General features: G+C 38.0%; 1 protein-coding gene across 1 annotated transcript; it reads left to right on the top strand.

Annotated features, from left to right (window-relative positions):
- Positions 1 to 22,367: 22,367 nt before the first annotated feature.
- Positions 22,368 to 44,635, top strand: slc7a11 (solute carrier family 7 member 11). The gene is made up of 12 exons (XM_081381985.1): positions 22,368 to 22,710; positions 30,348 to 30,474; positions 35,646 to 35,761; positions 35,881 to 36,006; positions 37,629 to 37,728; positions 37,806 to 37,850; positions 37,963 to 38,086; positions 38,711 to 38,814; positions 39,829 to 39,925; positions 40,348 to 40,497; positions 42,994 to 43,171; positions 43,498 to 44,635. The coding sequence occupies exons 1-12, from the start codon at positions 22,425 to 22,427 to the stop codon at positions 43,551 to 43,553; spliced, it is 1,509 nt and encodes a 502-aa protein (XP_081238111.1). The 5' UTR covers positions 22,368 to 22,424; the 3' UTR covers positions 43,554 to 44,635.
- Positions 44,636 to 72,089: the final 27,454 nt, after the last annotated feature.

Here is a 72,089-nt window from a genome sequence, read left to right as displayed (position 1 = left end):
TTCAGTCTCAGTGCAGAATTATAGCCACTATAAGCCAGTCCCAGAATGAGCTTCCTTCTGACAGGCCGTTTCGGTGTCTGTAGCTTTAAATACTAATGAGGAGGAGAAAGGCGCAAGGTGGAGGGTGGGTGTGGCCTTGACCATCTGCGGCAACGGTAGACCATGCATGTTTACATTGGATATATTGCAATGGCACGGAGACACGCAGTCGTTCAAGCATTTCAGTTTGACCCAGAATCTGATCCAGATGGAGAAGCAACGGATGAAGAAGTTGCAACTCAGCGGCTCCAGCAGGACGTTTCCGAATGGTTAGTTTAAAATATTATGTCTGGATACGGTACTTTATTCGGATGGTTTACAGTTATTATCATGTAGCTAACGCTAACCTACTGTTGGCTTTTCATGAGAGATCTGTAACATCTGTAATTTATCTTATTACAATTACATCATCAAGCTCTGCGATCTTGCAATGCGGATATCGCGCGCGCCGTATAACCAACAGGAAAACGGTTATCCAAATAACAAAGAAGTGTACAACACTCGCGTTACAGTGTGTGTATTCACACACATAAACTGCATAGCTGCATAGCTAATGTGACAGCCACATTCTACGTGTAACAGTCTAGGCAAACATAAACAGTAAAGCAACACACTTATATATCATTAGTTGACTTACTGTTCCGAGGTGTGTAGCTGAGCCAAAGAGAGTGATCCAGACTTTAGTTTCAGACGTTCAGCAAGCCCAGCTCTGTATTGACCCTTCGGTGTTCATTTGTACATCCAATTATTGAGCAATTGTTATGCTTCGCTCGCTCAAAAGCCATGATATCTCTCGTGGACAAACTAAAATCGCGCGCGCGCGTTCCTACTTCCTTCCTAGCTCATTTTCTCATGGGCGGAAAATATTCTCTGGGCGGGCAAAGCAGAGACAGGGGAGGTAACATTCCTCCTTATAACGTCACAAGGAGGAGATTCAAGATCAGCGCGATTGAGCTTCCATTTTCTCAAAGGCAGAGAAAGATAGCAAAAGCTCGATTTACACCGATTGAAATTTCTAGAAACTTGGGGACCATATACAGGCTAGGGGAACTCATATTAATGTTAAAAAACCTCAGAAAGTGAAAATTTCATGTCATGGGACCTTTAAAAAATCTCACATTCTTTCTGACTTTCTCTTACTCTCTCTGTTGCAGTAATTCACTTCAAATTCACACTGTCATCTAACTTCCTGCCAAACTCTCCCCACACTGAAAGACATAACACTCTTCTATACAACAAAAGATTTCAACCAGAAACCGAACATGGTTCTTCTATGGCATTGCTGTGAAAACCCTTTTAGTTTTAATAGTATACTGTATATCTCATGTAAAACACTAATATGTGAGATGGTCAGCAACGACAGAACAGAATGCAAAATAAATTAATAAATAAATAGCTATTAATCAGCTCATATCATACAATGAAAGTAAAGTATTTGTCAATCTTCTTTTGTGTTCAACAGAAGAAAGTCAAACAGGTTTGTAACAACATGATAGTGAGAAACAAGGACAATTTAAATTTTTGGGTGAACTATCCTTTTAACTTGGCTGTGTAAAACAACTTTTATACTGCAGTTAATTCAGATCCGGTTAATATTCAGAACAACGGCGCTCTTGCTCATGTGAAATTGCTTAAATAACAACTTTGGCCAGTCATTTGTTTTTGCATGTTATGTTTGCATGTCAACCAGACAGGCCTGATTAGTATTCAAACCAATCAGGAATGCACAATGAATGTGTTAACACCAAGCATCCTAATTCATTCCGACACATCTGTGTAAGAGCAGCCCGGTCCTCTGAGAGTTCCCAGTATGAGGCTGTTCTGCACTCATACTGACGAGCACTTTGTTTGCCCTGATAAATAAACTGACCAATTATTCCCTTATTCGCTTTTTATATATATATATATATATATATATATATATATATATAAAGCAAGGAACACAGGTCTGATGAGGATCTCATCCCCCCCCCCCTCCCCTCCCCCCTCCCCCCTCCCCCCTCCCTTCCCCTCCCCTTCCATCTGCTATCTTCCATCTTTAATTTTTTTCCCATGACTCCTTTAATATGTAGCTGCTGATAGATCGGTACAGCTGAGAAAATGAGAGAGCAACTGCTATAAGCCTTGGCGTTTATTCCCAACATATGAAACAATGGAGGAGAAGTGAAGAGATAGAAATCTAATAAAATGTCTTCAATTAAAGTGGAATCAGGCCGTGTTGTCTGTGAGGTTTGGGGTGGATTAGACTAGAGCTGCGGCTCTCCTCTCTCTAACTCTGGAGCGGGTAATGGCATTATGTGAGCTGCATACTCATCTCCAGACGTTCCTCGCCCCATTCCTTTGCTTTCTGTAAGAATCATGTTTAGGATTAGGAAGCTAAAACACTGAAGGATCATTTTGTTGGAAATTAGGACAGATTCTGTTGATTAACCCCCTCTGGTCGCTTTGATTTCCCCTCTTTTCTGAAATGAGGTGTCACAGGCAACTTGCAAAGGAGAGTGAGTGTGTAATTACAGTCGTGCCCTTTGTTTTCCTGCACACTTCTTGAACCACAAAATGAGAAGCGCACAGCAAAGGTTTGTGTATGTTATGCACAAGTAGGCAGATATAGCATATTTTACAAATATGGTACCCAATGTTCCAGTCATTTTTTTTAAGCATTAAAGGAACACTCCACCGTTTTTTGAAATAGGGCTTATTCACCGTCTTTCCTACATTTAGATAGGTGGGCAAACGCATTTTTGTCTCAGTGCATGCATTGTTTAGTTTGGAAGCGCCACTGCTAGCTTAGCTTAGCATAATGAATGGAATCCTTTGTTGCCAGCTAGCATGTCATGAGTAAAAGTGATAAAAAAAAGAAACAAACAAACAAACAAAAAAACGAATTACTTCTTGTGGCCTGCATGTTCACAATGAGTACAAATAGCAATGCAGATTAACACTAGGCGATTTCCTAGGCAGATATTGACTTGGGACTATATTAGGGGGAAGCACAGGCGAAGCACTGCTAATTGGGCGCAGAGATATCACACTCACCACCAGTTTATGTTGACTCTCATCCTCACGTCCTCAGGCTGTTGAGTGATCGCAACCTCCTCCTCCTGTTGTTCTATTTCCAAAGCACGCAGCTCCTCTTCTGAAAACTCTGGTTCATAGAGGTATGGTTCTGGATCTTGACTGTCTGAGAAGTCCCCCTCTTCGTCTCTCACAAAATCCGCCATGTTCATCGCCATTCACTATGTCTACTGTAGGAAAAATAGCCGGCTACTATTCACGTCGGTATGTTGATGGAAGTTGGGGGATTTCATGTGTTGCGTGATATCTCTGTGCCCAAGTAGCAGTGCTTCACCTGTGCTTTCCCCCAATATAGTCCCATGTCAATATCTGCCTAGGAAATCGCCTAGTCTTAATCTGCATTGCTATTTGTACACGTTGTGAATACGCAGGCCACAAGAAGTAATCAGGTGTGTGTTTTTTTTAACCACTTTTACTCACAACATGCTAGCTGGCAACAAAGGATTCCATTCATTATGCTAAGCTAAGCTAGCGGTGGCGCTTCCAAACTAAAACAATGCATGCACTGAGACAAAAATGCGTTTGCCCACCTATCTAAATGTAGGAAAGACGGTGAATAAGCCCTATTTCAAAAAACGGAGTGTTCCTTTAAATGCACAATGTTTCTATGAAAACTATAAAACATGCTTGATGAACTATTATCTAATTGTTACGCTAGGTTCATTTCTAAAATTAACCTAGCATAAATCTTATTGTAATTTACTAAATGTTTACAATACAGTGGATGTATAACCTAACTCAGTACAGTAAATATGAACACACTTTTATAATTGGGCATGTGTGTTCAGAATTATCCAATCAAGCTCATGTGAAATACACACCTGTCTTCACCTACAGTGACTTCAACTCTAAATAAATGTTATCTGTTCTCATAAGATTTTCTGAAATTTTCTTGGTTTCATGCCATTACAAAGAAGCAAATGAACGAAACATCAACAGGGTTCAACCAGATCATTGTTGAAAGGTATCGCTAAAGTGAGGGAAACCAAATTTTTGTTTTTGCACATATCATGAAACAGTGTAAAGACATTCATAAACAATAAATTATGGGACAACATGACATTATCCAGAACAGGATGTCTCTCCAAAATTGATGAGAAGAAAACTGGTCAAGGCGGTTGTCAAAAGGACTACAGAAACATTAAGATGACAGCTCATTCTGGCAAGTACTGGTTGCTCCCTACATGCGACAAATGTCTCCTGTATTCTCTATCTGTATGGGCTGTGGGGCAGGGTGGCCTTTTCAAAAAAAAAAAGACAAAAAGAAAAAAAAAAAGTTCAGCTAAAGTTTGCAACAACATATATCCAGTCTCCCAAACCTATGTGGAAAATTTGTTATGGTTTGATGAGACCAAGATTGAACACTGTAAAAGGTATATCTGGTGCAAAAACAGCACATCAACAAAAGTGTTGCATGATATACTGGTACTAGAAAGGTATCGCGAATCGCGATACCCTGCTATTAAAAAAACGGTACATTTTTTTTTTTTGTACCGGTACTTTAAGAATGACAGCACTCTAAATAATAAGTTAAGTATTTCTTAATTTGAGTTGCTGTGTGACAGCCAGAGTCAGGATGTGTGTGCAAAGCTCTGCTTCCACTGTTTACGCTCACTAAACAACGGAAGCAGAACAGTAAATATATGTGCAACACTTGACAAAGGAAGCAACAAAGAAACATGCATGCATGAGAATAGTATAGACAATCACCCAATGCTTGACTGAATAAATTGAATCTATTTATTAAGAATCAGTCTATAGTTAATTTAAAGAGTGACTTTAAGACTTTATTGTTTCAGCTACAGTAGGTCTATTTAACAGTGGCATTCAAAAAAGAAATTAAGCACTGTTTAGTATTTTTCATATTGTTTGTAATTTGCTTTTTTGCTTATGTTTAATAACAAATATAAAATTAAATTAAATACCTATATTGTAATTATAAAATTACATTTAAAGAATATTAAAGGACTCATATCATGAAATAAGATTTTGGTCATCCCAACCTCTTCAGAACTGTGAAAGGTTAGTGAATGTTATGATTGATGATAATATGATTGTTGCAAACATCATGTTGTAAGGATGTTCACACTAGCATGTAATTATATATAATACTTTTTTTTTTTTTTAAATAAAGCGGAGGGAATGGTCAAAAAACAGGGCAGGGCAATTTTTTTATTAATTTATAAAACAATGAATTAGAGTTCTGTCATATTTTTCAATTACTTTTACGGTTTTAGTTTTTTCCCCGTGGTAGCGATTCAGTATAGGTATCGAGGTATTTTAGCCTGGTATCGTATCAAAGTCATAATTTTGGTATCGTGACTATCGAACACTACACCACAGTGTCTCATGGTGATGGCAGCACCATTCTTTGGGGATGCTTTTCTTCAGCTGAAACTGGGGCTTTAGTGAAGGTGGAGGGAATCATGAATAGTTCCATGTACCAGTCAATTTTGGCACCTTCTGGTGTGTCTGTTGGAAAGCTGAAAAAGTGGAAAACGTTTACCTTTTTAGCATGGCAATGATCTAAAACACATCTATATCAACAAAAGAATGTCTTCAGCAAAGAAAGATTAATGGTTTGGAATGACCTAGCCAGAGCCCAGAGCTGAATCCTATAGAAAATATGTGGTGGGACCTAAAGAGGGCTGTGGGTAGGAGATTCCCTTACAATGTAAAAGATGTGGAACATTTTTGCAAAAAAGAGTGGGAAAATATTCAAGATGTGCCAAGCTGATAGACTTCCATCCAAACGGACTGAGTGCTGCAATAAAACAAAGGGTGCTTCAACTAGCACCTTCGTCGTGCGTGTTTATTACAGCCACACCCTGACAGCCCGAAGGGCTTCAACCACCTATAATTCATTTTTTTGATTTATGGCTTGACAACTTCTAAATTACCCCAATTAATGGTATACTATTATACAAACAGATAAACAATGATTAAACATGTCTCAACAAAAATTCGTACCACAGTAGCAAACATTGGCTTCCTTATTTTTTATTTTGTCATTTATGACTCAGTCACTGTAACAAATAAATCACAAGCTCAAATCATTCATCAAAATGTCAGTTAAAAGGCAACTATGCTCATTTTGAAGTCCTTATGCTCTTTCTTTGAGTGAGTGATAAGATTCTTATAAAGCTCTTAGGATTTCATTTCTTACCATGCAAATGCATATAAATGGTGCAATCTAAAGGATGAACATCTTCCATATGCAGTAAGAAAGAGCATGTTTTACAAGAGTTTAATGCTTTAATCAGCTCTTAACATGAAACTAGACAGGATTAGAGCTCACCTGCAGTGAGAAAGAGTGCCAGCAGTGAAAGATACACCCACCAGGGACTAAACACCAGCAATTAAGGGTACATTACTGGTACATAATTAACCGTTGAAACATTAATGCTTGCTTGTCTTTGTATATTTAATCGCTAGACCCTCCCTCTTGCTTTAAAGACAGACTCAATCAGTCTCATTTCTTACTCTGAGGTAAGCCATGGTGTGCTCACAATCTGAAGATAAAGACCTAGCCTGAGATCTTCAGTGCATTTGTGGCGTCACAGGTTCTGTGGGCTTAATGGCTCTCGGCTCTGGGGCAGAGTAGTGTAAGTTAACAGAGACCTCCCTGACTTCTTCCTATTAATGCAGCTATAGCAGTCTGATACACCGTGCCAAAAGTCAACAACTGTCTCCTGCTTCACAACACAATTCAATTACAATAGCTTGCTCTAGGAAGAAAAGAAAAACCTTCATTAGATTAAAATGTAAAGTCTGCCAAAAAATACAAACGTGCTTCTGGTAACGCAACTGGTAGACAGCACAGTAACCGGGCTGCAACAACTAATTGATAAAATCGATAATAATTGATAATGAAAATCATTGACAACGAATGCCATTATCGATTAGTCGCGTCTGCCCACCGTGCACAGAAAACTTCAGCCGGTCGCGTCAAATTACAGCACTGAAAAACGCATTTCTATAGACAAAATGCATCTAAAAATAGTGGGGGGAACAGAGTGAGCTGTTGCGGGATAGGTGCGTGATCCAAGCTGTCCAAAACATGAGAATTCTTTATTTTAAGCTACAAGCTAATGCATAGCTAAGCGTAATGTTTTAACATGGCTTACCTGTTAGGCGCTTTGACAGATGCGTGTGCTGTTTAATGTGTGATATGTTTCCTCAGTGCAAAACTTAAATTTTTCGGTTATATCCTTATCTCTAAGTGTTACAAATTCACGCAAGTATTTGAATTTTGTGATCTGTTCCACCACTAAAACAGACCATTGATCATCATTCACTGGAATTCATAAATGGTTACCTTCGGCCTTGCTCATATTTCATGCACAGCTTTAAGTACGTGAATTAATGACGTGTATTGTCAAATCAGTCAAAATAAATGAGCCGTTTTATTGGTTGGCACCTAGCCAATGAAATGGGACTTCGATGATGTCACGAAACCCTCAGTAAACACAATGCTAATAATGCATACTACAGAAAAGCAGATGAGCACAGAATATGAACGCAACGTGTTTAATTGTACGTTTTCCTCCCATAGAAAACCAAGAAAACGCTTAATGAGGCTTAATGGACCAACAGTTATAAAATAAAAAAACAATAACAAAAAACACATAATTCGTTACATCATTAATAAAACACAGGCAGCAAGTTTATTTGCACTGAACCCACATTTGCTTTCTTACGTCATATTCTGTGCTCATCTGCTTTTCTGTAGTATGGATGACAATCACCTGGCGTTTCCTGTGGGAAATGGCACTTTTTTTATATTGAAAACAATAACCAGGACTATAATAGACTACATCGGAAAGTACTATGTTCATGTATGTTATAGAACAGTAAATTCAGAAGAAATGTGTGCCCCATCCCCATCAAAACAGTGAAAACCTTCCTCCTCCACAAAGTAAATGTGATTACATAAAGCCAGTGGTTTTAAATGCCTGTCTGTTTTCTCTGCTGAAGTAATCCTGTATTTCTCACAAATAACTGACAGCACCAGAATCTGTGCGCAGAGATCTCCTGCTAGGCTCTGAAATACTCTAAAAGCTTTCTCATCTCGTTAGACGTCTGTAATGCATTCATTTATGGCCTGTTCACTTTGCGTGCCTCTTTACAAGCTCACTCTTACGGAAAATTTAAAGCCTTTTCACTGCACTGATTATTCATAAACACATCTAGCCGACTGTAGATAAATGTTGTCTGTTTTATTTCCATGGAGGAAAGAACGTTCATTTGCATCTCATCAATCTCTCTCTATTTCCTCATGTATAAGGAGACATTGGCAGGGGTACGAATTCCCAAGAAATTCACAGATGGATTGGACCACAGACAAGGCAGACGTATTGAGGTTGAAAGTTGTAATCGTTTTATGGTCAAAATGCAGTCACAGTCACCTTGGAGGGATTGAAACGAAACTAGTTTAATATGCAGTTCAGTTTATGCTAACAACGTCAGTGGAACATCATTTTTTACATCAAATTTGATCAGTCAGATGGATAGAGCACATCCTGAGCCAGTTACTCTTAATCCATTTGGGAAATGGATTCAATCAAACAGTTGAGTTTATTCACAGTTTACAGCCTTGAATCCTGACTGACGGATTGTGGGCGATTGGAGCAAGTTTTTAAAAGGTATAGTCTATGTATTGCTATGTTATACTGAGGACTGGATATGACTGGAGAATTACAACAGCAAGTGAAAGCAAAGGAAGTGTGTTTATATCACAGCAGCTCTTGAGACCCTCAGTCAATCAACAGGTCTCCCTCCACACAACCTGAAGGGCTACAGACCTTGGGAAGGAAGCACAGATATGAACAAAGTGGTCTGGCAAGCAAACGGTAGTAAGATCAATATCTAGCAGTGGCTAGTGAACACATAAAAACTGCTATAGGTCTCCATTGAGATTTAGTACAATGACCTGGGTCCAAAATACAACTAAAGGTGAAAGGCTTTCTGAGGATCAGGGCACCAGACTGAAAAAAGGGAGCCATTGGCTTCTAAACAGAAACATATAGGAGCCTTGCAAAAACAAAACAAAAAGAACTGACGCCTTTCTGACCAGAATCTTTTGAACGGTAGTGTACACTACAACTATAATTGTTATATAAATGTATTAATAAAAACATATAGACCTGGTTTCATAGACAGGGCTTAGATTAAGTCAGGATTACGCCATAGTTCAATTAGGACAAGTAGCTTTAATAAACGTGCCTTAGAAAAAAAAAAAAAAAAAAGAGCAAACAGTGGCACTGACATATTTTAGGATATGTTAGTGCAAGTTGCTTTCAGTTAAAACAGATCAAACATGCATTATAGTCTGGTTCTAGGCTTAAGTCTAGTCTGTGAAACCAGGGGATAGAGTTATAAATATTTTTATTTTATTTGAACAAAACTTTGTTTTGAATATGCATCTTTAATTACACATAATAACCATACAAATGGCCAGTCAGTAAATAGATACAGTAACGTATATGCACATCAAAGTGGTTCCCAGTTTATTTTGAATCGCACAAAATTGAAAAATTATCTGTGGTTCACTTCATTTGTGAATACAGTAATAGATCTGAACAACTTACTGACTGACCGTCTCATTAAATAGAACCAGTTCATAGGATCAGTCATCATGGCTCGCACTGTGTTCGTTGAGTGCAGTGAGTGCTCATCGAAAAGGCAAATGGACACACAAACAGGTGTTCCTGACTAACTAAATGGTCAATTGTTTCAAAAGTTTATTTTTTGTTGCATTTGTGACCACTTCAGAAGTAGCCAGGAGCCCTGAAATTTTGGTGAATCATATTGGCAAACTGCTTCACAGCGACAACTTTGACAAAGTTACTGAACTCCATTCTTGTTGGAATGGACCCGTGAGTGTTCCTGATCATTAAGTTTGGTTAGTTTAGTTTGGTCATAGCTTCTGGTAGAATGGATGAGTGAAAAAGCAAGGTGCTAACTTTCCCACAGGCTTCCCTTAGGCCTCACTGCTCAAGCTGAAAACACAGCCTGACATTCAGCACACACACACACACACACACAGAGAGAGAAAGAGAGATTAAAGGAAGTTTGGAAACATGCCTGGGGCTTGCTTTATATAGGGAGATTTCACTGTTCTGGGGGAGAGGATGGGTTTGATCCCTCACTTATTTCTCCCTCTCATTTCTGAATGATTCTACAGAGAGACAACCACTTAACCTCCTCGCTTCTTCCATGAAGCCAGCCTGAAGTACACAATCCCTAACAGATGAAGGACAACTTAAAATATGGACTATATCTTCTGGCTTACTTTTCTTAGGAGGTTAGGATGGCTTTGCTGCACTAATACTTGTAAATACTCAATAAAAAGCTTGAATGGAAGGAGAGAAGGAGTTTAAAGAGAAAGCTCACCCACATTTTTTAATTATGTCATTATTTAGGCTGTTATGCATCAAAATGACTAAAAACACCTAAAAAATATAACACGAGGTCCAAACCACATCTGCACAATATTCAAAGTCTTGTTCAATCATACAATAGATTTGTGTGATGAACAGACTGAAATTTAGGTTATAATCCCCTTCCCCACCCACTCCTCCAAGTTAAAGTTGATAATAAGGCTGCCAAAATTAACACAGTAATTTAAAAAAGAAATATTTCAGTTTAACAAGTTAAAAAAATTTGCAATTAACTCAGCATCCGTTATTTCGTCATCCTTCGGCTAGTGTTGGATTATATAATCATGCTATTATTCATGCTAATGCTAGCACAGAAAGCCTCTTCAAACAGCGTGCAAGTACAGCAATGAGTTCTCTTTCACGCTTGAACGGACAAAAACACACAAAACTATGGCAAAATGCCCGTTTTGTCAAGCACCGTCGTAAGTCTTACATGATCGTAAAGAGTTGTGAGAAACTGGGATGCGTGTCAGATCCGCGGCAGGTCTTAAAGTGACAGCAGCATAATAAACCTGATGCTGTCTATCATTACGTCTAATCAAAGAACAAAAGAAAAACAGAAAATCACTCACTGCTCTTGACTCAAATCCTATCCTACCTATTAGACCTACCTTCAAATCTTAAAGCACTGTTTACAAGGTTACATGGGTCAAAAACAACACAAACAATAACTTTTTTTTGTGCATTTTGGCAGGGGATGTACAAATCGGAACCGGTCTGACAGGGCCAATAGAAAATATCCTTAGCGTTGAGCCCTGATATATTAAAGTGCCCCTGTTATGGTTTTTCGAATATTCCTTTTCATGTGCAATATAACTGTTTGTGAATGTAAACGTTCTACAAAGTTGTAAAGTTGAAAGTGCACGATAAATAAAGCTATTGACTCCCAAAAGAAAGAACCGCCTAAACGAGTCATTTGTATTTCGAATCCCACTGCATTACGGTTCTACGTCACTAGATAAGACATTTGCATAAGGACATTTGCATAAGGCCCACCTATGTTGTACTGTACATTGTCCGCCCGCAAACAAATTAACCCACTCTCAAACGTGTAATTTTGCTGAAGACTGCTCATTAAATCTCTGAGTTTAATATGGAATTAGCAAAATGCATGCTCTTGAAAGATGGTCAGTACCCAGTTTATTTGAACCAGCTTGCTCCTCAGAATCACAACCTGAAAGTATAAATAATTATTGATGTATAAATGTTCTACCGAGTTTTCAAAATATGTAGTTTTGTGTTTTATATTGTTTACATTTCCGGGCTAACCCACGTTATTACTGTCTTACTGAAATCAGCTGTGGGCCACTATTACCTAAAACTGTTTCTATTAATGACTGTCTGTCGTTCTTACTACTTTGAGTAAAGATAAAGGATGGAGCAAGATTTGTTTAGCAAACTTTAATGTTACATTAGTCCTTCACATTGGTGCTCGGCTAACGTATGCACCGATATTGATACAGTTAGCCTAATAAAGTTCCTGCATGTGCACCGCATAAATTAGGAACATCGGTTTGTTGATGAAAATACACTTGTTGCTTATGGTGAGGAATTACAGTTGCAACATCTCATAATGTACCTCAAACATGCATCACTGAGAAACGTCCTGCTCAAGTTGTCCTTGAGATGGAGGTTCAGGTTGAATAACTTCCAATGTTTCATCATCGGACTCATGCTCAGATTAATATGGTAAAATCTACGCCATCGTTACCAGGGTTGGGGAGTAACGGAATACATGTAACGGCGTTATGTAATCAGGATACAAAAATCCAGTAACTGTAATCCGTTACAGTTACGTCAAAAAACATAGTAATCAGATTATAGTTACATTTTGAAAAAAGGGGGAATACTTTCAGGATTACAATGGTTTCATTTAAAACTAAATAAACAAGTATTTTGGCATAATAACAATATTAAGCGAGGCTTGATTATACAGTAGTTCCTGGTTCTGTTGCCAGTAATGACTCACGTCACGTGTGCCACCACGCGCTGGTGCAAATAACAGCTTTCTACAATCTCCTCAGACGCAGATTGAGTCACTGCTGCTAGTAGAAACGATGCTGCCTGCGGGTAAAATTGCTTTTAATTCATGGAAATTCCGCTGCTATTTTGTAGAAATTAGGAGAGTAGCCTTTTTAGTACCCAAAAAGTCCTTTCTTAATCTTTTCTCACGTAACGGGATGTTCGCTGCCTAGGTAACGTGGGGGAACTCCCACTGCCAACGCCCCAAATTCAGTCAGGCAAATTAAGAAAGATCACGGCTTTAGTCAACATGTAGGCCTATTTTAAAATAAACTAATATGGAGATTGTGTAAAAATTTTAAATGTTGTGTTTTCATTTTTAAGTTAAAAATTAGTTAAAAATAAAACAAAATAATCTGTAATACCATACATTAGCCACTAGATGTCTGTATAGCCCTTTACATAAATATATATTCAGGCCTGTGTGTATATTTCGCAAATATTGTACACTGGACCAAATTCTTAATAAATATATATATATATAATTTTTTTTTTAAATAATATTTCTTCTTGCTTGACTTTATTTATATACGTGACCTTGAAGTAATCCAAAAGTAATCAGTTACATTACTTTCATATTATAGTACTTGGATTACGTTACTGAATACTTTTTTTATGAAGTAATTTGTAACTGTAACGGAATACATTTTTAAAGTAACCCTCCCAAGCCTGATCGTTACTGTCTTTACAGTGTGTACATCGCTGAGGACTGAGGAAAACTCCGGAGCTTCAGTTATGATAATGGGAGTTTAACTTCTGACAAGCGCTGTAAGCAGTAGACCAATCGTAACAAACTGGTTTTATGTAATAAGTTTATGTGAAGATTGTTTTAAGTTCACTTGAATAAAAAGTTGTTATATATTTTTTGGATCACAGTGGTATTGATCATATCTGGCGTACATTGGAGAAAGATCTCAGTAATGAGTATATTGATGATGACTGGGTAGATGCAGTTAAATCGATCAGAAGAATATTTACTTGCAATAGACTGGTCGAATCGCAATACAAAATATTACTGAGAATCTATATTACCTCACGCATTCTGAATAAGATGAATAGTAATCACTCTCTAGTCTCTATTATGTAATAAATGCGAAATTGGTACCTTCATGCATTGTTTTTGGTATTGTCCAGCCATTACAAAGTTCTGGGATGGGGTGGCATGGAAGATGGGTGATATTTTTAACATAACATTTGATAAGGACCCTGGGTTCTTCTTACTTATCAACAAGAGGCATCGCTTTATCTGCTAATCGGTTTCTACTCTTAATATGGAACATGTTAGGCTGAGAATTAGTTTTTCTTTATCCTGGTTTTTCTTTTTTGCTCTTTGTTTTAGGCTTTAAAGTGAATAGCAGTCTACTGAACCTCTGTATAGGTAATGTTTGGCTCAGGGTTGATTGATTTAATATTATTGTATTATTATTGTGTTTCTGTTTACGTTAAAATAATAATAATTAAAAAAAAACATTGATAAATTGGACATCACTGCTTGTCTCAAATACGACAAAGACTGCTGCATGTCAAGATTTTCAATGAATAACGATTTAAAGATGTAAGTTTCTAATCTTAGTTTGCTGACTCTCATGGCAAACCTGTATGACTTTCTTTGTTCTGTAGAACATACATTTTGAGGAATGTCTCAGTGGAATTTATTGATAACCAGAACTCTTCTGTTACTAACATTCTCCAAAATATCTTATTTTGTGTTCATAAGAACATGAGAGACATGCGTGTAAGTAAATAATGACAGAATTTTCATTTTTGGGGGATCCATCCCTTTAAATTACAGTTTGTTCCTCACACAAATCCATATACACAGTGGAGTAAGACTCCTTTAGTCTGCAGTCTTTAGCCCTATTCGCATGGGATTAGTATTACCTAGGGACTGCCGGTAATTTGTAATAATCGCAGAGGTCGTCTGTGATTTTTATCCCGTGCAAATCTGCCATGTCTGTAAAAATGTCTGTAAAAATTCCCCCGAAAATTACCTACCGTATTTCGACCAACACAGGTGTCCTCTGATAATACCAGTCCCATGCGAATCCCCATGTCTGTGATTTTGGGCTGTTTTTTTATCAGCCTATCGTTTCCTAAAGAACGTAATAACCATTATGGGCCGTTTAACAGTCCATTTTACGTCTGTATTAACAATAACATCTCTCAATATGCCCTACTCCAATCCGATTATAGTTGTTCTCGAATAAACACTATGAAGTGCTGCACAAGAGAAAACAAACTACAGTAAAGATGTGACCCGGAAGATCAACTCGGACCGTTGTCATGGAAACGTTAAACTAAGCATTTTGGGGCAACATGGAAGCTCTTTTGGAAAGTTTGGACGCTTTTTGTGGTGGTGTTGGGTCAAGAGGGTCGTATTACAGTGGATGGAGACGACTTAAAAGAGATGGGCAGCTACCAAGAAGAGCTAAATCTCAAAAGATGATCAAATGGATGACATGCGTCGCAGCATGCGGTAAGGAACGTTTTTTACTGTAACGTTATAACGTTAGTAGCTAACGTTAGCTAAAAGCAACCTAACCATAGTAACTTAAGTAAAGCCAGCAACGATTTGGTTATTTCAGTGTGATTGTTGTTGTTGTAATTGTGACATTTAGTGAGTAGAATGGTTAAAAATTATAGAAGTGAAATGTGTTTTCTGTGTTTCTTATTTCTCTCTGTTTTTTCTGTTATAGCAAATGCATGGTACATTGAGAGAACACCACAAAGGCGACAGTCCTGCTTCTGGGAAACACAGGTGCTACAAAAATTTACTGAAAAGGACTGGTACCTCAACTTCAGAATGCCTAGAGAGTCATTCAACAGACTGTGTGACCATTTGCGCCCCCATGTCACACCCCAAACCACCAACATGCGGGATCCTGTGCCTTTAGAGAAGAGAGTTGCAGTTACTATTTACAAGCTTGCCAGTAATGTGAAATTCCATGATATGGCTAATCTCTTTGGTATTGGGACCAGCACTGCCTGTAACATATTTTGGCAGGTGTGTGAAGCATTGAGCATTCTCAGAAGAGTTTTTGTCAAGAGGCCAAAAACAATTCCAGAAATACAAGCCATCATGACAGGTTTTGAGAAAAAGACAGGATTTCCAATGTGTGCGGGCGCTTTGGATGGCACACATATACCTGTAATTGCCCCAGCGAACTACCCCACAGACTATTATAATAGAAAAGGGTGGTACAGTGTTGTTTTACAAGGACTAGTTGACCACACATACAAGTTCCTTGACTTTGATGTTGGCTGGCCTGGAAAGTGCCACGATGGGTATGTTTTTGAGTGTTCCCGCCTGAGCCGTAAGTTAGAGAGTGGCACTTTTTTCCCTCCTATTACAAAGAACATCCAAGGTGTTGACATTCCTCCTTTGATTGTGGCCGACTCTGCATACAGCTTGACCAGACACATAATGAAGCCATTTCCTGAAGGCACAGTGAGAGGACCAAGTGTTGCCTTTAATGCCTGCTTGAGCCGTGCTCGCATTCATGTTGAACATGCCTTTGGTCGCCTTAAGGGCCGCTGGCGAAGCATTATGAAAAGACACGACTCGAATATAAATTATGTTAAACATGTTGTGGTCGCATGTATAACGTTGCACAACTTCTGTGAAATCCAGAAGGTAGCTTACCAGGAACACCCAGAAGACATGATGGAGCAGCCAGAGACAGTACCAGAGCAGCCTGACTTACCTGGCCTCTCCACAGCAGAGCACATCCGGGAAGCCCTGGTAGCCCACATCAACAACAACAAGACAATAAAATGAAGACCATGAAATGTTGGATATCAGTCAAACAATGCAGTCAATTTCTATTTTATCCAATAACATTTTATTGGAAAGTTATTGCCAAAAAAAGTTTTTTCTTTCCAAATAGAAAATGTAAACATTCTAACAAAAAGAACAGTTGTGCAAAAAAAGCTTTTACTCTTTAATGTAAAATAAAAAAAACATTTTCAGGTTTGGTGGGAAAATGTGTGCAGTTTGTATATGAAATGTATTACTGCATTGTAATAACTTATTATTACTTAAGTATATTTTACAAACATCAGAACACAACTTAAATTATTAAGTATATTTTACAAACATCAGGACATAACTTAAATTATTACTTAAGTATATTTTACAAACATCAGAACATAACTTAAATTATTACTTAAGTATATTTTACAAACATCAGGACATAACTTAAATTATTTCTTAAGTATATTTTAAAAACATCAGAACATAACTTAAAACATGAATAAAATATAACAATTACTTTTCCATAATGAGGCTAGTTAGATGAATCATTGTAGTGGAGCATATTAAATGATGATGTGTGATTAGATGAACCAGAAGCTGAGGATGAAAAATCCATCCCCTCAGCTGATGGGCCTGAAAATATGGTGAGTGGTGAGGAGCCATAAAAGGTGAGACGTGTGGCATGGGCCTCAAACATTGTAAAAGTTGAAACATCAATTCTCGGTTCTCTTTTGCTCTTCTTTCTTCTGCCTCCATCCTCTTCATTTCAAACTCCAGGCGTCTTCTCTCCAGCTCCATCCTGTTCTTCTCCACATTTTTTTCCCACTCGAACCTCTCGTTTTCATAATTATGAGAACGGTCCTCCTGAATGAGATGGTCCAGACCTTTGTCCAGAGCCTCTAGTATCTGACTTTTTCTTCCTTTCCTTGTGCGACGCCCTAAGTAATGTGTCAAACATATACATCAACAAAGAGGTCAATATAGCACAGATATTATGTTATTAGATATATTAGGTCAGGAGCATGATTGTTTTGAGATTATATGCAAGTGCCTACCTTGTGCCTTGAGTTCCGCAGCAACACTAGGTGATACAAAGAAAAGCACAATCATCCGAGGTAGTATCATTCAATATGATCAAGTATAGTAAAGTAGTAATAACAGCCCTCTCGTAGTAACCTGTTGTAACTTACATTCAGATATTTCATCTTCTGAACTTCCCCCGTTATCTGCCCTCATGTCTCCTGGGTTGTTCATGGGTCTACAGCCTATGAGAAATGTGAAAACATTCAGCCGAATCAACGTTAGCAATTAGCTAACGGCCAAGTCACCGCAGTAACTAAAATACGTATTTCTAATTTTACTGAAAAGTTTTGAACAGGTCTTACCTAAAATAGCATCAATCTCCTCAAAATATGGGCATTTAACTGGCCCCGAGCCTGTTTTTCTGTTATTTTTTAGGCAGTCGCGGTACTTTCTACGGAGGTAGTCGAGCCTCTCCTTACACTTTGTCCAGTCCCCAAAGTCTTGGGTTGACGGGCACCGCGTAACCAGCTCTTTAAATATATTTTCCCACACGGTGTGGTTGTGAACCATTTGCTCAAATTGCCTTTGGTAGCCGGGTTCACCCCACACCGATAATAAAGTCAAGGTTTCCTCGCGTGTCCAATGTCTATTTTTCTTCTTCGCCGCCATTGCAATTCTGTCGGTGAGCGGATGTTACGCAGCTGTGATGTCATATCCTGACTGAAGTCTGTAAAATCGAGGGAATTACGGACATTTATTTGCCCGTGTGAATGAGCCACCAAAAACACAGACGTCAGGGGGTAATTTCTTAATTACAGAAGTCCAGGGGTAATACTAATCCCGTGCGAATAGGGCTTTAGTCAAGCTGTGTGGTTGTTGTTGAGTACTGTTAGAAATGCACAGCTTTCTTCTTACAAATAACAAATTGAAACTGGATACATGTTCTTATTTCCTCTGTTGACTCGTTTTGTCCCATGATGTTCTCTCCTCCCCCTCATCATATTATAGTTTATTGGACTGCGCAGGAGAGATGTTTCTTGGGAATATCGTTCTTGCTTCCCTCTTACCAGCTTGGCAAACAAGTGCAAAGACCGACAGAGGGCATGTTTTTGTGGTCAGTTGTATAAAATTGGTCTGTAAATGTATATATTTGTTTACTTTCATGGTGTCCTTTCACAGTTTATCTCTCACTCTCAACAACTATACTTTGTGTATCACAACTTCTTTGAGTTGCAAGAAGACCTTGGGGCTTGGATAGATCTATGCCACATGGCAAGGGGAGGCAATCTAGTTAATTTTGATCTTTTGGAAAAAAAACAAAAAAATCTACACACACACACACACACACACACACACACACACACACACACACACACACACACACACACACACACACACACACACACACACACACACACACACACACACACACACACACACACACACTAAAGACTCCATGCTGCTGAAAATGAACCCTTGTTATCACAGTTTAAAGTATATTTAAATAAAAAAAATGGGTAATGAAATAATAGTTCACAATATATCTGTTTACTGTATTTTTGATCAAATAAGTGCAATCTTGGTGAGCATAAGAATTTTTTTCCAGAATACAATTACCGGTTTTATTCTGCAATTTACATTACTTATTTTTTGTATTATTTTAAACAACTTTAAAAGTTCTTTGTAAAACATAAAAAGGTTCTGCTGCATCATTTTTTATTTTTTAAAGAGTGAAACATATGCTCACAAAAGAAAGTAAAATTACAGATAGTTACAGTATTTCACAATTGCTAAAACACTAAACCCCATTCTCTGAACCCAATGCTCAGTGGCCTAAACCCATTTGTCGAATCAGTCACTCTGTAGGCAAAACCTTAAACAAGTTCAGGTAGTTAAGACACTGTTTGCAAATCTCATCCACTCTTTTGGCAAAACTCTAAACACATTCTCACTCACTAAAACACATTTTGCACTGTGTTGCAAAATGGTAAATACATGTGGCAAAAGTTAAACACAACTACAACACCGCTGTCATCGTTTACACACAACAACTCAAAATTGTTCACACTTGTTTCTAATGATGTGATCAAATCAGTTGTCTAGAATATAAGCCAGTCCAGAGTACACAGGGGGCCCAGGTACGTTGAATGTTGATTCCAACTATGGATGGAAACAATGTGAGAGGCAGAGGAGGAAGAGTTCGTGTAAGATGTGGTGGACGAGGATGAAGAGTACAAGGACAACGAAGAGCAAGACCAAGAATAGTAATTTCAGGTGAAATTCGGGCAACTGTGATAGGTTCATGTTCTTGTTCATGGAATGACAATGAGGGAAGCAGGACAAAGAGTACAACCCAATTTGAGCAGATTCTCTGTGGCCACCAATCAGGACATTCACAGAAGAGAACAGGTAAATGTATTGTTTTTCTAATTTGTGCGACTGAAAGTTACAGTTTTTCTCAATTGTTTACACACAAATACTGGTACTTGAGACACAATGACCACAACATGTAACTCATTCACCAACCCCCTGAACCAATTCTGCTAAACTACAAGCACAATTCCTGCTTTACACTCAGATGGAAGTTCTAAAACACACCTTTTTCAAAACACTACACACAATTCTCTGCTTTTGGCACAATTTTCATGCAGAAAATCTCTTGTTTTCACAAGGAACACACTGCCATTCAAATATGCACACTGACTCATCACATGGGCAAACACCCGTCACACAGTTTTACAGTTAGCAATCAGAGCTTTAGCATAAAAGGGCAAAAGGTGAGCTCTTCAATGGATGCCAACATTGGATTTTTTTTTTTACTGTAACTGTATACAGTCAATTCTTCTGTTGTTTTGTATGTAGACCACTGTATGTACAACTTTGTGTTGGTTGGGATGTACACTGTGTACATTGTTTTTGTGGGAAAAAGAAAATATATTTGTTACCGTGTATTTGTGTGTTCTGAGTATAAAAACAGTATTCTCAAATATTTTACAACACACTCATGTATGTACTGTCTGTAGTAAGTGTAACACTGAACCAAAAAAAAAGGCCTAAGTCATTATGATGAATGGAGAAGAAGTGTTTTCCATTCATCATAGTGTTTTACACTGAGCACATCAGTGGTCAACTGGTTCTTATAAATGTCTGTTCATATGATGGTTTGTGTGTGTCATTTGAAAACAAAATACCATTTTGAGAAGAAATAACATTGTTTTGAATGTAAAGTTTCATTTTGCAGGAGAATTGAGGGGTTTTGCCCATTGTGTGTGTTTTTTGAATTTGTGTGTAGAGTTCTGAGAATATGAGGCATGCTTTCAGAAAATGTGTGTAAACAATCGAGAAAAACTGTAACTGTATACATTTGATACAGTACATCAGTTTGTCAGGGGACTGGGGAAAAAAAGAAAAAAAGATTTACAATACATTTTACATATGAATGTGATGTCCATTACTATTGTTACTGTATGTATAAATTTGTAAGAGCATTTTCCCTTTTGTAGAATTGCAAGACTACCAAATGAGGGTGGAAGGACTCCTTTGTTCTCCCATTAGCAAGAGGCTCTCATTGACTTTGATTTTGCAATTGCACAATATTTTGTGTAACATACTTTCTTCTTTGGGCTTACTTTATTTTATACTGAAAATACAGACATTCAATACTGTATTACTTGCAGTACTTACAGTATGCAATATATTTGCTGTACTGAGTTGTGAATTATTTACTTTTATTTATGGCAAAATTATTTTCTATATGCAATAAACATTTTTTTTTCTCTGTAACTATATGCCCTGGACGCTGTGTTCTCAATTTTTTGATGTAGTGTCTAATGAATGCTGATGAGTTTTTATATATTGACTGGCTGTGTTTATGTTTTGAAAGCATAGTTTGATTTTGAGCACAGATCATATGGTTTTGAGGCAAGTGTTTGATTTTGCCAGAAGAGTCAGGGGTTTTGTGAATGTAGTTTAAAGACTGGGTTTTGTGTTTAAAGTTTTGAGAATATGGGTGAAGGTTTAAAGAAATGTGTCTTAACAATTGTGAAATACTGTAATTACAAAAGTGAAGCCACAACTATTGTAATTTTTGCACAGTCATTATGATTCAAAAAGTGGGATCATAAGTTCAAAGAATCTATTGAGTGTCAAGGCTGATCTGATGTAATGTTACATCAGCCTCCCACCGTCTTCATTCTTATTTACAGAACACTGTATCACGGTTGACTGAAATTGCTTTGTCTGAAAGCACAGACACACACACACACACACACACACACACACACACACACACACACACACACACACACACACACACACACACACACACACACACACACACACACACACACACACACACACACACACACACACACACACACACACACACACCTCCACCCCCTTTCTCTCTCTCTCTCTCTCTCTCTCTCTCTCTCTCTCACACACACAGTAACTACAGTAACATGTGGTTTGTCCTACATTCAGCTTCATTACCAACATTAAGTATGACAAAAAGATCACACAGTCAGTCCACAATCCCAGAAACAGGAGTTTGTTATCAGTCTATTAGTCTGCTCACTTGCTAATCAGAACACGTCTATAACAAGTGCAGTGAAACAAGGGCCTTTGAAAGAACTAGAGAAAACAGCAAGTGTTTAAAGTGAGCGCCAGATGCCTTTGTATGATCTGCATGTCACATGAGGAAATGTGAGAATCAGATACTAATGCTAAAGCGTCATGAATCTGGGCTAAACTAACCACAACAGGAAATACCTTCTTTACTCACATAATATGTAGTAAATTACAGGATAAAATGAACAAAGGAATACAAAGAGTAAATGAGAAAAAAGGGGAGTGTTTGAGACACTAAAAAGGCCGATGAGAGAGAGAAAAAGAGGAGGGAGAAGCCACTTTACATTGCATTTGTTTAGACTTGTCACAGCGTATCAGAAGTTTGCTTTACTTTGAGAACACCTTCTGCTCAGGCCTCTCATGTGCTACTGGCAAGGGGAGGCACACTACACTGTGAGTGAGAGAGTCAATGTGTGTGTGTTTGTGAGTGAGTGAACAAGATGCCCAGAAGGACTGTGTCAGTTCCCTATCCCAACGGGGATCCGACTCCGAGTCATTTTGGAGAGAAAGACCCTCTCGAATCAAATGGAGCCCCCCACGCCGGAGCCCCCAAGGAGAAGGTGGAACTGGGGAAGAAGGTGACCCTGCTCCGAGGAATCTCTATCATCATTGGGACGATCATTGGAGCGGGAATATTCATCTCTCCGAAGGGAGTTCTGAAGAACTCTGGCAGTGTGGGAATGTCACTGGTGGTGTGGATTGCCTGTGGGATTCTCTCTCTTTTCGGTGAGTGTCACACATAACATAGCTGAACATATGCAAACATGAGTGTGTAAACATGTGCATATGCTCTCACACACAGGCTCACATTCGCATTATCTTTTTCCACACACGATTCAGTTTTAACAAATGATCTCATCCACTCACCTGGTACAGATTTCTTTTTTAGTTCTTAGTTCCTGATGTAATCAACAGTTGGATTTTAATTAGATTCTGAGGAACTGTACAGACTATTTCTTAACCATTTGTTTGCGAATTTTGAAATTGTGGCTAACAGCACCACTGATGTCACAATCATTCATGATGACACAACACTTTACTCACTGAAAGGAAATGAGTGTTGTTAAAAGGATTGATGACTCCAAAATGGAAATTCTGTCATTTACTTTACTCTCATGACATTCCAAACAGGAGACATTTAGCAGGTTTCAGCTGTTCTCGGTTACACTTTTTAAGGTGTCATTGTTACAGTGTAATTATATATTTAAGTGTAACATTAATTAACTACATGTACTTACTATAGAGTTAGGGTAGGATTAGGATTTGTCAGTTGCATGTAATATGCATAATTATTACTATGGTAAGTACATGTAACATATGTAACAGGGACACTGTAAAATAAAGTGTTACCCTGTTCTCTTCCACACAATGAAAGTGGATTGGGACAAGGGGCTGTCCAAAATGACAAAAAGGCACCATAAAAGCAAGTTTCCTGATACCATTTGTTAGCATCGTGTGAAGAACAGAGTGAAACTTAAAGGGGTCATATAATGGTACATGCACTTTAACAAGTTGATTGTACTGAAATGTGTGTTGGCAGTGCCTGTACACAACCATCATAAAATGATAAAAATCCATCCAGTGTTTTTTTTTAAATCTTCTTATATGTTTTCCCCCATCTCAAATCAAGCCGTTCGATTTTGTGACGTGTGATTGTTGATTGACAGCAGCGTTTCAACACAGACCCGCCCTCGCTTGTGAGCGAGCTGTCAATCATAGTCCGCGCGGACCGGCGCGGTCATTGTTGATACGCTGGAGCACTGTCTATGAGCAGAATGGCATCTAAGCGATTGTGGTGTTCTTTTCTTGGGTGTAATAACGAACACAGCAGTCATTTCGATGTTCCTAAATCCGAACCGCTGAAGACGCAGTGGCTGAGTTTGTTTTCGAAGGGAATATTCCCCACGATCAACGTCAATGCTTTCATGTTTGCGCGAATCATTTCACACACCAGACTGCTTTACAAACGAGGGTCAGTAACGTTATAAAGCTGGTTTTGCTAAGAAGCTGCTCCTGAAAAAAGGATCGGTACCAACTATTCGTGTTCCTGCTGCACCTCCAGAATAACTGAAGTGAGTGTAACGTTTTATTAACCTTTATACTAATGTTTATATTAATCTTTGCAAATCGCTTGCTTGATTGGTTATTGTGTTATTGTGTTACAAACGGTGTAGGCACATAACAGAGGGGCGGGATGAGCAAAGCTCATTATCATTTAAAGACGCATGCACAGGCGTGCTGAAAACAGAGCTGTTTTTGACCAGGTAAAATTAGTGTTTTTTTACAATACTAATGATAATTTTTAATTAAAGTATATTACAAACTTTTAATTTAGACCCTAAAGAATCATATTAGCTTGTACAAAAATGGCATTATATGACCCCTTTAAGACAGGATTTACTAAAGTCTTGACTTGAATATTCAGCTAAACTTCTGCTTTTGTATTCTACAGCAAGAAAAGAAAGTCACACAGGTTTTAAAGACATGAGGGTGAACATTGTAAATGATGGCAGAGTTCTATTTTTTTGGGTGAACTAAGGTTCATGTTGTCTGTGCACTCTAACACCTGCTTACTGTCATTTATTTTATTATAAGAGTATTTGAGTATTTGTTTAATTTGTTAACACAATGATTTCCAAACATTTTTTGTTAGGCCTAAAATATTAACTTGAAATACCCCCTGAAATTTTAAGTGAATATTTCATTAATTTAAAGACCCCCTATGGTGAAAATCAAGTTTTTAATGTTGTTTAGCCTATGTATATGTGGTGTTTTTATGCTTTAAGACAAACCATGTGCAAATACATAAGTCAGCACCATTGCTGAGTATTTTCTCCTAAAAAGAAAAGAAAAGAAAGTCTCAAAAATGCAGTTTGAAATCATGGGCGTTTCTTACATCAGAAACTACCCTGTAACCAATCACGTCAACGTGCGGGCAGGCTTTAGCATATCATTAACTATGACCGCTCTGAAGCAGGGGAGTCTAAAGAGAAGCTAGGTTCTTCTGGTATATTTTTCTGTTGATATGAAAAATCATGTACATTTAGTAATATAGCGGGTGAATTGTATATGATGTATGTAATGATGTTATGATGAACTTATATGCCTTTCTCCACTGACGTTTTAAGTTGTTCAAAGCATGTATGCTGATCTTTAGAAGGCAGACACAGATGGTGAACAGGACAAACACGGTTTGTTTAACATTAGCAACACATTTTTAGCTGTTTGATAGTCAAGCAAAAGGCTAATCATATTAATTACCATTATGTATCCGATGTTGTAAAGGGTGATAACATTGTGCAATAATATTGTTCAAACAAAGCAAGGGTATAGAGTATTCAAACTATTTTAAGGTACGAATACATTGTTTTTTCACTGGAAAAAACTTTTAAAATGTAATTTTGGTGATCAAAGATGAGTTTTATAAAAAATAAAATGACTACAGGATGAGTTTAACAACACGTACATGTTCACAGTTCTCGGATGTTGGTTAATGGTTACATGACTGACATGCAGATAAACAAAATATTTTATTTTTTGGTCACACTTTAAAATTCACATGCGATCACTAAACAGTGCAGCGAGATCCAGTGAGAAGCATTCGAATTTTGCACAGATGTCTCCAATACAAACATATCACTTGTTGATGAAAGCCAGATGAAACCTGTGCTAACAGCGCTGTGTGTGTGTGCATTCTCAGCAACACTGACACTGAAAACAAGAGAAACACTGTGAAAACAATCCAGTTAGCATACTTTTCAATTCACAAATCACAAACATTTACCATAGATTTACAGTAGTAACACTACTGTAAACATGGCATTGTGGCAGAAACATGGGATATTCATATAGAATTTTATTATTATTATTTATATTATTAACATAGACATGTATTAAATATTAAGGGAGTAATAAAATATAGGGCAAATTACAGAAACGAATGGTTAAGAGTAGAGCTCAAACTCAGAAATAATATTACAGTTTTTCTCGATTGCTTAAACACATTTCTTGAAACTATGCCTCGTATTCTCAAAACTATAAACAAATCCTATAAAACGTCTCACCCAATTCCCCAAACATCCTATTTTCAGGTCAAAATGAAGCTCCAGACTCAAAACCATTCACTCTTGCTGAAAAACCAAACTTTGCCCTCAGACAGCAAACACAAGCCCTCAAAATCACACACACTACAACATAGTCAAACACACTGGTGCAATAAATTCAACACAACATTTCCAAAACTGGTAAGTTATGTTGCTTGTGGTTCCCCCCCATCACAAACCTTTTCACATGATGAACACAAAACACACAACCAGTGGATACATTGGCACATTTTTATTCATACACTGAAAACACACACAAAAATATTTTTTTTTTCCTGTTTTACTCTTTTTTTTTACTCTCTCCTCTAATTTTTTTTTTATATTTACTTACAGTAAGATGTGTGTGACCAACATATGACAGTAAAAGAGCACACACAAACCATATTCTAATATGGAATTCGAATTGTATTGGAATGGTAAAGAGTGTTGGGACTTGACAGGAGGGTCTCCTCAAGGATACAGTATGATGGATACGTCTAAGAATGTTCCACATGTGGTTGAAATACCATCATTTGCCTAGAAAGATAACATTCTGGGAGTCAAGACTATAAAGGAGAAAGAATGCCCTCCCTTCACTGTCACACTCTGTGTCACTCTCTGTGACTGTACGACTGCTGGCCTTTTCTTGCAAGAAAATAAACCTCATCAAAGACTATTGGAAATGTTTGTCTCTTATTCAGTGATAGAATTTTGTTTGCCACCACACCTCCCTGAAGGTTCTCGAGGCGACGGTAAAGCGACTCAAATTTGGCCTTACTCGTAGCCGAGCCTCCCTCATAGTCACACCATTGACAAAGACATGGGCAACTAGAGTGGCTTGAATTCCATCTGAGACTGCTCGTCTTCTTGTCCTTGCCCTTCCTCCTCCTCATTCTTATCCCTCTTCCTTCATGTCTTTCTGGATCCATTGTTCCAAAACGCAATAAACTGATTTGGGCCCTTTTATATATCTATTGAAGGATCTGATTGATGTGTGTTAAATTTTGACTCTTAGTGTTTCCACTTGGGTAATTGTGTGCTAACTGAGCTGAAGCTGTGCTGACTTGAGTGAACAATTTTGAATGCTAGTGCTTTCTAAACTGACAACATGGTCAAGGCAATGAGAAATGAAGGGATTTGTGTGTAGAGTTTTGCAGTGACAGTTCAACAAATCTGACTCATGTGTCAAAACAGGGAATAGTGTTTATAGTTTAGTGAAATGGGTGTGCTTTTTGATAAATGGCGTTATGGTTTTGAAATTTTAGTTCAAATGCCTGGTTATAGTGTTTAAGCAATCGAGAAAAACGTTGAAATTTTGTACCTATACCGACTAAGCTACTGAAAGAGATGCTTCCAGAGGTCATAGATCCTCTTCTTAATATCATTAATTCATCTTTGTCATTAGGATACGTATCAAAAACTTTTAAGCTGGCTATGATTAAACCGCTTGTTAAAAAAACTTGATCGTACAGAATTAGTCAATTACAAGCTGATCTCGAATCTACCTTTTCTGTCAAAGATACTAGAAAAGGTGGTATCCTCACAACTATGTTCCTTTTTAAAAAAAAATTATATCTGCAAGGATTTTCAGTCAGGATTTAGACCGTACCATAGTACTGAGACAGCTCTCATTAGAGTTACAAATTATTTGCTCTTATCATCCGATCGTGGTTGTATCTCGCTATTAGTGTTACTCGATCTGAGTGCTGCATTTGATACTATTGACCACAATATTCTTTTAAATAGACTCAAAAATTATGTTGGCATTAGTGGAATTGTATTAGGATGGTTTAAATCATACTTATCTGACCATTATCAGTTTGTAGCAGTAAATGAAGACATGTCTCATCAATCACAAGTTCAGTATGGAGTACCACAAGGCTCAGTACTAGGACCGTTGCTGTTTACTCTGTACATGCTACCCTTGGGAGAAATCATTAGCAAGCATGGAATTAGTTTTCACTGTTATGCTGATGATACTCAGCTCTATATTTCTTCACGCCCTGATGAAACTTACCAATTCACAAAATTAACGGAATGTATAGCTGATATAAACAATTGGATGACTAGTAATTTCCTACTACTTAATTCTGAAAAAACAGAGATTCTAATTATTGGACACGTAATAACCTAGAATACTGTCTAACACTTGATGGCTGCTCTGTCGAGTCTTCGTCGTCGGTTAGGAACCTGGGTGTGCTCTTTGATACCAATCTTTCATTTGAAAGTCACGCATCTAGTATATGTAAAACCGCATTTTTCCATCTTAAAAATATATCTAAATTACGTCATATGCTCTCACTGACAAATGCAGAACAATTAGTTCATGCGTTCATGACATCAAGGCTAGATTATTGTAATGCTCTTATCACCCATAATAGTAATAGCATTACAATAATCTAGCCTTGATGTCATGAACGCATGAACTAATTGTTCTATTGAGATCTCAAAATTCCGGCCGGTTGATAATACCTAGAATATCAAAATTGACTGCTTTTGGAACAGTCTTCCCAACATTGTCCGGGAAGCAGACACACTCTGTCAGTTCAAAGCTAGACTAAAAACAAATCTCTTTGAGAACTTAAGAGTTTCCTTTTAAAACGGTGTCGTGTTAGCGGCCCCTAAGTCAATAACTAATGATCGTTGCGACGGAAGTGAATCAATCAAAGCTAACTTTAGCTGGACAATAACTTTATTCTAGAGCCACTATAAAGCCAAAACAATCTCTGTTACTTTAATTTCCTATTATCACTGTAAAGCCGCTTTGGAACAATCTACATAGTTAAAAGCGCTATATAAATGAAGATGACTTGACTAAATTTTACCCTTTAAAAATTAGGTTGTTAAAAATGTACAAATGTTACTGTTTGTGTTAGTGAAAATAAGTTTACATCTGCGTCCCAACTCAAGCTACTGTCACGTGCATTTTCAAGAGACTAAACATGTAGGCTAATATATATAATATATATAATAAAGAAATCCAGCCCCACAGTAGTGTCCATAACATTGAATCTGGCCCACTTTAAAAATTATGTTACACCTCTGGATTAAGGGATGTAGAATATGGTCATCCAGAATAAGGCATTATTATGTGTTTTATAAGTACTAATAAACAGCCAACAACCTAGTAATATGCATGCTAATAAGCAACTAGTAAATAGTGAGAATTGGACTATATTTGGACTATATTGTATTGTATATTGTAACTATAAAGGTATACCCAATTTTTAAGGAAGTGTTTTATTTTGATTGTTTTTATTTTAAAATCTTTTTTTTTTTTATTACATACTTGCATGATTTAACTAATTGGCTTTTCATCAACTCAAGAACCCAAATGTTTCTCGAACTCCACTATAAGTTTCGATATAAACACTATTTTGAACAGTAATTCATTACATTAAAAAAAGATATTCGGCAAGCAAGAATTTCAGGCTATGCGTGAAGAACCTGATCAGAAGGCCCCACAAATGCCTAATGTGTGTGTCCGTGCACAATAGAGGCTGATATTGTCTTACGGCGCACTTTGATGGTGAGGAGAGCGCGGTCTGACACCATGGAGGTTGATGGCTTTGTGTATGTGTCGAAGAAGAATTAGTTTGTGTATAAGAAGAGCATTGTTTGACAGTTTGTTTATTCATGTGTATACCAGGAGTCATTTCACACTTGTCAGCTTTCTTTTGTGTGCTGCAGCCCACATGCTTTGAGTAAAAGCTGAGCTGCCCATTAAAAAAAAAAAAAAGTCCATTCATCCACAATTTCTCTCAGTTGAAATCTACATTCTGATCTCTCCTGGTGGGCCTTGTATTTTAGAGCTGTCTTTACATTTACCTTTTGAAGCTCACAAGTCAAGGGCTGCGAATGAAGAAGGGCTTTGATTTGAACAGAGTATTCATTAAAATGTTAAAATGCACAGAACTATAAAGAGCTTGTGTTGTGTAACTGCACTCTCTGAGAGAGAACAGATGGTCTTAATGAACCATGTGCCTATATATATATATATATATACTGTATTTATATATATATATATATATATATATATATATATATATATATATATATATATATATATATATATATATATATATATATATATATATATATATATATATATATATTGCATGTCCCTAATAGGGTTGCTTTGCAGGTGTTGTGTAAATCGTGCCACCTTTCTGAATAGTTATGGCACTCGCTCTCCACGACTTGCCTTTGTCCAGCCACTGTTACCTAATTTTGCTAAAGTATAAAGTTATTCGGCTAGCTCTTCCTTTTTGTCCTTTTCAGGTGCTCTATCATATGCTGAGCTGGGTACCTGTATTAAAAAGTCTGGTGGCCATTACACGTACATTCTGGAGGCATTTGGTCCACAAGTGGCTTTTGTGCGATTGTGGGCTGACATGATTGCCATAAGGTCAGTAAATCCTTATTCATCTTCTGTCTTCATTGACAGGTCTCTGGGGTACTGCCAGAATAAACAAACAAAATCCCTTAAACGCCTCAAATAAACACAAGCAAAATCTGCCCGATGAAGGTTTTCTCTCAATATTACTGCTGGGCTCCAGTAGGCATGGAATAAAAACCAGAGATAAAGTGCTTTATGACAATGAACAAGCCATTGTGGAGGCTCTCATGCAAAGGATCAAGGGCTGGATTCAGTCCAGGTTAAAAGAGTACAAGAGTTACAAGAGTAACATCTGTAGAAGTGCACAAAGTGCACAAAGTGTACAGTACACTGTACAAGGAATGCGCATGCGTCGCGTCTGAGCGCGTTGTTGTCTTTGGAGCTCCATCGATTGATTTATAATTCTTGATTTCTCTTTAAACTCACTTACAACGAACATTTTCTATTTCTCTCACCTCATAGTTACAACGCGGATTGTTGAGCAGACGCGTCTCAAGCCTAGTGATCCAACGCTGGATACTCTTATAGGTTACGTCCGTGGATCACGGCTGAACGCGTCTACTCTACACCCGTACCCGTAAAAAGACGGATTATATCCAAGACTTAAGCCATAAATTAGTATTAATATTGATAGCATCACTGGTAGCGTCGTTGCTAACTTAACTTACTGTCCATCTGTTAAAATGGCGAATATATCAAATGTAAGTAGTTTACCTTTTGGTGCAGGTGAGGACACATTTGAGCTGCACGCGGTGCAGTCTGAGCTGGAAGCTGTTGAGAAACAGATCCACGACCTTTTAGTGAGAAAAGCCGAGCTGATAGACCGGCGGTTAGCTCTTGAAACATCGCACGCCGAGGCACACAAATCAGAGACTAACGTTACTAACCCGATGACTCCGACCTCGTCTACTCCGTGCGTTCCTCAACATCAGTCCCGAACGTCGAGGTCGCGATCAGCCATGGTCTCGTTCACCCCGGCTCCAACATGCCATCACGAAGCCTGGATTTTTCCGCAGCGGAAGACGCGAGCCAGGTCTAGACCAAGAAAACTCTCTCCGACCCTCCCGGTTTTCGAGATATCCACACAAAACCGTTTCTCCCCTCTTCGCGAAACAGAACGCGATGCTGTGATCATCGGCGATTCCATCGTTCGACACGTACACGCTACGTTAAATAAAAGTAAGGTGCATAATCACTGCTTTCCTGGTGCTCGTGTTTCTGAAATCGCTGCTCACGTTCCCGAGATTCTGAACGAGCGCGTCGGAACTGTGGTCCTTCACGCGGGAGGGGCAGACATCAGACTGCGCCAGACGGAGGTTCTGAAGAAAGACTTCAGGAATCTGATCGATACGGTACGCAGCACATCGCCTGATATAACGATTATTGTGTCAGGACCGCTTCCCACGTACCGACTAGGTCATGAAAAGTTTAGTAGATTATTCGCGCTAAATGAATGGTTAATGTCATGGTGCAATGAGCAGAAACTGCTCTTTGTAAATAATTGGAATCTGTTTTGGGAGCGTCCTAGGCTTTACCGTGCTGATGGCTTACACCCAAGCAGATTCGGATCGGATCTTCTGTCAGATAACATCTCCAAAATGTTAAATACCTTTTGACTAGTAACCAAAAGTCCAAATCATAGTCTCTGCTGCACCAATTTAACTGATATAAATAGTGTAGAACATTGCATAGAAACTGTGTCTATTCCTCGTTTAGTGAGATCAAATAATAAATCTACTGCAGGATCTAGAAAAAATCTAATTGTTATTAAACCAGAAAATGTTGCTATTGGTAATCAAAAACAATTTCTAAAGCTAGGTCTTCTAAACATTAGATCACTCACACCTAAGGCAGTTATTGTAAATGAAATAGTCACAGATAATAGCTTCGATGTACTTTGCCTTACTGAAACCTGGCTTAAACCAAATGATTATTTCGGTCTAAATGAGTCTACTCCATCAGGATACTCCTATAAGCACGAGCCCCGTCTTAATGGTCGTGGCGGCGGTGTTGCAACAATCTATAGAGATTTTCTCAATGTTACTCAGAAAATGGGTTATAAGTTTATTTCATTTGAAGTACTTGTACTAAATGTTACGCTCTTAGATGTTCGAAAAACATCCCTATTATCTCTAGCCTTGGCTACCGTATATAGACCGCCTGGGCCTTACGCTGATTTCCTAAAAGAGTTTGCAGATCTTCTCTCAGACCTATTAGTTAACTTCGATAAAGCACTAATTGTTGGAGACTTTAATATCCATGTAGATAATCAAAATGATGCGTTAGGGGCTGCGTTTACAGATTTATTAAACTCCTTTGGGGTCAAGCAAAACGTTACCGGACCAACTCATCGATTTAATCATACACTCGATTTAATTATATCACATGGAACCGATCCAACCGATATAAATATCATTCCACAAAGTGACGATGTCACTGACCATTACATGGTAACTTGCATATTACGTACTCCTGTAATATATCATGCTGCGCCGCGTTATCGATTAGGCAGAACAATCCTTCCATCCACCATAGATCATTTTTCAAATAGCTTATTGGATCTGTCTCAGCTGCTCAGTGAACCCAAACAAACAGATGAACTTGAGGAATTAACTAGCACTATGAGCACCATTCTCTCTGGATCATTGGATATTGTTGCGCCCATTAGATTAAAAAAGGTCAGAGAGAAAAGTAAAGCACCATGGTACAACAATACTACGCGTGTTCTAAAGAGAGAAACCCGTAATTTAGAGCGTAAATGGAAACAAACTAACTTAGAGGTCTTTAGAATCGCATGGAAAGACAGTATGTCACGTTATAAAAAGGCCCTAACAGCGGCCAGGGCTGAGCACCTCCGCAAACTAATAGAAAACAACCATAACAATCCTAAGTTCTTATTTAACACCGTGGCGAGACTAACAAATAAACAGATGTCTCCTGAACAAAATATTCCATTACAGTTTAGTAGTAATGATTTCATGAAGTTCTTCACTGAGAAAATAGAAAACATCAGAACCACAATTGTAAACGTTCAATCCTCAATCGCGCCTTATAATTCAGCCTCATTTATCACCCCGCAAGAACAATTACAGTGCTTTACAACTATAGAACAAAAAGAGTTAAATAAACTTTTTACTTCATCTAAAACAACAACATGTTTACTAGATCCTATACCAACTAAACTATTGAAAGAAGTGTTACCTGTAGTGGAAGAGCCTCTCCTCAATATTATTAACTCGTCTTTATCTTTAGGTTATGTTCCAAAAACATTTAAACTGGCAGTTATAAAACCTCTCATTAAGAAACCATTTCAAATCTACCTTTTATGTCTAAAATACTAGAAAAAGTTGTGTCCGCTCAACTGGGCTCTTTCTTACAAGAAAATGACGTCTATGAAAAGTTTCAGTCTGGGTTCAGGCCGCATCATAGCACTGAAACTGCGCTCGTTAAAATCACAAATGATTTACTTTTAGCTTCTGACCAAGGCTGTATCTCAATATTAGTTTTACTTGATCTTAGTGCTGCGTTCGATACTATAGATCATACAATACTCTTAGATCGATTACAAAATTATACTGGTGTTCAAGGACAAGCATTAAGCTGGTTTAGATCGTATTTATCTGACCGCTACCATTTTGTTTATTTAAATGGAGAAAAATCTATCATAACTCCAGTAAACTATGGAGTGCCGCAGGGATCTGTGTTAGGCCCTCTATTATTCTCAATATATATGCTGCCACTTGGAAATATTATAAGGAAACATGGAATTAGTTTCCATTGTTATGCTGATGACACTCAAATCTATATTTCATCACGGCCGGATGAAAACGCTAAATTATCCAAATTGACAGAGTGTGTTAAAGATATAAAAGATTGTATGACGCGTAATTTTCTTTTATTAAATCCAGACAAGAAAGAGGTACTACTTATCGGTTAAAAAAAAAAACACCCACAAAACCTCTCACAATACAACTTTAACATAGTAGGATGTCCTGTTACTTCATCCTCTACAGTAAAAGACCTGGGTGTTATATTAGACTGCAACCTGTCTTTTGAAAATCATATTTCATATGTAACAAGAACAGCCTTTTTCCACCTTAGAAACATTGCTAAGCTACGTAATATGCTATCTGTTTCTGATGCAGAAAAGTTAGTTCATGCATTCATGACTTCGAGACTAGATTACTGTAATGCGTTATTAGCCGGTTGTCCTGCATCCTCAATAAACAAGCTACAGTTAGTCCAAAATGCCGCCGCTAGAGTTCTAACTAGATCAAGAAAATATGATCATATAACACCGATTTTATCATCACTACATTGGTTACCTATAAAGTCCCGTATTAATTACAAGGTATTGCTACTGACTTATAAAGCCCTAAACGGCTTAGCTCCAGTCTATTTAACGGATCTTCTATCGCCCTATAATCCATCGCGCTCTTTAAGGTCACTAAATTCGAGGCTTTTGGTCATACCTAGGATATCCAGATCCACCAAAGGAGGGAGAGCATTTTCACATTTAGCACCAAAACTCTGGAATAGTCTTCCGGATACTGTTCGTTGCTCAGACTCGCTCTCCCAGTTTAAAACTAGATTAAAGACGCATCTCTTCAGCCAGGCATTCATATAATACTTTTAATCTTACAGTTAAATCCGACCTCTAGCTTTTTTTTTTTAATCTTACAGTTAAATCCGACCTCTAGCTTATAAACGCCAGAGGAGAACTGGCCCCCGACTGAGCCCGGGTTCTCCCAAGGTTTTTTTTTCTCCATTAGGTCACCTGATGGAGTTTTTCGGTTCCTTGCCACTGTTGCCTTTGGCTTGCTCAGTTGGGGATATTTAATTTAATTAATCAATCAACGATACTATTGATCAGCATTACCAAACGTAGACGTTCCACTAGAAACAAACATTGATGTATTGTTCTAATTTATTGCTGTGAAGCTGCTTTGATACAGCCTGTGTTGTGAAAAGCGCTATATAAATAAACTTGACTTGACTTGACTTGACAAGTGAACTGGTTCACTGATTATAACAGAAAAATGCAAGAAAAGAGGTTCTATTACAATCATGATTTATCACATAGATTGTTCTACCTTACTTTGGAACAGTGTTTTACGAGAGATTACATGATGTCCAGTACAGTACACTGAGTGCTCAGAGTTAATTTTCTCATCTTGAAGACCTGCAGGTTTTGCTGTGACCGCTCTGGCATTTGGCCGCTATATTTTGGAGCCCATCTTCATGCCATGTGGAGTTCCTGAGACTGCCATTAAATTGGCCACAGCAATCGGATTCAGTAGGCTTTTTGGCTAAGTATTTTGGCTGCTTGATTACAGTATGTATATACCATCTTTATGGCCTGGTTTATGTGTTCCATACTAATTTTGAGATAATGTATATTCCTTTTCATCGCAGCCATGGCAATGTATCTAAACAGCATGAGTGTAACCTGGACTGCCAGAATCCAGATCTTCCTCACGTTCAGCAAGCTGCTCGCATTCGCCATTATCATTGTTCCAGGATTATACCTACTCTTCAAAGGTATTTAGTTTATATTATGCTTCTGGCTTCTTGAATAAGAGTTAAATGCACGAAATGCAAATATTATATATATATATATATATATATATATATATATATATATATATATATATATATATATATATTTGCGTATTGATGCTGATATATATATATATATATAAGAACAGCATTTTATTTGAAATAAATCTTTATATATATATATATATATATATAGGTATGATATGTTTTTTTTTTTTAAGTGATGATGTTTAAGTCTAACAGTTGAAGGACATCTGAATTCTCTAATTTCTCCATGAGGACACAAGGAACGAGGAGTGAGGAAGCTTCCAGAGAAGCTATGAGTGAGGATGCACAGGTGTATCCTAGGATTCCTATGCGGAATTCTTTCTTCCCCTCACATCTGTTGCAGTTTAAATAAACCATACATCTCACATATTTCAACAGAGCATCTTGCATTTTAATTATTAAAAAAAATGAAGCCAAATAAAAGACCAACATCCGACTAGAGCCAACGGTGTGGAACATACTGGAAAAACTAAGTCGGATATCGTTCAAAAACGGCCCGGCGGCCGACCGTGTGCTTGGTGTGTCTCTGGCTTAAAGGGGGGTGGAGCTGAGTGGTGAGGAAAGGAAGCCAGGAAAGGAAATGAGGAAGCACAAATTACAAATGAGAAGCACCTAAGATGTTCACTTCTGGCAGATCCATAGACCACAATGCACCATGAGTGTGACGTCACAGCAGATCGAGCTTAATTTAACGCCCCACACAACTCAAGAAAATGATATTGGCATTATTTTGACGTTTAATCGCATTTAATACTTGTTGTAGCTACCTTAAGCTGACTGTTTTTTTTAACACAGTTATAGTTTATTGTATTGTCATTTTTGTTTGTGTATTTTTTTTTAATTATATTTAATAGTTTATATATATTTTTTAACAGCCCAAGCATACATACAGACCTAAATGGTGCATAAAACAAATTCATAAGGAAAGAATAATTAAAATAATAAATCAGTTCCATAGCAGCTATATTCCAAGTGATCAAGGTCTTAAGGCGTTCCATTTCAAAATATTTCAAGGGTTCCACCTGTAGTGGGCACTCGTGCAACGTAAGCAATGACATACATCCGAGTGAACGAGACAGAGGGTATTTAGCGAGGGAATCTCATCATTTTTTTTATTAAACACAGCCCAGCTCTTCCTACTGATGTCACCTCAGGTTTCCCTTACTGGAAGCCCTGAGGAGACATAAACAAACTTTGCTCCTACTTACTTGAGTGAATGCAGCCTACATCTCCATGTGCGCACTACGAGTCCTCACCAGGTTAATTGACCCACACAGTGACATCATATCATTGACATGATGTGCAAATGAGTGGTAAGACCCTGATCACGCATTCCTTTTTTTTGGTGCCGCCCCCGTCAATATGCCGCCATGGACAATAGCCCATGTTGCCCACGCCTAAATCTGCCACTGACGACCATTGATTTTGATTAATAATAAAAATTAAGCTCCATCAACAGAAATAGGTTTGGCTCAGGGAAAACTAAAATTACAGAGAACATCAGTCTGTCTAAGCTTATCACAATGCTAATCATTTACCACTGGTTACGTCTGCAGGGGAAACCCAAAACTTTGAGAATGCATTTAAGGTCAACACAGTAGACTTATCAGGACTTCCTCTGGCCTTCTACTCAGGAATGTACGCCTATGCCGGCTGGTGAGTCCACCTTTTAATTCCACACAAATCCAATAATGCCGCATGCAGTGTTTGAATAAATTTTTGGCCTCTTACAGGTTTTACTTGAATTTTGTGACTGAGGAGGTGGAGAATCCTGAGAGGTTAGTGTTATAACAAATCTGATTTCTGTATGGACTGATGTTTAATTCAGCTGTTTCTAGCATGGCAAACCAAACGGCAGTGATGACTTAGGTGTTAATTTCCATTCCCCAGGACAGTGCCTCTTGCCATCTGCATCTCCATGGTGATAGTAATGATCTGTTACACACTGATAAACGTGGCATATTACACCGTGATGTCAGCAGAAGAGCTGTTAGCCTCCAATGCCGTAGCTGTGGTGGGTCACTCCCTGTCTGCTTCTACCTCAAAACTTCTTAATTTATTAAAAAATTCCAATTAAATTCAACAAATTCAATGAACACAATCCAGGATCCTATAGGTTTTTCATTGCAGCAGTAACTGGAACATTTAAGAAAGAGAGCCAGAAAAGGATACTAGTTTTATAAACGAGTTTAAGCAATTTGCAGTAGTGCCTGTAATAGTCAACACCTTCCTCCTCCACAAAGTAAATGTGATTACATAAAGCCAGTGGCTCTAAATGCCTGTCTGATTCTCAGCTGGAGTAATCATATATCTCTCACAAATAACTGACAGCAACAGAATACGTGCGCAGAGATCTCCTGCTAGGCTCTGAAATACTCTAAAAGCTTTCTCATCTCGTTAGACGTCTGTAATGCATTCATTTATACCCTGTTTCACTTTGCGTGTCCCTATACAAGCTCACTCTTATAGAAAATATAAAGCCTTTTTACTTCACTGATTATTCATAAACACAGACAAGTCTAAAAATTGAAGATCAATGTTGTTTTCCTATTTGTTTCACAAAATTAGTTCATCTTTCTCACTTCCATCCACTTTTCATCTCTTCCCTCTCTATCCATCTATCCGCCCTCCCCAACAGACTTTTGCAGAGAAGCTGATGGGAGACTTCTCAGTAGCAGTTCCCGTTTTTGTAGCTCTGTCTTGCTTTGGGTCCATGAATGGAAGCCTATTTGCCATCTCAAGGTGTGCATCTCAGTTTTGAGTCTCAGTTTACCTGATTTTTAAAAGGGTCAAACACAGAGCGATAAAGGTTATAGAAAAACTAGGAAACAAGCTTAATTAATTTAGGAATATGACACAAATTCATATGAATTAGCCACCAATTCACCAAAATGTAAAATACTTTAAGGGGTAGTTCACCCAAAAATTTATATTCTGTCATTAATTACTCACCCTTATGTCATTTCAAACCCCCAAGACATTCATTAATCTTCGGAACACATATGAAGATATTTTTGATGAAATCTGAGAGCTTTCTGTCCCTCCATTGGGAGCAACACAATTTACACATTCTTCAATGGTTTAAACTCAATTTTATGAAGCGACGTGAGTGCTTTGTTTGCACAAAAAAAAAAAAAAATTGACCTGCAATCCAGTAGGGGCAGCACCACAACGCATGCGTGTTGTGTTGACTCAAGACCGGAAGTTGACGTGCTTTGGATAATATTATTTTGTAAATATAGGGGTAAATTATGTTTTTTTTTTGGGCAAACAAAGCACTTGCGAGGTTAAACCACAATCACATGGATTACTTTAATGATGTCTTTCCTACCGTTTTGGACCTTGAATGTGTAAATTGCGTTGCTCTCAATGGAGGGACTGAAAGCTCTCTGACTCCACCAAAAAAATCTTAATTTGTGTTCCGAAGATGAAAAAAGGTCTTATGGGTTTGGAACAACATGAGGGTGAGTAATTAATGACAGAATTTAAATTTTTGGGTGAACTAACCCTTTAAGAATTGCCATGAGAGGGTGTTGAAAATTACACCAAGTATATGAACTTTATATTATTTTTCAAATGACCCAACAATTGTTGGTCACACAGTTAACTGATTTAGGCTTTGACACATTTTTAGTCTTTAGTTTCAAATCCTTTCAAATCCAAAGTTTCAAAATCAAAGAACATCAATTGTATGTCTTGGTTCGTATTTCTACAGTAGATGTTTTAAACGTTTTACATTTTGTTTCTCTTCCACAGAATGTTCTATGTCGCCTCTCGAGAAGGTCAGCTTCCTGAAGTTCTCTCTATGATTCACATACGCCGACACACGCCATTACCTGCTGTGATTGTCCTGGTGAGTCATAGACGCACACATGTCCCACTCAACGGTCACCTGTACTGATACTCCTGTTCAGCTGAACAAAACCGTTTGCAGCTATTTTGAAAGCTTCAAAATAAATACATATTACTTATGAAACTGACTTTTGTATGTGTTCCTAAAAGGAAAAAAATAAAATAAAATAAATATACTAATAAAAAATACAAAATGTTAATTTAAAAAAAAAAAAAATAATTATAATATGTATATATATTTACACACTGTATATAAAATATCCAAAAGTACTATTAATATTATTAAAAACATAATAACTGACTAACTAACTGACATATGCATAAACATTAACTCGCATAAATTATATAACATAACTTTTAATTTACTATACGAGTAATTTTCATGCCTGCACACCTTTCTAAAAGTGCTCGTCTTTCTTTCAGTATCCCATCACACTACTGATCCTCTTCCTAGGGGACATCTACAGCCTGCTGAACTTCATGAGCTTCCTACGCTGGTTCTTTATCGGGGTGGCAGTGGTCGGCCTCATCTACATGCGATTCACACGCCCTGATATGCCACGACCTTTTAAGGTGACCCTTTTTTTTCTGTTCTGGCAGCCTGTTACCTCATGTCTAACGCATCTCTAATGCAAATTATTAGTTAAATATCTAGTGGTTAAGAAAATACGGTAGATTTAATTCTAAGGTGTAGGTTAGCAGAGGTGAGGCAAGATTTGGAAAGCTATTGAGATCTCAGTTGTACTCTGTCACTTTGTTATGTTGTCCACTTAATCTTAAATTGCTTCAGGGGGCCTTTTTCTGGGATTGGTCAACTGGTAGTTACTAACTGTCGAATATATTGTGAAATAACCATGAACAAAATCATATCAAAATCAAGACATTTTTTGATCCATGAGGAACCGCTCTCTTTTATGTCTTATATAAGTATTTTAATTTGTTGTGATGAAAAAGTATAGCTAAACAAACTAGAACAGGTTGGGTTGAGTATAAACATGAAATTTAAATTCATGATATGGCCATGGATCCTTTTGAATAGGAAACTGAAGATTTTATAGATATCGCTGACAGTGGTCAAAACATTTAAAGTTGTTTAAAGTGTCCCTATTATGGTTTTTCAAATATTCCTTTCATGCAGTGTGTAATACAGCTGTTTGTGAATTTAAACGTTCTGCAAACTTCTAAAGTCGAAAGTGCACAATAAATATATTGTCTCCCAAAAGAAAGAATCGACTCAGAACCGCCTAAATGAGTCGTCTATAAATTGAATCCCACTGCATTCTGGTTCTACGTCACTAGAAAAGACATTTGTGTAATGTTGCACGTTGTCCGCTTGCGAACAACTTGTCACGCCCTCAAACATGACATTTTACTGACGACGGCTACTCAAATCTCGTTCAACACGGGATTCGTAAAACACTTGCTCTGGAAAGATGGGTAGGTACCCAGTTTATTGGACCAGCTTGCTCCTCAGAATCACAACCTGCAAGTATGAATAATTATTTTCTACCGGGTGTTTAAAATCCGGAATTTTGTTTAATATTTTATATTGTGTAAGTTTCTGGCTAACTCATGTTATTACTGTCTTACTGAAATAGTTCTACAAAATAGCTGTGGGCCAACTATTACCTAAAACTGTGTCTATTAAAGGTCCCGTTCTTCGTGATCCCATGTTTCAAACTTTAGTTAGTGTGTAATGTTTCTGTTAGAGCATAAATAATATCTGTAAAATTATAAAGCTCAAAGTTCAATGCCAAGCGAGATATTTTATTTAACAGAAGTCGCCTACATCGAACGGCCAGTTTGGACTACATCCCTCTACTTCTTTAATGACGTCAGTAGAACAGTTTTTTGACTAACCTCCGCCCACAGGAATGCTCCCTCAACTCTACCGAAATTCGTTTATGTACTTGCGCACTTCTAATAACTTACTGTTTACTCAGCTCTTACGGTGATTTTCTGAAGTAAAACTGACGCTTCATCTTTTGTGTGATGTACAATAAACTTTATTAAACTCATCAGTATATGTTTGATCATCATTCGGACCAGAAACAGCAGACTTGTAGGCTATTAATAAATAATGGATACATACAAGCAGATGACAAATACGTTATAATAACCGTAATTAAACTACTAAACTATACCTGATCCATATCCATACAGCACTCTGACTCTGTAGGCATTATTGTCCGACTCGAAATGAACACCGTCACTGAGAGTTTCTGATATTATCATCATTCCGTGAGATGAAATTGTCCTGAGAGACTGTGTGTGAGCTCATGAAGCTCCGCCCCCTGTGCCGTCCAGCAGCAGCTTATTTGCATTTAAAGGGCACACACTAAAACAGCGCGTTTTTCTGAGCCCCAAAAAAATGACAATTTAAACATGCTGTAAAAAATGATCTGTTGGGTATTTTGAGCTGAAACTTCACATACACACTCTGGGGCCATCAGAGACTTATTTTACATCTTGTGAAAAGGGGCATAATACGGGACCTTTAATGGAAACTGACTGTCAAGCTTCTGACAAGCGCTGTAAGCGGTTGGCCAATCAGAGCAGAGCAGGCTCACGGAAAGGAGCTTAGAGAGACTGATTTATCCGACAAATCGTTTGAGAATCATTGAAAAATGTGGTGGTGATGTACAATGTATATAATGAGAAAATGAAAGTTTTTTTTGACCTTTGATGCATGTAAACCTGTTGTAGGAGACCTCCAAAACTAAATTAGAAACCTTTAAAATAGCATAATAGGGGCACTTTAAAGGAAATTAAAATTCACACTCAAGACGCTCCAAACCCATTTGATTGTCTTCTGCAAAACACAATCTGTACAGGTCAAAAATAAACAGGTGTACTCTTCAAAAAGGGAACAAAAGCACCATAAAAATTATGAAAGTGGCCTACTCACTATATTCCAAGCCTTCTAAAGTCATATGATTTGAGAAACAGGCTTACATTTATACAGTACAGTCTCAACTGAAAAACACATGCAGTTTATTGCTCTTTCCAAACTCTACAGAACACCATACTTTTAATATCTAGTTATCTCTGTATTTTTCTCTTTCACAGGTCCCTATTATAATCCCTGCTGTTTTCTCCTTCACCTGTTTCTTCATGGTCTTCTTTTCTCTATATTCGGATCCAATTAATACTGGGATTGGCTTTGCCATCTCTCTCACTGGCATCCCTGCATACTACATATTCATCTACACCGAAAGAAAACCCAAATGGTTCCAGAAATTGTCAGGTCAGAGGTTACATAAATGCAAATGGCAAAAGGCAACAGTGTAAAACTTCTGATTTAGCTTTAAAGTCATTTTTTGTCTAGTTACTCATGAATGATTATTATAATGACTTTGCCATGCCAATTTTTTGTATTATATAACTGGTGGTATATACTCTTGGAAATATATTTTCTGGAAATTAATAAAAAGAACCTTATTATGCACAAACAATGGAACATATGGAAATTTATTCCATATCATATCACCTAGAATATGGTAATTTCATAAAATATGTGCTAATAATTAGTGAAGTTGGATTATTAATGTTTGTTTCCCTTGTGTTTTTCAGACTCTGTGAACAGATCACTACAGATCATCCTACAAGTGGTTCCTGCAGAGCACTGACCTTTATCCTTTTTTCTCTTTGCATGTATGTTTGGCTGTGTCTGTACAGTATCTGTAGTACTGTAGTTCTCAACAGGTGATGGGTCACGACCAAAGTCTGTTCTGATTGACAGCAGGGAGAAAACAATACTAAATCCAAATAATAAAATCAATTGAAGCAAAGCCAGTGTAGACCTATTTCAGTACATCAAAAAATGAGCAAAAACAAATCTCTGAAATGTCTCTGCCTCAGTCCACCTGAGAAAGAGATACAACACTGTCATTTCAACATATTCATCTTCCAATGCTGTGAAGAACCTAACGTGACTGACATAAAGTCCATGCATATCACCTGTGGTGTTTTAGAACCATGGCCACACATTCAATTTGCACTGCTATATCTTTATACACGTCAGTGTCATAGACGCCATAAGTGATTCCACTCGATGAGGGGTGACTCAGACAGGGATTTGGACATAATGTTACACTCTCCTCAATGGCTGAGGTATTTGAAATTCTGTTATACTGACATGACTGTACATGCAAACACTGAATAATGATTTCTTGTATGGTCTTGTCTGACCAATAGGTTACTTAGGACATATCACATACACTACAGTGATATTTTTGTATTACGCTACACTGGATAATCTGGTATTTTTATTGCCTATAGTGCTGTTTTATTGTACCATGCAGGAGAACTCCACAGTGCACTAATTTATGTTGATTATTGCTCCAGAATTGCCTTTTAACCATTTGACAACTTAAATACCCAATTCAGCTTGAAAATGTATTGTATTTATAATCAGTTTATTCCCAAATGAATTGCCAGTAATGATTTTGCACATTAACATTGTGTTTGAATACTGAATCACACACATATATAGTAGGACGCCTGCCTACTTGATTATGTCTCTGTTCAATAAAATCAGTATTATGTTATACTATTATGACTGTTTTAGATAATTCTACATTGACTGGTATATTTTTGTACGCATATTTCGAAAACTATACTGACTGCTACAGTAGAAACAACTTTTGTAAAGCTATGAGCAAACTTTGTATGACCAACTCTACCACATTAAATAAATCTATTTCCTTTTACCTCTGCTATTTTTTCAGAAAATGTTTCCATGATGTTGTTATATATGTTTAAACAGTGTGGAAAATAAATATTTGAACACCCTGCTATTTTGCAAGTTCTCCCACTTGGAAATCATGGAGGGGTCTGAAATTGTCATCGTAGGTGCATGTCCACTGTGAGAGACATAATCTAAAAAAAAAAAATCCAGAAATCACAATATATGATTTTTTAACTATTTATTTGTATGATACAGCTGCAAATAAGTATTTGAACACCTGTCTATCAGCTAGAATTCTGACCCTCAAAGACCTGTTAGTCTGCCTTTAAAATGTCCACCTCCACTCCATTTATTATCCTAAATTAGATGCACCTGTTTGAGGTCGTTAGCTGCATAAAGACACCTGTCCACCCCATACAATCAGTAAGAATCCAACTACTAACATGGCCAAGACCAAAGAGCTGTCCAAAGACACTAGAGACAAAATTGTACACCTCCACAAGGCTGGAAAGGGCTACGGGGAAATTGCCAAGCAGCTTGGTGAAAAAAGGTCCACTGTTGGAGCAATCATTAGAAAATGGAAGCAGCTAAACATGACTGTCAGTCTCCCTCGGACTGGGGCTCCATGCAAGATCTCACCTCGTGGGGTCTCAATGATCCTAAGAAAGGTAAGAAATCAGCCCAGAACTACACGGGAGGAGCTGGTCAATGACCTGAAAAGAGCTGGGACCACCGTTTCCAAGGTTACTGTTGGTAATACACTAAGACGTCATGGCTTGAAATCATGCATGGCACGGAAGGTTCCCCTGCTTAAACCAGCACATGTCAAGGCCCGTCTTAAGTTTGCCAATGACCATTTGGATGATCCAGAGGAGTCATGGGAGAAAGTCATGTGGTCAGATGAGACCTAAGTAGAACTTTTTGGTCATAATTCCACTAAACGTGTTTGGAGAAAGAAGAATGATGAGTACCATCCCAAGAACACCATCCCTACTGTGAAGCATGGGGGTGGTAGCATCATGCTTTGGGGGTGTTTTTCTGCACATGGGACAGGGCGACTGCACTGTATTAAGGAGAGGATGACCGGGGCCATGTATTGCGAGATTTTGGGGAACAACCTCCTTCCCTCAGTTGGAGCATTGAAGATGGGTCGAGGCTGGGTCTTCCAACATGACAATGACCCGAAGCACACAGCCAGGATAACCAAGGAGTGGCTCTGTAAGAAGCATATCAAGGTTCTGGCGTGGCCTAGCCAGTCTCCAGACCTAAACCCAATAGAGAATCTTTGGAGGGAGCTCAAACTCTGTGTTTCTCAGCGACAGCCCAGAAACCTGACTGATCTAGAGAAGATCTGTGTGGAGGAGTGGGCCAAAATCCCTCCTGCAGTGTGTGCAAACCTGGTGAAAAACTACAGGAAACATTTGACCTCTGTAATTGCAAACAAAGGCTACTGTACCAAATATTAACATTGATTTTCTCAGGTGTTCAAATATATCACATATAAATAAATAGTTAAAAAAATCATACATTGTGATTTCTGGATTTTTTTTTTTTAGATTATGTCTCACAGTGGACATGAACGATGACAATTTCAGACCCCTCCATGATTTCTAAGTGGGAGAACTTGCAAAATAGCAGGGTGTTCAAATACTTATTTTATATACACACACACATATACATACTGTACATACACCATGCGTATGTGCGTGCAAAATTTATTCTGCATATTCACAATAGAGTTTAGGTGTAAAACTGCTCAATACATTGACATTGCAATTATAGATTAATTATAGATTACACTTTACTCAGCTTATGCAAGTCAAAATTTAACATGAGCAGTTCTTCCCTGCAAGAATTACAATCAAATCCCATTCAAAAACTCAAAAAAGTGGTAATCTAGACCCTACGGTGTCCTGACATAACCTGACAGTGGTAAGAACATATTGGTGAATAGTGGGCTGTAGATTGGACATGACAGGAAATATAATGTTGAAAGTAGAAAATGTGTTCTTTTCACACTGTGAGGATTTTGATCAATGAACAGGTTTCACTTCACAGAATCTACTGTTGTAGAAAGAGACCAGTCAATGAAATAACAGTAGACATGTAAAACCCATCACACAGTGTTTGTGTGTGGGTAGATTGTTGGCATTGGAAGGGATCTAGGAGAAGAATGATTGATCCATTCCACTAGAATGATTGCATTACTCCTCTAATACCTCAACCGCTTACAGAGCCGTCCTAAGAAGATGAGAATATAGTAAGAAAGAAAAACAGAGATAGCTGAGGAAGAAAACATTACTTCACCCACAAAATCGTATCAACGCAAGTTCTAGTGTTATAGTCAGCACCAGTTTGTGTGTTTGTGTGTGTGTTGGCAGCACAAGGGGTCCCATATTGCAGGCAACAAAGCTCAAATGACTTTGTGAATAAGTTGAAGCTGGTGAACCAGGATCGAGTGCCATGATCATGGCACTGGCCCAAAACACTAAAACACACACACACACACACACGCAAACACGCTCGAGTGAACATATCCCTGCCATTGTTGGGCAAATGCCCAGTACAACGTCAAGAGAAGGCCAGCTCCAGGGATGGGCATAATGCCATTAAAACGAGGAGGCGCATATCTGCACAAACCAGTTCATTCACACAGTCTGAAGTTGGAGGTATACAGCTTGGTTAGTAGAGTTATACATTAAAAGATACACTTTTTATGGGATTTTAAGAGCAGGGAACCCTACAATCTTCACTGGAACTGAGAGCGAGATCAATAAGATCAATAAAAGAGAGAGAATGGGATTATTTGAAGGAATCAGAAGGGATTTTTTTTTAGCAAGTACACGTGCAGAATGATGGAACGTAGATGGAATGTGTGTACTGAATCAAACAAATCTGGACCGGACAATATATTGAGATAAATGGACTGAAACTATGGTGACAATTTTTTTTTTTTAATTTTCCTTCAATTTAATTTTTTTCTTTTTTTAAATGTTGTAATATATTTTTTTAAAACATTAACTATTTTCATCTGTCGATAGACATATATATATAAATAAATAAACAAACAAATGTGTGTGCGTATATATATATATATATATATATATATATATATATATATATACAGTATATATATATATATATATATATACAGTATATATATATATATACACTGTATATATACACACACACACACACGATTGTTTATTTATATTATTTCTGAATATACATCCCTCATTCATTAACAAGCACATTCATTCCAAGAGTGCATCTGAAAAAAAAAAAAAGTAAAAGTAAAATTAATACAGCATAACATTTTATTATTTTAGATTATATGTCATCTTTTCAACCATTTTCCCGCTGTCTCTCTTTCATCAGTTACTTGTGCAGTTCCAGCTGCTGTCACATGGGGGCGATAATGTAAAGCTCAACAATCAGGCCTCCACACATGAAAGAGCTAAGAAGAGGTTGTGTACTGTGAGATCTCCATCGATCAGTTAGACACAGCAGCTGCTGCTCACAACAACAAATAACTTTGGGATCTATAATGCATTTTCTAATCCGTGCATCTGCACACTCGTTCATCTCCGTGATCGGCTTCACGTTGAAGATCAACAGCTCCTTCGGTCCCTCCAGACAGGGTCATGATTCTGCCTGACAATAAGACAGTGGAACTGATTTACACTTTCCTGTACTCTCTTTTAAGACCTCTGGTTTCCTTCACATTTCAGACACTTTTACAGCTAATAAACCATCCATCCAGGGCCGTACCACAGACATGAAGAGGGACATGTTGCTTCCAATATTCAGATTAGTGGTTAATCAAAGTGGGTTTTTCAATGACCACTTGATAAATCTTGAATTTTTTGTTACATCCTTCCTTCAATCCATCCATCCAAACAGACAAATTTAAAATGCAGTTATCACTGCACAAGTGACCTAAGCCGTTGCACTACCATTTTGGACAGTGATCAAAAATGTACCAAAACATAGTTTTTCAAAGCTGACTCTCCAAAAGAAGAAGCCTGTTATTTTTAACTACGACAAAAGCAATCCTCCATAGTGGGTTTCTTGGAAGACTGGGATCTCATTTACATCAATTAAAGAAATGGGACATGAAATGAGAGGAGCAAGGCCCACGTTACATTAATTTGACAAACATGTATTTCCATGTGTAAAAATGCAAATGCATTCGTTATCTTGCACATAAGTAACTATATATCTACCAACTTAAATAGGAATATTATGGTATTATGAGTGTTTAGTGACAGTATGAAAAGAGATGCAGTCCAGGTGACTAACCTGTCTCTGTCTCTGTCTGAGACTAAATTTACATTGTGAATGTCCATTTGTCCGTTCTATAAGCCTGTGCATCTATGTGCATGTTTTTATGCTGTGACTGACAGACAAAGTTACCTAAATTACTTACACTCCATCTATTACAGAGTGATTCACGCCTCCCTGACATTTCATTAGCCTTGGGGTGTCTGTGTGTGCCTGTATTGTGTGATGGTGCAGATATATGCATGCGACTCATCCGATTATCCCAGCATAAAGTAAGAATGTATATGTTATGCTTCTATTCATGGGACTTCACACACACAGCACTGAGGTTTGACACCACCATGATACAAAGTTTCCCCTACTAAGCAAAGGAGAACTTACGAAGGAACCCAAACTTTATCAGAAACAACAAAAAACAAACAAAGAAACACAACATAGCCTATATTTAGACCAATCTTTGCAGAATGCCAAGGCTAACTTCCATGTGCTATATCTAACCTATAGACCTTCCGTCTTTGTTACATATTAAATTATGGATCATGTTTATGTGCTTCCTTATACACAAAAGGGTTTATTTGTGTGTTTGTAGGCTCATGTGTCCAGTGTAGCAGTGAATACTGCAGCTTGTGCATTATTTATATTGCATTATTATTTCTCCCCGTTGCTTGTGCACTGCGGTGCTCATTTGACATGACACAGAAAGTTTCTCTATTATCAGAGACATCCATACACGTATACAGTACATGCATGTGTGCACTGCACGCACAAACTTTACTCAAAACCTTAGTAGAAAGGGGTCACTTGCGCTTCAGCCTGGTTGGTGCTCACGGAACAGGACGCAGAAATCAAAAGAGGAGACCCAAGGTCTAGCTAGGACCAAGGAGCAGGACCGGAGCACACAACGTTTTAAGAGATTTTTATTGGTGCAAAATGACTAAAGAGCTCTCAATGCATGTTGAAGTCAATATGAAACTTGCAAATGTGACAGAATGGAAGTCTATTTAAACAGAAAATACAACAACAGTACTAACATATATATATATATGGTGTTGTCCAATAAAGTGATGTCAAAGATCCATTTAAGAGATGTCAAAGATTTACAGGATCCATATATAAATGAATCATCAACTTATAAAAGACAGTCAGAATCATAACTAGACTGTGAAACCAATGCTAGAAATATGAGACACATTTGTGTGAGTGTAGACTAAACAGGAATCATGTGAAAGCCATGTGAAAACTATCTGCATGTGTCATCTAGAGTGATGCTACAGTTGGTAACTTCCCAATACCCAGTACAAATACTCCCATCGTTTTCAGGATATTCAGAGAAATTCACATACTTCAGCACTGTACATTAAATTGTATATTGTGCAAAGTTAGTTTGTTTTAAACTATAATTTCTGAAGATACTCTCTCTCTCCACCCACTCCTCACCCTTAAGGCCTGTTCACACCGGGACGAATTTCGCGTGCGATATTCGCCGACGTTTAACTACCTCGTGACTAAACAAAGGCCGCCAATTTGAGTGTGCACACCGACGCGAAAAACGCCACGCGTAAAAGCGTCATTTTTTAAAAAACGCCTCGGGTTTGTTTTTTTGGTTTGACGCGCCGCGTCAAAAACTATCCGACCAATGAGATTGGCGCTTTTGCTCACGTGTCTGGAGCTTCTGAAGTTACAGTAAAACACAACTTGGGGGCGCTCAAACACAAAACGGTCTTGCCGAGCACACATATACGTAACGGCGAAGAAGATATATGCCGAGTAGCGTCTAAACACTGCCGGGAAGAAATAAGACGTGGAAGATGCAAGGCAAGATGAATGTAGAGCTGCTGGTCTCGTTGGTGTCGGAACATAAAGAACTATGACAAACGCAACAGCGACTACAAAAATCTTGATAAAAGAGAACTGTTATGGAGTGGTATTAAGCGCCATCTAATGTCAGGGAATGAATTTGCATGTTCACTCGGCTCATTGTCAGCGAAAATCGCTTGGGTGTGAACACAAAAAACGTGTTGAAAAACGCTGGCGAATAACGAGCGCCGATATTCGTCCCAGTGTGTACGGGCCTTTAGGCAGTTGTCTACAGGGTGGACCGCAAAGTCTTCGCCTGTCACCCTCATTTAGACTCAAGCTCAACATGTCTATGGACCTTTAGATATTATGGTCTGCTTGTGTATGTGTCACTATTCTTTTCTATTTTTTCTATCTCTTATGGATGACTAACTCAGAATGTGTGCATGAATATTAAAACAACTCCAATCAACATGTCTCTTTACATCTTATCCACACAATTCTCCACTGGTGGCACCAGATGTTGAGTTGGGACAACTGTTATTCTGCATTCACACTGCTCTTCTGTGAGCCCAGCTCTCAAAAATATCAACAATGATTTTTCCATTTTTGGCTTCAGTTTTCATTACTTTAGTATTTACTCAGTCGTATCGATACACAAATGCACAACGGTTACTGGCCTATTACTGGTCTTTAAAATGTATTGGTATAGGCCAATATTGGATACAAATATCAGCCAAATTATTGGATATAAATAGTTACACTAAAAATTTAGTAACACCATTACTCGTAATTCTAAAAATAGTACCTAAATTCAACTGAAAAGCATTGAAAACAATTGGTTTTAGTTTTTAGACAAATTTACATTTAGACAAATTAGTAAATAGTTTAAATTGGGATATAACAATGAAAATAATGATCAGAATCAACCATTATTTTAATATTAGTGCATCCTTAGTAGTATTGATTGGGCAAATAAGAGAGAAAATAATAATAAATCTTTATACTAATCTGGTGTAACCTTGCAGAATAGTAAATCTGAAGGACTAGGCTATAAAAAATGACCTCATTTTCTTCTGACCAGGAATTTCCTCTTACAAACACCCACATTTGAGAAAAAGCTACTAATTTACAAGTTCCTAAATTACATACTGCAACATCTATGACCTAAGTGAAGTAAAAGGGACTATGCAATGGATATAGGACGCCACATGGAGGGATCTAAATGATATCTCTCAACCCATCTCTTTTTTTTTCTGTCTTTATCTTAGTAATTTGCTTTGGAAAGGGTAGTTATACATGAAATGACTGCTATTATTTTCTGTTTTGCTTTATTGTCTCACTGCAGAGAATCAGAACAGGATGATCAAAATCAGGGATAGACAGCCTCTAGGACCTGATTAGGCATTAGGTAACCCATAAAAGGTCTTAAAAGTCAGCACTCTTAGATATGCTGTCCTAAGAGGTGAGCAACTCATTGTCTTCCATATTTAGCATCTAGGGCAATTTGTTTCCCAAGGCCGTTGCAAAGCATAGATCAGCAAAATCTGGGTAATATTTGGTGTACATCACAAACTATAATGGACTTCAGTGATACATTAAAGGTGAAGTTGTTTGAAACAATTTCAGACTGGACAAAGGCCCCCTGAGATCGGTTTCTTAAGATGATGAAGTGCATCGTCTACTGTCTTCACCGAGTGATGAGGATAGCACTATAAATCTTCATTAAAACCTGTCTCTTGTTTTGACAGCCTGTGCAGGTTTTGCATCTTCATAACTGCAATGGGAATGTTGTAGAATTTGTGATGTCCAGCCAGTAGATATCTGCTTGATCTATAACAATGATAATTTTGTATAATTAATCATATATATTTAAAAAAAATATATATGGATACAGCGCAACAGCATATTCAAGAATGCAGGAGTCACGAAAATGCATTTTTTCAAGATTTGACCACTTTTAAAATGACACAGCATCTTAAAAAGTAGTGCTCATGGCATGGAGGACTGAAAAACAACATCAAAGATGTCCGTCTACATGTATACTAGCGCTGCCCCTGACTAAAGATTTTTAATGAACCTTTAAATGTATTTAGGCGTAATACTGTATATAGCTTGCCACAAAGTACCGTAAAAGTAATGATTATGAATGTGACTGAAAAAAATAGCAAGGAGACATTTTGATTTCTTAATAAACTAGTGTTTTCCGGGTCAGCTGCAAAGATGAAGTTGACGATGCTGACGATGATCTCCACAGTAAAGTGGACATGCCTTTACAGAGAAATGCGCCTTTCATACAGGTTACATATTCAGAGAGTTTTGTTTTAAAAGCAGACATTTCTATAGATAGATTTCTCATGTCTGTGAGCGAGTTTCAGTACATTTTTGTGACGTGATTAAGTTCATGGAGACCGAGACGGCAGAAAACTCATGCTGTTTGTTTTCTTTACTTTAGAAAAGCACAACGTTTTGTTGTTATTGTGAGGTTACAAATAATCGTTTCAAATGATGTATTACTAGTAGTATTTTAAGTTGTTAAACTTAAGTTGTGAAGTTTTAAGTGATCGAGTCAGCGCCTCCATGTCATGCAGTAAGCGCACTATACTTTAGCTTTCGCGCTTAAACACTTGGATATGCGATTAATAATTGCGCACATTTATCTAAATTAACGTTAGCGGGAGTGGCCAAGTTGCTTATTTGAAACATGTTAGTAACTTGGCCACTCGCTCTGTATTGTTGTCATTGTTGACTTCTAAAGCCATTTTAACTCTATGTGATGCGTTTGTCTGCATAATAATGCAATGTCTCTGAATAATAATGCAATGATAATTATTTTATCATTTTGGGGCTATCCTGCTATTATTAAAATTTATATACTAATATATCATGTACAATTGCAAAGTCTTTACAAAACGGTTTAATTTGTTGACATGCATTGATAATGCATGTATAGGCCTATCCTTAAAAAAATTACATTTAAAGATGTGTAAATTAAAATGAATGTATTTATGAAGATAAAATAAAAATAGTACATTTATGTTTATTAATAACTTCAACCTAGAATAAATTATACAAAAGTGTTCCATGATCATGTATCATGTTTCATAATACTTTATGCATTGTAACAAATCGATTGACAGTCCTAATAAAGCCTATCCATACACATCCTCAAGACTCTCATACAAATACAGATTTAAATTTATGACAGAAGTACAATTCCTTCTTTTAAGACTCAGTATTCCATACACGGCTCGCCACAGGCATCTATTCCTCTCAGCAAAATAAAATACTGCAGACACACCTCCTAACGAGATCACTGAAATAAATACAGATTCTTTGTGAAACCATGAATGTGTGTGTGCTTACAGATTCATTCTCTCCACAGATAGAATGTGATGGAGATGATAAACAAGGTTTATGTTTATCAGAGGTCATTAAAGCCCCTCAGGCCTCATTTCAGATGATGTGCGATCTGTCACGTGTGTCTGTGTGTGTTTTACTGCGACATATAGATGAAGATGTGCAGGGATAGATTTGCTCACCCGGGTTATTTGTTTGAATGGATTAAATGACAGATTTAGAATTGATATTACTATGCGGATGACCTCTGGAAAATGAGAAAAGATATCAGTGCAGAGATTCTTACTTTCATGGAGCAACACACACACACACACACACACACACACACACACACACACACACACACACACACACACACACACACACACACACACACACACACACACACACACACACACACACACACACACACACACACACACACACACACACACACACACACACACACACCTGTGTATTTCTGTCACTGGGGAAGTACAGCACAACTGGGCTTATGAAAATATCATTAAAAAATAATGTTAATATGTTAATGTTCTGTGGCTCTATCTGTCCCTGTCCTGCACTTTTCTCTGTCCTGGCCCACCCTGGGGATGCAGTCTGGCTGGCCGTCCCTTACCCGCTGTCCGAAGGTATTAGTGCAGCTCTGCTGCCCCCCAACTGCCCTATGTCTGCTTTAGTTACCTGTTTCTAAATGATCAGCCTACCTGAGCTTGACCGCAAAAACAAACACACACACCACTGCATCAAATCAGTAGATGGACAAATGCTGCTCAAATGGCACTTTAAAAATGATTCAATCTCATTATACATTATCTGTTCTGATATCTACAAAAGTCATTTACAAGTGCATCTACAAAAGTCAAAGAGATATGTTGCTCACTTTGCTGCTGGTTTGTATCTGTGCCTTCTCCTGGAGAGTGTGTCTGAGGCTCATCTGGGATTTACAATGGCCACATCCATGATGATCATGGGACTCAGAGGAGCAACGTGAGGATCATCTTTGAGGATAGATGGAAAAACATGAGCAGTTTTACAGCTGTGGCACACAAAGTGTCTGTAAACAATGGTTGTATGGACTAATTTGATCACAAGTTAGCTACACTAACAGTCACTAACAAGTAGCAGCTACACTTATGATACTATATCTTTATACATCTACGGAAATTATACTATTTAATTTGGCAATAAAATCTGCACTTAATAGGCACAAAAATTATGAAGCATCTAAAGTCATAGCATTAACGTTTTGCAGCTAATGAAAATAGAAAATTATTTATAACTGAGTCTGACAAATGGCATCTTTTTATACTATATTTTGCTTCAAAATATGAACTGTTCATTTTATTGGTGAATCATATACTAAAATGAACTGTAACAAATGATTCACTAAAATGAAAACTGCAGCCACAATAAAAAGGGAAACACCACTACTTGTTGGAAAATGTAGCTTGTTAAAGAGGAAAAGAGAGCTGAGCTCTCTCGGCCACCATAGAAAAGTAGCATCACTACTGCTGTATTTAAAATTGACCCCCATACCTCATTCACTATTCCCTAATCCCTATATTACTCCACTAATATAGTCCACTTGAAGAAGTGAATTTAGACACTGAGTGCACTGGAAGTGCTGCCGCTTTTGTATAGTTTGTGCCTACTGTTTAATAATAATTTCAAACGTAGCAAACTTGCATGCTCCAGTAGTAATGAAAAGATTTATCTTGTACTTGTCATGGAAACTATCATGTCCAGTATAAACCTTAATTAAACAATTTAGTAATCAATTAAAAAGGATTTTTTACTTGTATGATATTACGCTGTACATAGCCACATTGGACCAGTGGTTTGGAAAATGGATGCACCATGATCACTGTTGATCAATTTAATGCACCCTTGCTGAATAAAAGTATCAATTTCCTTAAAAAAATGACCCCAAACTTTTGAACCGTATTGTACATTACTTCCCTTTACTTACATGCAATCTAACAATCTTTTTAATCACTCTGATACCCCTGAAACCAACTGCTAAATGGTCTGAAAGTGTTGTGTTTATGCACAATTTAACAGCTGTGACAATGCAAGCAGTTTCAATTGAGCTGTGTGAAATATCACCTCTAGCCTTCATCATCTCAACTATGCAGGACAAAATCTCCAGCTAACGTGTCATGGCCTGTTATTTATATAACGTAAACACTAACTCAGTGTTTAAGAAAAGTTAAGTTCACTAGCAAAACAGAATATGCCCTAAAATAATATGTGACCCTGGACCACAAAACCAGTCTTATGTGTAATTTTTTTTAAATTGAGATTTATACATCATCTGAAAGCTGAATACATAATCTTTCCATTGATGTATGGTTTGTTAGGAAAGGACAATATTTGGCCGAGATAAAACTATTTGGAAATCTGGAATCTGAGGGTACAGAAAAATCGAAACATTGAGAAAATCGCCTTTAAAGTTGTCCATTTCTATTGGCGATTGTGCTGCATCCATTCACAAAAATAAATGTTTTATATATTTAAGGTGGGAAATTTACAAAATATCTTAATGGAACATGATCTTTACTTAATATCCTAATGATTTTTGGCATAAAAGAAAAATCTATAATTTTGACCCATACAATGTTTTGTTGGCTATTGCCACAAATATACCCGTGCGACATAAGACTGGTTTTGTGATCCAGGGTCACATATGTAGATGTATTTTCTAATCACATATTATTAACTCACTGCTGCATAATTCTGTGTAATCATAGGTAGACCATACAACCAGACATAAGTAGACTTCCATGAAAGAAAAATCCAAGGAAAAGGAAATCCAAGGTCATCAGAAAATGTTATGTCTGCTGTCTGCGTTTGACTTTCTGACCTTATACTTGCACTCAAAAGTGAAAAGTGTAAGGGTGAAAAAAACTCTGAACACAGATATAAAATTAACCTTCCCAAAAGGACCACTCAGTGACAAGCAGTCCTGGAATCTAGTCATAACCTTCACAAGTTGAGAGGGCGAATCCAACGCTAAGAGGAATGCACAGAATGTGTCACTTTTGAGGGGTCACTGCTCATATGGCCAAATGTGGCCGCTTCCTGTCTCAACTGAAGTGAAATACAACACTGTGAAAACATTGCAAGCGAGAACATTCTTTAAATTACACTACAGTTAGACAAGGTCATTGGTTTTTACCACTCTTGCTCGTGAAAACTAAATTTCTCTTCTTTTAAATACATTATCTGTCTTTCAGAGAGGAGCTGCAGCGCTAATTTGAAATTCAGTTAAATTACGCATATTTGGAGAGCTCTAAAATCAACAATGAATTTTGACAAATCAGATAAACACTAGTATGACAGAAAAGCATTGAAAGGAATTCTTTGGTTTATTTGGTGCATATTTGGGAGCAGATAAAAATGCTGCATAGTTTTAGTCAAGTCACCTTTATTTATATAGCGCTTTTTACAATACAGATTGTATCAAAGCAGCTTCACAGTGATAACATGAAAAAAATACCACAACATTTGTTTTCTAGAAGAAAATTATGTCATCGTCCACCTTAAGTAAGGCATATCAATAATATTGTTGAATATTAAATGTCTCCAACTAAGCAAGCCAAAAGCCAAGGCAACAGTGGCAAGGAACCAAAACTCCATCAGGTGACAGAATGGAGAAAGAAACCATGGGAGAATCCAGGCTCAGTCGGGGCCAGTTCTCCTCTGGCCAATGAGCAAACAGTGTATGATTATGATTCAGGCAGCATTACAGGTCATAAGTTAGATTGGATCAGAACATGCAGAATTTTTATCAATGCAGCCTAATAATCATTTAACTGACTTGAATAATAGAAATGTATAATGTTCTATATGAATGCCAGGTAAAAGAGAAGCGTTTTTAGTTTAGATTTAAACTGACAGAGTGTGTCTGCTTCCCGGACAATGTTAGGAAGACTGTTCCAAAGTTTAGGTGCTAAATAGGAGAAGTATCTGCCTGCAGTTGATTTTGATATTCAGATTTGGCCAGAATTTTGAGATTGCAGTTGACGTGAAGGACTATAATGCGTTAAGAGCTTGTTCAAGTACTGGGGAGCTAAGCCATTTAGTGCTTTGTAAGTAGTCAGCAATATTTTAAAATTTATACAATGTTTAATAGGGAGCCAATGCAGTGTTGACAGAACGGGGCTAATACGGTCATACTTTCTGGTTCTAGTGAGAACTCTAGCTGCGTTTTGGACCAACTGGACTTTGTTTATTAAGCAACCACCCAGTAGAGCTTTACAATAATCTAGCCTTGAGGTCATGAACGCCTTTTTCATTGAAAACATATGTCGTAATTTAGATATATTTTTTAAGATGGAAGAATGTGGTTTTACAGATTCTAGAAATGTGGCTTTTAAATGAAAGATTGGTATCAAAGAGCACACCAAGGTTCCTAACCGACAACGAAGAATTAAGTAGTAGGAAATTACTAGTCCTCCAAATTTTTATATCAGCTATGCATTCCATTAATTTTGTGAATTGGTGCGTTTTGTTGGGGCGCATAGAAATATAGAGCTGAGTATCATCAGCGTAACAGTGAAAACTAATTCCATGCTTCCAAATTATATCTCCCAAGGGTAGCATGTACAGAGTGAACAGTAACGGTCCTAGTACTGAGCCTTGTGATACTCCATACTGAACTTTTGATCGATATGACATCTCTTCATTTACTGCTACAAACTGATAACGGTCCGCTAAGTATGATTTGAACCATGCTAGTGCAATTCCCCTAATGCCAACATAATTTTCGAGTCTATTCAAAAGAATGTTGTGGTCGATGGTATCAAATGCAGCACTAAGATCGAGTAACACTAATAGTAAACTCTAATGAGAGCAGTCTCAGTACTATGATATGGCCTAAATCCTGACTGGAAATCCTCGCAGATACCATTTCTTTCTAAAAGGGAACATAGTTGTGAGTAAGGTGACCAGACGTCCCGAAAAATTCGGGACAGTCCCGAAATCTAAGCTGTTGTGCCGAATCCCGAATCCGGCCCTAATTGTCCCAAAAATTATACTAAAGCAAAAATCTTGAGTAGTTATTGTCTGATAAAACATTAAAAACTGTCCGTGGAGGCTGAGTGCTTTGTAAGTAGTCAGCAATATTTAAAAATTTATACAATGTTTAATAGGGAGCCAATGCAGTGTTGACAGAACGGGTCAGAACAGCCAATGAGCACCCCCGCCGGCTGCAGCATCTTTTTTTTGAAGTTCTACAAATATACCGTAGGCGAGTAGGACAGTGAATGTGCAGGCAGCCAGTCGTAAAGGATTGGTCGCGGCACTGTGTGCAAAAAAATACTTCGGCTTAATGTCTGATGTCGGGTTACACAAAGCAAATCATCTACACAATTATTTAGTTTTCTTATTTAATGACAGACAATTTAGTTGTAATAATAATTTTGGCATAAGGCTTATTAGCGTTAGGCTAAAGCCTGAAAGGTCTGATTTATGCACTGTTACAACAGTCAATTTGTTTTTTTTTTTTACAATGGCATTTGAGTTCAGGATTTTAATGTTTTTTTTTTGTGACAGACTAAAGACTAATGTCAGACTGTTGATCTTTGAATAAAAATATGTTTTGTTCAGGTTTGAAATTCATTATCTTTTATTATAGGCTATGTAGTCTAATATCATAGTAGGCCTACAGTAGTAGAATACCATCTCTTTTCAACAGGTCAGGTCTGCCCCAAAATATTTTCCTATATTATTTTGCGGACACCACTTAGACAGCTAGCCATTGAGTGAGGACAATCTACTAAGTACAGGCATGAAAACAGGTCAGGGGTAAAAAAGGTGAGAAGGATGCGGCAGCAAAAAATCCAATCCAATCAACTTTTTTTTGACCAATGCATTACATACTAATTGCGCACTAACCCAGTGCCGCCAATTAAACAAAACAAAACGAATGGGCCGCCGATGTACGAGTTTTATGGGCCGTTAAGACCAAAAACGAAACAAAAAAGTATGAGATGTATCGGCCCAAAAAGCATGTCGGCCCACCGGGAATCTCCCCGTAGTCCCGATGGCATTAGCCTACATGCCTGGACGTCACACAAAACAAAATCCTACCTGTAGCCTTTCACCATCCACTTATTTAGCTGCTGTCGCATCAATTTACATGCCATCTCCTTTCCCCTCTTTCTTTTTCTATTTTTAGCCCCGACAGCTTTTTTGCGTTATCCATCTTTTTCGACGACAACTCACTATTCGTTCCTGCTCGCTCAGCGCTCACGGCACCCGCGCCCGCTCGCGATATTATCATGTCCTCTTCTATGCCTTTATGCCTGTAAGTACAGTATCTCATCACTCCTTCTCATCATTCCTTCCCTTAATAAACAGTGTTCTCATAAGAAGGAATGGGAGACAAAGAGTGTGAGAATCTGCATGGATGTGAATGAAGCCACTCCAGAAATGAGGCACAACCTCAGCCTCAGGATATGGAATAATGCACAGGATGAAACAAATGTTGTAGAAAAAGAGGAACAGATGAAGTGAGCAACAGGGAAAGAGAGAGGCAAAGACAGAGAGAAAGAGAGAGAGCACAAGCCAAGGGAAACACCTAGGGATGAGGCTTGACACTGTGACAGCAATAATTGAACTGAAGCTGTCTTTTCAAAACTCCCAGCTAAAAGTCCAACACAATTACAATTGTTCAGATCACAGGAAGGAGTCGTTCTAAGGTCCTCCGATCAACGTGCCTTTCTCCCTCTGTTCCCTTTGATTCTCTTCTGACACCAATTAAAACTGAAGAAAGAGCATGAAAAGTGTTACATGCTTAAAAAGAACAAGAGGAGGAAGTTGCAGGTGTACTGTATGTGGTGGAGGCACAAGTTTTATTTTCCGAAAAAAGACTGAATCAAACTCATTTTAATGCTTCATTTGTCTGACAGTAAGAACATCAGACAGTTATTCCCATGTTTGAAGTATAATCTTGGATTATAGTAAAAAAAAATTGTTAAGATTTTTGAGAAAAAAAAATACATTCTATTATTCTATACACAATTTGAGTGAAGATCTTAGGTATAAAGAAGGTAAATATAACTGCAGTGCCCAGCCTATCTTCTTAAGATTCAACAAACAAAATCACTTCACAGCCTTTGCAGATAAGAGCAGCTGGAACTTTCATAGAGCCTTACAGCAAAACATCTACAACTGTGCTTAAATGTAACCAGAGTTCCCCATCTGTCAGTCACACAACAATGTCGACTGACAAATGGGGTCTCACTTTTGAGCCCCAGTCACCTCTGAGTTGTAGAAAATCAGCCAATGGAATTCTTGAGTGGAAATTGCACGCAAAGCCACTCCCCTACACATAAAATAAGACGGTGTCACAAATCCACTCATTTCATTTTGTAGCCGAGTGGTTGCACAGATCACTCTGAAGATCACCCTTCCAATCACCAAGCAACGAGTGTGCTACGGAGATCAATGCTGGAAAAGGACACATTCAGTGGGTTGCGCTTCAGCGCAAAGAGCAAGCATGGTCGGCAAGCAAATTTTTAAACCCCGTGTGTCATTCGGCTTTCCGGGTGAGGATCAGATGTCAATAGCTGCATCGGAATGCGGACTATCCCTTACGAAAAAGAAGTATACTTTAAGTTAATTTTATGCAGTATACTTCAAGTAATGTTCAAGTATATTTTTAAGTATACTTTATGTAGTAAGTATACTAATATCAATGTGTACTTGTAGTAAACTTGTAAGTGTAATATTTCAATACTGCTTGGGACTAAATTGGCCCACTTTTAGTATATAAAAGTATACGTTTAAGTGTACTATAAGTGTAACAGTAGTAAACTTTAAGTACACAACTAGGTTTCTCATTTGTAATGCATCTGTACTACAAGTGAACTAATAAGTATACTAGTAGTTTACTATTTTAATACAAGTGAAGTGTACACTGAAGTGTACACTCTCTACTAGTTTAGTTTAAGTTTTAGTTTAGTTTTCTTTAAGTGAACATAACATTATACTTATAGTTTATTATTTACATATTTTTGCACTTGCAGTATACTACTATGTTCAAATGTAGATTTTATTTTTATACTTGAAAAATACCTTTAACTGTACTTTAATTTTAAAAACATTTTATTAGCTTCATGCATACTTTTTTTATCAACACTTGAATGTCTGTAAGTTTGATAAAGAAAAGCAACATTTTAAACAAAAAAGTTGAGAAAATACATTTTTTGTCAGAGACTATGCCTTGATCAGATTTAGAATGATGATAAAACACAGATGGAGTAGATCGAGTAAAAATGCAGATGGAGTAGATTCAACACCCCCAAAGCTTCACATTCTCTCTGTATAAGTCAAGTACACTTAAGTGTAATTTTAAATATATTTCTGAGAAGTACATAAAGTATATTTTTGAGAAGTATATAAAACGTAGACTGAAAGTATATTTTCTTATTCTTAGTTTAAAAGAAGTATACTAATAGAACACTTGAATAAACATATTTTTCGTAAGGGATTGTCCTCTGCAGAGGAAGATTAAACTGAGCTTCCCCCTTCGGGCATGGTCACTCAGGCTGAGTTGGATGCAGAGTTGATGGCCATGCTTGCACGGGCTGCCGTGGGCATTGGACTCAAGTGGAACACTCCACCTTGTCTTGAGAGCTTAGGGTTGGACGATTGGTTCCTGGGGGTGGTGCGCAGTTCACAACCGCGTTCCAACTTGGTGCCTTTCTTCCCGGAAGTGAATGCGGAGGTTCAGAATTTGTGGAAGGCACCTTTCACTGACTGAAGTGGCGTCGCAGCCTTCTCCACTCTCACTACCCTCGACGGTGGGCCCACCAAGGGTTATGTGGATTTTCCTCACGTGGAGCATGCAACTGTGGTGCACTTGTGCCCACAAAGTGCCGCTACCTGGCGGAAACGTCCGCGTCTCCCGTCCAAGACCTGTAAGATGATGAAAGCCCTTGCTGCTCAGGCTTATAGTGCTGCTGGACAGGCCGCCTGTCCATTTCTCCCCTGTCTTTACCAAGTCGCAGAGGCTGCCCTTGCCCCGCTAAGGGAAGTGGGCATTCGCATTCTCAACTATCTCGACGACTGGCTCATTCTAGCTCACTCTCGAGATCTGTTGTGCGAACACAGGGACTTGGTGCTCAGGCAATTCATTCCACTGGGGCTTTGGGTCAACTGAAAAAAGAGCCAGCAGAGAATCTCTTTTATCAGTTTGGAGTTGGACTCGGTCAGTATAATGGCGAGTCTCACCAATGAGCGTGCACAATCAGTGCTGAACTGCCTGAATACGTTCAGGGGCAAAACTATGGTTTCATTGAAACATTTTCAGAGGCTCCTGGGGCATATGGCATCGGCAGCCGTGGTCATCCTGAGACCTGGCCCGGATACGTGCCTAAAGATCCCACTACTCCTTTTCAGGACTAGGTGGTGAACTTGCAAGCGCTGCCCCCCAGAGGAGGCAGACCCAGCCCTTGTGTTGCAGTGTCCCCTTCACACCCTGCATGTTTATGTGGACTGCACACAGAGCTTCAGAAGTTCTGAGCAGCTCTTTGTCTGTTTTGGACATTAGCAGAAGGGCAAGGCAAGCACAGGTTGGCCCACTGAATAGTGGATGCCATCACCTTGGAGTACCAATCCCAAGGTGAGCCGTGCCCCCTCTGAGTTAGGGTTCACTCCACTCGGAGTGTTGCCTCTTCCTTGGCAGACATCTGCAGAGCTCCGGGCTGGGCGACACCTAATACCTTCACGAGATTCTACAATCTCTGGGTTGATCAGGTTTCTTCCCATGTGTTCAAACAGTTAATGTGCAGGATGGCTCCGTGTCTCGGTTGTAGCACCATTCCCCTCTAAGGGGGGATAGAAGCGCTTTTTTGGCTAGCCAGGTTAGTTCCACACTTGGCGAACCCTGGATTGAGATTCCTGCGAGCATCTTTCGGCAGCCAGATGCAACGGAGGCGTCCATTGACAGGGCCAGTACTTGAGTGCATGCCTGCTCGGTCAGCCCCTGTACTGGGCTCTGTGTATTCTTCCATGGTACAGTTTTCCCGTTGGTAAACCTGTGTCTTTCCCTGGGCATATATTGCTCTGTCCCGTCATTGCATCTGTGGTAGTTCCATCCCTGGCTAGGCAGGGCCTATCGCAGAGCCCTTTCCATATGCAGCACTCCCCCATGGGCCAGTTCATATGTGTATTTCCACATGTTCCTCCCTCTCCTTTGGACTAGATGCTACTCCAGCGTTAATAACACTGGCCATGGCTGTAAAAAAATGGAATCGAGAACCAAAGCACTCTTCCCGAGAAATAAATTGTAAAAGGAACAGAAGCTACGACCGTCTCCATGGTAAGCCTTGTCCCATCCATTCCGTTGGCATGGAGGAATAACATTCTGGGCTTACACGGGGCACTGGGTAGGTTACAACTCAACGGAAGCAGTTGCCAAAAGGGCACGCTACAGCTTGCCAGCATCTGCATCTCCATCACTCGAAACTAGGCATGTGCCGGTATCAACTTTTCATGCTGCGATTAATTGATTGAGCTTTTACCACGGTATACGGTATTATCACGATATTTTAATTGCTCAAGAGAAATGGATGGATTGGTGGGGGGATGTAGAAAAAAAACTACTTGGATTAGAATAGTGATTGTCAAAACATTTGGTAACTAAATAGAATTTTACACAATTTTCACGCTTTCAATTCTTGGGATTTGATTTCAATCTTGATTCAGTATAGACTTTTTGGATAATTATTAGGTAGGCTACAGTAGATAGACGTTAATTTTTCTCAAGAAAAAATATATCTCACATAATGCTGTAAACATACAGAGAGCCCTGTCTGCTGGTATTATTAAAGGTTAAAAATTAACTAATTAAATTAAATATAATTTGGTTTTCATTATAATAACAATTATGACACAAGTAAAAATATAATACAAATGTAATATAGTGCACATATTTAGCAAAATACTCCTCTCTATAGCTATTTTTTTCTAGTCAACTAACGGGTTGGTCATTAAATGGCTTTCCTGAGGTAAATGTAACGTTCTGTGACATAATTGTTCACCTGCAGTTTTATTGACCTCTTTCCGTGGTTGAAAAACACTGAATGATCGATATTATGTATGAGGCATATATACCTTTCGGTAAATTGTAGCCTACTGTATCTTTAAATAAAAAGTAACAGATGATCGGTTTAATTGAACTGAGGCGCTACAGTGATCTGTCAAGCCACATTTACAAGCACCAAAACAGTATTTATTGTCTGAATTTCGTAATAAAATGGACAGAACATGAGAGCTGAGAATTGTTTTCATACCATAATAACCTGCTCTGTCTAGTCTGTCGGTCTCCGTGTCCTCTTTGCTCCGCGATTTTTCTCTGCCTGAGAAACTGCATGTGGCGCGAGAGCGTTTGAAAAGTGTAAATTGCGTGAGTCTCACGCTGAATGCGTATTGACAGCTCTGCTTTTAGAAGGGGGATAAATCGTCGGCAGCGTTCCTCCTTCCGTCATGCTTCTTCTCCATGTGGGGATTGTTTACATTAGACTAGAGTGCGCACTGCGCAGCATGCACACAGTGCTTCATGTGGGGATTGTTTACATTAGAGCGCGCACGTGTTTCGCGCAGCATACGCAGTGTTTGTTTAAGCGGTTGATGGAAAATAAGCTAATACGCGTTCTATAAATATAAATTCTGATCTATTATTTTTCACGGTATTTTGAAGTGCCCACGATAACAATATCGTGCATATTCATTACCGCGATTTATCACATTACCGGATACCGGCACATGCCTACTCGAAACACAGTTCAGTGTTTGTGCAGATTTTCATATAGGGACTAAATTTGTCAATCAACATAACGTTGGAACAAATGGGGAAGGTCTTGGTTACTGATGTAAACCTCATCCCCTAGTCGAGGAAATGGAGACATTAGCCGCTTTCCGACCAAGAAGTTACAGGAACTTAGTTATAGGAACTGTCCACTTCTAAACAGTTCTATGAACTACTCTCCCCCAAATTCGGTTTTGCTGTTTGCGTTCGCGCTGGCCAAGTGGCCATAGGAACTGGTAGAAGGGGTAAGGGAGTGACGCAAGCACGGCGACTTTTATTTTGACGGAGCGACAGACCTTTATTTTGACGGCGCTGAGAACGCGAGAGCGACCAATGCTCGCATTCTCTGTGTTCATTAGTTAGTGATCTGTCTAACAGTACTGTTCAACATGTTATTATATAGAATTGTTAAAGAAAGTACACAGTATATGAAAAAAAAAGTTATTAGCCTATGCCATGTGGTTGATGTCCAGTGTTGCTAGCTGAGCAGAAATACATAATCATGTTTGACTTGGTCCCCTCAAAGTTACATTGGATTTTCTCTTCAGCATAAAGGTTTAGAGGCCCATCACTGTTTTCCCTGTTTGTATGGAGTAAATATATAGGCTATAATCTGTGTGTTTACATATAGCTGTTTTAAAAATGGCAGGTGCTGGTGTTTTGCGTGCGTTCGGTCATCAACATACACTAACGTCACGGGTAGTTCCTATAGTGCTGGTTTAGACCCTACTCTGAAGTAGGAGCTAAATTAGTTCCTCCAAATGGAGTTCCTAGAACTAAAGTCGTTACTAGTGTGTGTGTGTTTGCACCACAGGAACATACGGGTACTTTAGCAAATAGTTCTAGGAACTGAACATATGGAGCTCCTCTCATAATCTTAACCATCAGTTTATTCGTATGAAGATTGCTCATAGGGCATATCTTACTCCTAGAGTCAGACACTTAATTGGTCAAGCTCCACACCCATTTTGTGCTTTGTGCTCACAAAATACTTTGGGGACTTTTATGCATATAATGTGGGACTGCCCTAAGATTTATGATTTTTGGAATAAGGTGTTACAATCATTGTCTGATCTGATTGATATTCAGCTCCCTATGGACCCTGTTTTACACCTTCTCAATGATGACTCTAAACTTGAAGGCATGAATGAAAGGTCTAGAAAAATTTGGTTAGCTGGTCTAACAGCAGCCAAGAAGATCATTGTTCAAGTTTGGGTTCCACCCCACAACTTAGCCCATAAGCATTGGCTGAATACATTCTTAGAGATTCTTTTTCTTGAACTTTCTTCTGCCAAGATCAACGTCGCTACACCTCGGACTATACAAACATGGAGCAATGGAATTACCAGAGTTCAGGACATTTTACTGGAAGGACAATATGTGGACTGTTCTATAACACTGACTGTGCTACACTAATAGTTATGTTGTATCCCATGTGGTAGGGGTGGGTGTAAGTATTGCTGTTGTATCTGTATTGTTACAATACCTCTTTTATATTGTTACCCTTTAATACAATAAAAATTGAGTAAAAAAAAAAAATAGTTCTAGGAACTGTGAAAAGGTTCCTCCGGTCAGAAAGCGGCTATTATGTCCCCCTTGCCACAACCATGAACCACCGTTGAATGGTCGGGGCTCCTCAGCATAAACTTGAATGAGTGGATGCATGCCGCCATCTTTTATACCTATATGGGGGAGTGGCTCGGCATGCAAATTACACTCGCCAATTCCATTGGTCGTTTTTGCTAAAATTCAGAGGTGATTAGAGCTCCCAAGTGAGACCCCATTTGTCAGTCGACATAATGTTTCCATTCCCTCTATCATGGAATGAGGGTAACACCAGTAATCAAGACGATAATGAGTGCACATTTGAAAGCTCCTATAGTCGATATCAGATCGGTCTACTTTGAAGTTGTTGTTTTTTTTTTTCGTATTTCTTGCTGTTTGGACAAAATATAGCCTAGTCATTAATCAGATTTAAAACAAACAAACAAACAAACTTTATAATATGGATGAGAAAAAAATAAACAAAAACACTCAATCACAATCAGCTCACATACTACTTAGGCAGCCTTGCTATAAGTGTGATACTGTCTAGTCAGCTGGTCAATACTACAAAACAAACCAAGACGGGTTCAGGATCCTGACAGAAACAAGTACAAATCTTAACAATCTCCATCAATGGAAGCAGGTTTTGGACAGGAATTTGCCCTCCTCTGAGGGCCGGTAGAAATGAAAATTATAAATGTTAATTTGTTTGCTGTTTAAAAAACCCATTACCTTACAATTTCCTTCCTGAGTTTGCAGTGATTTTTTTTTTTTTACATATAAGTGATCTACTTCCTTACTTTAATGAAACCCTTAAGTACCTTGCCATCTGATGCAAAAATATTGTGCCATGTTAGCCTGCAGGGTACAAAACTTATTTGTCTTACAGACTTGGTCCCCAAGGCATGAAACTGTCACCAGAAGACAGTTTGTTTACAAAAGCAGATTTCACAATAAACTTGTTAACTGTGACATGACATTCTATTGGTTGTTTGTTTATAGTAATCTCCTATTAAAAATAAATTATGAATATATTGTATAATGATGCTATAGCCTAATACAGTTTTTGCTACTCCTTTTAATATTGTTATCATAGTTGATGTCAACAATTTTAAAGTTTGACAAAAATGTTGATTACCACAAAAGTTAAACTTCGACTCCTCCCTGTTTTTCTCTTTAAAAAATAGAAGCAAAAATCTGGGTTACAGTGAGGCACTTACAATTAAAATGAAAGGGGCCAATACACAACTGTTAAAACCAACCTTCAACAGTATAGCAACAAAAATATACTGTACTGTAGGTGCATTCAACCGTAAGTGCCCTATGAAGTGGACTTTATTCTACGGTATTAAGTTACATTCCAATGAAAAGGGAGGATACGGCTGCATCCGAAATCACATACTTCCCTATAATATAGTAGGCAAAAAAAAGTATGTGACAAAAGTAGTATGTCCGAATTCACAGTACTCATAAAAGAGTAGGCAAAAATTACCTGTATGACCTACTTCTTCCGGCGAGATTTTGAAGTGTGCATATACATTAGACACTACTATCCCATGAGACCACAGGAGAGAATTTATGAATGGAGATGAAGTGAAGCAACTGATGCTGGAAGGTCACATGATAATGACAACATGGTGAATGTAGTACGCCCGGATTACATTCATACTACACACATTCATACTATATAGAAAATACTTTTTAGCAGTCGTGAAGTAATTACTTATACAGAATAAGTACCTACTCAAGAGAGTATGCGACTTCAGACACAGCCCATATGTTCAGTTTAAAGCACACTGTGAATTACATGTAAGGGAACATCAAAACATCACTTCACAGGAAGTGGAGAGAGAGAAATTTACCCATCAGTCATTGTGCATTGTACACTTAAGTTTGAAAAAATAAGAAGGACAGTGAAAAGGAGTTGAGGCTTCGATGTAATCGAGTTATTCCCACGTGTGGTTTGTACACGGTTGTTCGCGGGTATAAAATGAGCAAGACACGACAGCTACAATGCAATTTTCATGATTACAGTTAAACAAGATAAGAGACAAATTGAACAAACAAATAATGTTTGTTTTCATATTAAACATTGCAACAGACATTTATCTTTCAAATATGACAATTTAAATTAATACACTTATTAAATGAATTATACATTTATATTTATACAAACACACATGGATATATTATATACACATGTACAGTATAGCACAAACATATGATACACTATTTGTATTTATAGAACTATATAATGTAATCAAACTTTAAACTTATCTAATATCTTTGACTCAAGAATCATTTATGTTTGATGACGTTGTAGGGTGTTCTGAATGAACACATTATGTTAAATGAACCTCAACCGATACACCATTTTCAGGGAATAGGCGTATAATACTGCGTAGGGACCCTGTCAGTTGGAACGCTGATGCGTATTATAATATAAGTGTGGAAAAAATATATAATTTCTGTGTAAAAACATTGAAAATTTTACACCTTTGCTGTCAAAAAAATAACATCTAAAACCCAAGTCATGGTAAAAATGACAAGAACAACTGTACAGGTCAAATAATACATAGTTTTAACTGAAGAATTAACATGTTTTTAAAAGCTTCAAATTTTAGTGCTGTAACCTTGAATTTTACTTGCTTGGTTATTTATTTATTTTATTTTATTTTATTCAAAGATAAAAAGAAATGAGCCAAATTATTTTGTGGCAATCAACATCATACCACAAATTGTGCCGAGCACAAATTCTGAGAGACATAGCAGTAACACTAACAACATTTTCTTTTGTATTTTGGTTCATATTTAAGTTTTTTGGTTACTTCTAGGCTTAGCTGTCACTGGTGTTTTCCATTTCTTCCACTGACATTTCCCCAATGGACCTGTATAGAATGTAACTGACTACTACACTGCTTAGCAAGCATAACTAAATGGGTTACATTCTGCATGCATTGGCACATTACTCATAGAAATCAGAGAATACAGTAGCATGAAGTCTGAATAAACTAGCCTAATTAAGATGCTAACAATTGTTACGAAATGACATCTGGTTAAAATCTGAAAATCAAGTAGCCTATACAGGTCAAGTGTCCACATAAGCATCTAGCTATGGGCTCATGCTAAGCCTTTATTTGGCTGAAACTGGCTTTAGGGGTGTTAAAGACTTGTTGTGTGAGCTTATGTGTGTGTGTGTGTGTATATGGCGTGACACTCAGAACTTCCTCTTGAGCGTCAGTTCTTTCCCAGCTCTTAAATGGATTTCACATCATTATGCTCTAGCCCAGAGAACCCAGGGCCAAATCAACCAAAAAGAGTTCAGCCATTAAAACGCGACATTTCCTCGGCTCTTATGGCCCTCTTCCCTCATCATTAAAAAGGCTGTGACTCACATGTAACTGACTGACGGATGGGTGCAACCCTCAGGTCACTGTCGTTGCCACACATACTTAACACACACACACACACACACACACACACACACACACACACACACACACACACACACACACACACACACACACACACACACACACACACACACACACACACACACACACACACACACACACACACACACACACACACACACACACACACACACACACACACAGAAAGCCCTCCATCCAGGCTTTAGATAAAAACAATCTTTCCTCAAAAAAGAGTTTATTTATTTATACTCTGAAGCCCTTTGAGGAACCACTGACCTTAAACCTGACCAGCACACTCTGAAAAGAAGAAGAACCCTGGAGGTCATATTATTAATACAGTCATTCTTAGTAAAATGCACAATGCTGTTTCTCTTTTGTGTGCAGACACACATAAGCAGTGTCTAGAAATGCCCGAGCTACACAACCACTTAGAAATAAATGAAATGGAAATTTTGGCCATTTTTTATGATAATCTGGTCCATTATGCTTTTTCAATTCACTAATAAGATTACCTCCAATTATCTAAAAATTAACATTCTGTCATCGTTTACTCACCCTCATTGCATTATAAATTTGGCCATTTGACTTTTTTTCTTCTTTGGAGAGATCTTGAGTAATGTACTGGTCACTCTTTTACATGCATTTACAATTAATCAAATGGCGTATGAAAGCATAAAAATATTCTGCACGACTAGTGCAAGTCTTCTAAATTCATACTACATCTGTCTGTGAGTTGAACTTGAGAACCGAATCAACCTGATTCATGAATCAATAAAAAAAAAAAAAAAACAGTTCCCAATAAGGACAATAATACTTCTCTAAAAGTGTGGTTACACAATTACTATTGTTTCGTCAAATTTTCGTGGATGAAATCCAGTCATTTTAAAAGGAATCAACATGATCGTGATTTACGGATGAGGGTGAAAGATTTCACAACGAGTTCAAGTTGGTCATACAAATTCGCTGTTTACCAACAGAAATCTGCTTGGTTTGAAAGTGACTTCTATGTCTGCAAAATTTTGCACGGACTTGGAATGTAACACACTATATGGACTATTTTCATGGTGCTTGGCAGCCCCCGTCCCCCTTTACTGCAATTATACTGAAAAGAGTGACCTGGATATTATTCTTCAGAAATTCACCTTCTGGGTTCCACAGGGGAAAAAAAAATGTAATACGGGTTTGGATTAACAACTTAAGGACAAGTAAATAATGACAGATTTTCATTTTCGGTTGA

This window comes from Scardinius erythrophthalmus, assembly GCF_964197995.2.
Source record: "Scardinius erythrophthalmus genome assembly, chromosome: 13".
In the NCBI taxonomy this organism is placed as follows: Eukaryota; Metazoa; Chordata; class Actinopteri; order Cypriniformes; family Leuciscidae; genus Scardinius; species Scardinius erythrophthalmus.
Note: the sequence above shows the minus strand (reverse complement) of the source record. Positions and strands in the feature narration are given on the sequence as shown.

What these genes read in the sequence shown, in the direction of transcription:
- slc7a11 (XM_081381985.1), top strand. Translation starts at nt 22,425, where the DNA reads ATGCCCAGAAGGACTGTGTCAGTTCCCTATCCCAACGGGGATCCGACT. An exon ending in ATTATACCTACTCTTCAAAG is followed by an intron (nt 36,007 to 37,628) that starts GTATTTAGTTTA and finishes TTACGTCTGCAG; the next exon opens with GGGAAACCCAAAACTTTGAG. An exon ending in CCTCCAATGCCGTAGCTGTG is followed by an intron (nt 38,087 to 38,710) that starts GTGGGTCACTCC and finishes CCTCCCCAACAG; the next exon opens with ACTTTTGCAGAGAAGCTGAT.